The 60,948-nt window shown below is 35.5% G+C and overlaps 1 protein-coding gene across 1 annotated transcript; it reads right to left on the bottom strand.

Moving 5' to 3' along the window:
- Positions 1–8,278: 8,278 nt before the first annotated feature.
- On the bottom strand, positions 8,279–30,534 carry LOC142624647 (O-fucosyltransferase 1). Its single transcript, XM_075798305.1, has 10 exons — positions 30,333–30,534; positions 30,061–30,238; positions 29,872–29,950; positions 29,676–29,752; positions 29,342–29,430; positions 13,009–13,132; positions 12,618–12,901; positions 10,841–10,970; positions 9,909–10,621; positions 8,279–8,595 (listed from the first exon to the last, which is right to left on the bottom strand). Exons 1-9 carry the CDS (start codon positions 30,338–30,340, stop codon positions 10,001–10,003), a joined length of 1,590 nt encoding a protein of 529 aa, XP_075654420.1. The 5' UTR covers positions 30,341–30,534; the 3' UTR covers positions 8,279–8,595; positions 9,909–10,000.
- Positions 30,535–60,948: the final 30,414 nt, after the last annotated feature.

Here is a 60,948-nt window from a genome sequence, read left to right as displayed (position 1 = left end):
ATGCTCCATGGGGAACCTATACAAATTATAATCCCCTTCCACACTAAGTTATCTTCCACCAACCTATTGTTATAATTAGTTCCCTAAAATCCAATTGTATGATTTTATCTTATTAATAAAAGTGTTTTATTTTCAAGACAATATAATATGAACTTTGGATGTTATGTGTTGTAGTCCAGGGGATGCATTATATGTGATTTAGGTGTGGAAAATGGGAATGAGGTTCTCATATAGAAAATCTAAATCACAATTAATTGTAAGCTTATAAATTTTAGTTCATAGTTTGTGATGAGATTAGGTATCTCATCTGATAAGACTATAATATATCGATTATGATGATATATCTTAATTATGGAAGTGAATACTTCTAATTGATATGTTGAAGCATTTGAAATACATCGAACTAGGCTGTGAGATGATTTCAACTATTGTCATTTGAAGAAGAAAAAAATACTCTCCCAACTACTATAAGCATCAACTCCTAACCATGAGAGGATGGTGACCCCAAACAAGGAATTTGGGTTGCTTTGATGTATGCCAGAATGATATCTTAATACGTTGGGTAATTGCATGTAACGTTGTGGGAACTCCATTCCTCAAGATGATATTCATAATCTTGATAAGAGATATGAATCTTTCTCTGAAGATAGATTTAATGGGAACTAGTCGTTTAAAGTATTGGGCCCAACTATTTTAGTAAGTAGATACCAAAGTTTATATTTCATGAAATTAGATTTTATGAATATAAGAATAATCAATAAATTAAATTGAGGACTCATGGACTTGATTTAGTGTCAATAAAGTGATAATAATTTATGACTTTATTTCATTATGGAAGGTTTCATGGAGGAGTTTTTTTTTTTTTTTTTTTCTTGAGAGATAATTAAAATATGTTGCTAACCCCGCAGCTAGAACCCTTTCACCCTTAGACCCTCAAGCATTTTATGCATGAGAAGGTGTCAATTCTGCTACAAGGCTCTTAGAGTTAGGGTTTTATTGTCACATTTTGATTCCCATCTCAAACTATACATGTTAAAGCCCTTATTGGACTAGCTAGCTTTTACTCTTCCTAAGCACATCAAGGGTGACACACATAAAAGAGTGAAAGTTTGAGAAAACCCTAAATCAATGAAGTAGGTTTGGTGAGAGGCTAAATAGCCTGCCGGGGAGGGGGGGGGGAGAAGAAGTTTTCTCTATCTTTCTCTACATCGCACAGTGAGGGTTTGGATACTCAACAATAAGGCCTCACACTCTTAGCCAAGCAAATATTCATTAAGGTGAAGATCAAGGAGGTTTCAAGAGGATCAAGGTGTTGGATTTTTTCAAGAAGTAATTTGAAACCAAAATGTTAGATCTAGGGTATCAAGGTAAGTTTTCTTTTGTACCCTAATTTCGAATTCATAAGAAGCATGTGTTTATACACCATATGGATTATATTTGTACTATTTTTCGTTGTGTATATCATGTATGAAATGCATGTGTTTTCCCAACACTTAAAGTCCAAAAAACTCCAACTACAACAATGACACTCCCTATATTCATTTGGTCCATTCACCCTCGTGAATGCCCAGTCGAAGTGGTCAACCACCTTCTTCACTTTCTCCACTTCCCTTTTGTCCCACACCAGTAAAATATCACCAGAGCACCAACAAACCCTAAATAGAGCCAATCCACATAAAGCCAATGATGGAGGAAAAAATGGTGAAAAGGAAAGATGTTTTAGAAAGCTAAGTTACTTAGAGAGAGAAAAAAAGAATGAACTAGCTCTTCAAGAGACACTCTTGGAATAATACCTCATAAGTAGATTTCTTGGATTCAAATTCAACTAATTACAATGAGGGTAGCCTTGCTTATTTTAGATACATAAGCAAGCTGCTGATTGGCTAGAAAGTTTGTAACAAGAACCTACCATGTGATTGGCCAAAACCTAACAAACATCTCTAACTAACTGCTAAGATATTGCTCTTATCACTAACAATTTATCAACTAACTAATTTTCTATTACAAGTGAAAGGATCTACTTATCATACAACATAAGCACTAGTAAACAACTAGTTTTGAAAGTGAACTGCATTAGGATTGTCCCTCTTTGGAACACACTTATCCTCAAGTGTGGCTAGTTGTAAGATGATTTGGTGCATGACAGGGAAGCATGTGATGCACATTGAAACTGTTGGACATATGAATATGATCTAATAGTTCCTTTGATCTGCACTCTCATTAGTTATTGTATCAAGTTGTTGCATCATGCTAGAGATCGAGGTATGTTGTTGTTTTGTGTCAAGGCTGCAAGTGTAAGTAGCCAAGTAGATGCTCTTGCATCCAACCTTCTTCATTTTGACCATTGGTTTGGGACTAGCTTTCTCATTCTTTGGCTGCAATGTGTAATGATCTCTTTTCTTGTATAAGTTGGATGTGTTTCTCCTTCCACCCGAAATGGTTTAATAGGGACATAATCTTTCACACCCAAGTAAGAGACGGCAAACATCCATGGTTTTCACATCACAAAAAACACAATCCTAAAAGTCATTAATTAAGAACACTAAGCACTTTCTAGAATCTCCAACTTCATTAATTAAGAACACTAAGCAAGATAGCTTTTGTGGTTGGGGCTGGTCTTGATTCTTTGATTTAAGATTGTAAAAAACTTCTTATGACATCGTATCCTCGTAACTACTTCTTCTAAGCCACTCGTCATCCTCCATTTCTTTCTTTGGAACTTGCAAGACATTTGTTACTAATAATAAATCCTCTTCTTCCTCTATAAGAGCATCTACTTCTTCTTCCACATATTGATCATATACCGGTTCTTGAATGCATTCCCTTCCTCTATTGTCTTCAATTATCAATACACTATCACACATTTCTTCTTCTTCTTCATATATTGGAAATTCTTCATCTTCCTAGACTTCACAACCTTCGATTACCAAAGTTTTACCCTTGCCTTGAGCATTAACTCCCTCTTTCTTGCAATTTGTGGTCTTGTGCCCAACTTCTCTACACTTGTAGCACTTAAATGTAAAACTTTGTGCTACTTTAGGGACTGGTTTGGCTGTACCAGAAGTTGAAGGTAGGCCTACACTGTTAATCTTGAAAGGCTAAGCACTGTTAGTAGTTGGCCTTCCTTGAGTACTCACTAGGGTACTTTTGTTGCCACCATAAGTTAGGAACTGCACAAAAGCTTTTCTTGCAAGTTGCCTCTCAAACATCAAGGCTTTATTGTAAGCTTTAGAAACAGACCATAGTTGGTGCAAAGATAAGGCATCTTGAATTAATGGTTTAAGACCACTAAAGAACCTTGCAATCATTTGCTATTCGCTCTTATTCAGGTCTACTTGAGCTACCGGTTGCTAAAGTGCCTCTATATACTCTTCCACACTACCATGCTACTTCAAATTATGTAGTTGTTTGTACAAGGACTGCATATAATTGAAAGGAAAAAATTGGTTTCTCATTTTCTGCTTCATCTTGGACCAATCTTGGAGCTTTCTTTTACCCCTCCTAACTCTTTGAACTTGGAGCTGCTCCCACCAAGCTGAAGCTCTTCCTCTCAGCTTGATAGAGATCAATTTCACCTTCTTGGAATCTAGCACCTCATGCAAATCAAAGATTCTTTCCACTTGGTTCAGCCCATCCATGAATTCTTCATGATTCAAGCTACCATAGAACTCAGGTAACTCAATCTTGAAGTTTGATTCCCATTTTGGTTCTCCCTTTGGAGGACCAGACACTTACCTTGGAACACCTCCTTTAGGCTGACCAATTGGGTTACTAAAGTTGCTATGACTACCAGTTTTAGTATCTTCAGCAGGTTCATCATCATTTCTAGGATGATCACGCTGATTTCTTCTCACTTCCTCAATCAAGGCAGCAAGCTGCCCCCTTAGCAGCTCCACAGTTTGCTCCAATGTCACTTGGGTTCTCCTTCTTGGTGTGGTTGCGACTACTACCCGAGATGAACCTGCACCTCAAGTTCATGTGCCTTGGAACCTTTCTTGTTCCTTCTATTGTAAACTATTGGTGCCATCTTCACAAATTTTTAGGCTTAGTAGAGGATAAGAAAAAATGAAATCAAGATAGGATCTTGATAGGTTCTTGATGACAAAAAATGAAGAAACAAATTGCAAACCAACTTGAATCCTAAGGATCTAGCTCTGATACCAAATTATGATGGAGGAAAAAATTGTGAAATTGAAAGATGTTTTAAAAAGCTAAGTTGCTTAGAGAAAAGAATGAATGAACTAGCTCTTCAAGAGACACACTCTTGGAATAATACCTCATAGATAGATTTCTTGGATTCAAATTCAACTAGTTACAATGAGGGTAGCCTTGCTTTATTATAGATATATCAGCAAGCTGCTGATTGGCTAGAAAGTTAGTAACAAGAACCTATCATGTGATTGGCCAAAGCCTAACAAACATCTCTAACTAATTCTAGGCTATGGTTTTTATCACTAACTAACTTTCTGTTATAAGTGAAATGATCTACTTATCATACAACATAAGCACTAGTAAACAACTAGCTTTGAAAATAAACTACATTAGCCAACCCCACAAACTTGTTACCACCCTTCTAGTAATTAATTCCATCTTTGTATCTTGCAAACAAATAATATTACTCTTCCCAAGTCTTGATCAAATTCCTAATGCGGAGCCTTTTATACCTCTAATTCAACCCCCTCACATTAAGCAATCTTAAGATTCCTTAAGACACTATCAAAGCCCACTCCCTACTAACACTTCTCTATTTAGCTGATCCTGACTCATAATTAATAGAACTAAACAAATTCTTTAACTCCTAGCTACCCTTCACCCACTACCTTCATCAATTTCTTTTGAGCACTACCTTCTGCTACCCATTGTATTCTCTTAGCTTTTATGACCTTGAGTAAGTCCATAACATTCGCTTCGAATCTCGCATAAGAAGTACCTGAATATTTTCAAATCCTGTAAACCTTCTCAAGACCAAGCCGAGCTATAACTATTCTTCCCTGCATTACTTACCAAAAAAATTTCCCTTACTCCCCCTAAAACCCCATATCATCCAAAGGGTTTGAAGTGGCTAAAGAATCCAAAAATATCAGGTCTTTTCTTCTTCCCAGAACAAATCATGTCCACCCCACTCCCTACGAACTCCCCTTCAACCCAAGGTACTCGAACCAAGTCACATTAATCTCCCTCAACCCATTCTTCCATCCTTTGCACAAGCTCTTTACCTTTCATGATCACTATACTCTCAAAACCTTTTATATCAAACTTGCTTGTCACTAATAGGTACTCTAGAGGCCAAGAGTCGAGACACGATAGATTTGTTGATGGCCAAAGCCTCAACTAGTGGCCTAGAGATCTCTATCACAACTACAACTTGCCTACAACCACACAATTTGAGAACCCACTCTCTAGAATTCCACCATGACTTTTACCATATTATTGTTGATATGTTGCAAGGGTGTGTGCCCTATCTTGTTTCTCATATGAGTCGGTGAAAGAGGTATTAAATATTGATATCGAAAAAGGGGGACAGCTGAAAAACACAAAATAAAACTCACACACTAATATAATAAGCTCACCACCAAGGGAAATACACAAGAATACGGGGTTGAACGCACTCACCACTCAATGGACTACCTAAAGAGAGACAGAGTATAACACGAATAATTTCTAAATAATCACTCATAAGCCATTCATTCCAATTACATTAAGATCTATATATAGTGTTCAGATAAACCCTTTGAACATTGGAGAACTAAATAGAATTAAATGACTACAAGATTTCCAAGATAGAAAATAAGAATACAATTAAATAATCTAGTATTTCCCAAAATCAGCATACTTCAAGATTGACTAAATGAATGTCGTAAGACCAGCCTTAATGAGCTTTGACTAGTATAACCATATATGGATAAATTATGGATTTGGGCCTCCAAATCCAAACCGTAGGATTTGTTAGGATTAATGCCCTAAAATCTTATTGTATGCTATGTATGACAATTATGTTATATGTAATAAAGTTGTTTTATTATTATCTAATATAATAGTAACATGAATATTTGGACTTTATCATACAATCTTTGAGATGCATAATGTGTGATTTATGTGATTTAGTCACAAAAGATATAAATCACAAGTTCTTTACAAACTCAAAATCTTAGTTCATAGTCAGTGATGAAATTGGGCATTTCATTTGCGAAGACTATAACATGTGAATTAAGATAATTTGTCTTGATCATGGAAGTAAAGACTCTAGTTAATATGTTAATATGTTTTAAGTGTATAAGACATATTGAATTGGACCGCTGTAAGATTTATTATTCTATTAACGACTGTCAAATAAATAATAAATCTCACAACTTTCATTTACATAAACTCTCAATCCAGAGAGAATAGTGAACCCGATCATGAAATGTATGTTGCTTTAATATATTAGGAGTGAAATCTAAACAAACGGTCAAAACCTCTATATGTCGGGCAATCACACGTAATGTTGAACATATATTCTCAAGATGGAATTCATAGTCTCTTTATAGAGATATAAACTATTCCCTTGAGATAAGTTTAATGGGTTTGGTTATTCAAAATGTTAAGCATAACCATTTAAGTAAAAAGTTACTTAAGTTTATATTTTATGAAATTAGATTTCATAAAATATATATGAATAACTTAAAGGATTAAACTGGGTACTCAAAGATCAAGAGGTAGTAATTTTCAAAATAACAATTACATATTATGGTTTTGTATTATTACGAATATTTTCATGAAAGGGTTAAATGTTTAATAAAGTCTTGAGATATAATTTATTAATAAGACCTAGAGTGCAATAATATTTATATAATGGTATTAAATATAATTAATGGTAATTTTGAACTTGTCAAGAGTTGACAGATAAGTCTAAAACTTATTGGAGCTAGAGCTTTATTTGTCCCTTTTAGTCTCACTCCAAGCCACACACTAAAGCCCAATTGGGCTTGCACAAAAGGCTATCTCAATTAGATATCAATTATTTATTTAATAAGAGTTACTAAATAAAGTAATTATCAAGTGCAAAAAGATATACGTATGATTAAGGAAGAGAAATATTAAGTTTTTTCTTAAGACACTTGGTTATTCTCTTGAACAAAAACGTATAAAACTGATTGAAAGATCACACATCTTGGACATATTGTGGAATTGGAGTGAAGATTGAAAGTCTTCCCAAGTTTAATCTTCATTTGTTTTAAATTTCATTGCATCAAGGTACGCCTTCTTGTTCTTTGTTTCTAAAATTCAGATATTGCATGTTATCTCACATGAATGAAGTAGATCCATTTATTTCCGCTGTGTGTTTTTGTATGAAATACAAAACTGTATTTTCCATGTGTTTTCCCAACAGGATTTTCTTAATTGGGCTTGTAAGACAAGGGTTGTTGGATCTAGTGGCTCTTTATTGGAAACTCCTGTGTCAAATAAATCGAGTTTATGAGACTCAAAATCATTAGTCACGAGTTTACGAGGCTCCAACTATATCGTGTTTCTCAAGGCAGGTGGTGGTCAACTTGCATCTCACTCACTATGTTTGGTAGTTCTGTGTGACTTTTGGTACAACCCCCAAGATTTTAGCCTTTCATTTTGCATCACCATCCTCCACACTCCACCTTGTTCCTACAAGCACCGCCACTTAAGGCTTTCATTCCCCTTTTTCCAACCACACTTTCATATTCTCCCTTTAATTTTGATTGATCCAACCTTGTTTTTGTGGTGACATTTTGCTCAAGCTATAGTACTCTCCACAACTTGAATACAAGTCATGTCAACCACTACTTTGCTGCCCTTCCAGAATGATGATATGATGATGGACCCCTACCGACGGCCTATACGGTTTTCCATCACCAATTGGAATTGCCTTTTGGTGTTAGAACAACATTAGATAAAGAACACAGTATCTCGGTCTCATAAAGTGAGTGTTCAGGGTAGTAGTTTAAGGCCAAATCCTAAATGTTTGACATCATCTCATTAGCACTCCCCTTAATCTCTCAATCTCAAAATGAACGTCTACCCCCCCTTCCTCCACCGAACGCTCAAGGAATTTTGATTAAATAAAAAAGAAATTATATCCACCCATGATGAGAGATGGAACCGAGCTTCACACAATAGACCTCCAGCAGTGAAAGTCCAGCTAGGTGGTTCCCTATGCAAGGAGAGCACTTTGCGTCATCACTCGGGTTACTTCATTACCAACATCACGCATCTAATCATAAGTACCCTTTTTAATAATAATATATATTAAACTAACTAATAAATATTTGACATAATGTAACCTACGAGCACATTATTGATCAAACCAATACTAAACATTGTAGTTACATTATAATCAGTGATATACAATTCTACCCATTTGGGCAGGTCAACCAAATATCATCATTAATTATCAATTAGTATTACATTTTATTATACAAATTGTAGAAATTTTTTGACAAAATCCAGCTAATGTGTGCTCCGGCCAACACACCAGTTATCCGTATGATGTAATACTGTGGTCCAAACCTCAGGAAACATGAACCTCCAAAACTTAACAGATTTGCCAACCACATCTCTCAAGGTGACTGCTAGCAAGAATAACTGAAAAACCAACAACTCAAATGATCAGATCAGATCGAAATAACACCAGCTGAAATTGTAATCATCCATTGCATAGATTTTTGTTACAAAATGCAAAGGATTAAAATAAGACTAGAGAATATGAAGAACAATGAAATACAAAGAAAAGCACGGTAATCTTACATAGATGCAACTTTTTGGGCATTCATCAAATAAAAAAAAGATAAAATTTTTGGTCATTGGAAATTCTCATGGACTACAAACAAAAGAGACACCAACTATCAAGTAGTGGAACTGAAATAATACAACATAGGAAACTTTCTTATCAAAAAAAAAAAAATATATATATATATATATACAACACAGGAAACTTTATAAGAGACCTGAAAGCCAAAGTCTTAGGTTAGGACCAAGTTACATTTGTTAATGTTACATGACTTAAGAACTCTTAATGGATTATTCTTTTGAAACTCCCATCAATAAATTAAATATTCTCTTTGTTCTTAAGATGCATGTCAAATTTTGTGTTAATTGAATGTCATATTTGATCTATAAATTCATATTTTATGTATAATTTCGAAGTTCAAAACTTGCAATTTAACATTTTGCAAGCATGGAAGGTATAAAGAGACAAGATAATCCAACAATGGATTTATAAAATAAGACTTCCAATAAAACATTATTTAATAATAGTATAATATTGATAAAAGTAAACTAGGTATAACTTGAAGCTGACCATATATATATTTGGAGGAAGCAGTAAAAAAATGCCAACATAAAATTTATCATCCATAATATGACTCTCTAGGTGTGTAATTGAAAATAACAATATGCATAATTGAAAATATTCAAACAAAGGATAGACCATATTTATCTAGAGAACTAGGAACTAGTGAAAGGAATGACAATATGACCAGTCATTCTTGGCAATTTTCATTGGACCAAATCTTTTCCTCCAATAGTATCGATATCAAATCAATTTTATTTTCTATTCTCTTCTTTTTTTTCTTTTAACTTTTCTCACCGGTAAGAATACTGATAAACTGTGCTCACTATTGTTTCTTTTCTCTTATTAACTTTGTACTTTGCTTTATAAACCCTTACCATGAAAAATGAAACGACACTGCATAAGTCTTCTTCCCATAAACATAAAACAATCAGTACACCACTATTATGATTAATAAAATTTTCCATATTAACTTTGCAAATCTAAAGCATCTGTTCCCCCCCCCCCCCCCCCAAGTTTATATTTATCACTTCCTTTTTCAGTTTTCTCTATCCCAGAATGATGATCCAGCTCTACACAATAGACATTTCTCGGATATGAAGATTACCTGAAAGGCTGATACTGTCGAAAAAAACCCATTCTTTCCAATTTGATTTATCACTGAGGATGTAGAATAACACCAGCTAGAAGTCAAAATTCTTATCTTTCTGCCTCAGATACTGTCAAGTTTAATGGGGTCAATGGTTTCAAGTCATCGGTTGTTTCACTCTTCAACCGACCACTTAGAATTTGCAGAACATCATCTGGAGGACATTTGTCTGCAGGATTCTGTGGTGAAGTTTGACAGAAACATTCAGGCCAAGAATTTGTATAGATAGACTCTGGTGGGACACGCTTGTGGGGTCCACCAAAGTTTGTTTTGAGCATGACATGCCTAACAGCTTCATCAAAACCTGCTCTCCGCCCATTCTCCCAATCAATGAAGATAGGGGCAAGAGCTTTCCTGTCAGGTCTGATTGTAGTCCGGAAGCCATAGTAGAGGCGGTGTCCGAGGAGGTTGTTTGCAAAGTTGCTTGGACCATCATATGTTGGCATAAAAATGTCAGACAGGAGACAAACCATGTAATCAACAGCAGACCCTAACAGCCCCCTGGTGTTCCCAACAAGCTCATCTGTATGTTCCACAGAGCTATGGTTCTCAAGGTGAGGAAAAAGTGTCCAAAATGGTTTCATGAATCGATCCCCACCAAAAAGTTCCCCTGCTGCCAGGTATATTCGAGTAGAATTGTCAAACCCCATAGCACGTAGAATAAGCCCAACCTGCAGCGAAAAGAGAAATGTCAAATAACATATGGCCAGTCTATGGCCTATTACCCAAAATCATCAGGAAAATACCACAAGACACCACAATGAAGCCAGTCATTTCGTGTGTAACATATTAATCTTCTAAACCTGACAAGCTTTGGTCTGGCAGTGTAAGGAAAAATATATATATTTCCAGCAACAAATTGAATAGAAGTGACAAGCAAAGAAGATCACCTCTTCTGGAGTTAATGGGCATTTTCCAATGGCCCTCCTTTCGCCATAATTGAGTACTTTTGGAGCAAAATTTTCCTTTCGATACTTCTTCAATATCCCTTGCTCTTTAGGGGTAAATATATCCAAGCACCTATTAATCACAATACCCAATGTTTGACGTTAACAGTATTCTCATTCAAAATTTTGTAAATTCAGAATTCATTTACCACTCTATATAAATTTATTGTTTGTTATACATGCAATAAAAAAGGTGCTATTTAAGCTAGAGCTCATTAGCTATAAATTTATTCCAATCCCCAATCATCAATGGTGAAGCACACCAAAGGCAAATCTCTAAGACCAGAGGATGTTATCCAGTACATCTACAAGAGAGTAATCATGAAATTTTGCGTGAATGGGTGGCTCACCAAGAGCTTTCCATAAAACTGTTCCAGAAAAGTCCTGACTGAAACTACCTTTCAAGTTTCAACACTTCTAGAAGACTCATTTATGCAACTTTTTATGTAAGCCCTGCACCCCCCTAACTCCAGCATTTTTGTTTCCTCCACATTGCAATACTTAAAAGGTCCAGAAAGTGCTAAAAGTACAGTCTAAACCTCAAATCGCTCCAGTTACAATCTTTAGCAAACAAGTAACACTAAGCAGGAGCAGCAGTTAGTCTCTTTGGACTCGTGATTGCTAAAAATGAAATTCATCACCCACCCCAATCTTCAATGAAGGAATAAAAAATGAGAAATTGTTTTAGAAAAGATGTCAAAGAAATTAAAGTCCGATGTGCAAACATCTTTTGTTTCTTTTTATAGGCCAATATTCACAAAGGAAATTAATAGATTTGAAACAACCACATGTTCTTTGAGAAATCACTAAATTTAAAGTTGAGGTGTTCCATTGACCCTCATCTCAAACCTTACATCAGGAGAATCCTTGATACATTACCCTCACAGAACTTGGAACAAATGCACATGCACACACAAAATATGTATTCACATATGCATCATACCATCAATAATTAGTACACCTTTATTTCAGCAACAACGGACATCTTATAATTTATAACTGATTTGTTCTTGACAATGCTACCATGTATGATAGTATCAGACTACTTACATAAGACAAGCCCCATCAAAACACTAAGCCTTCCATCCAAGACATAAACAGGATACCCATCTGACATAAGATAGATTTGGGATTCTGCCTATGTGTTCTTGTGGTGGGCCTCAGCCTAGGAAAAGTAACAATATTGAGATTAAAATGATGAGGGTAAGGCTTTAGATTTTGTAGATTGAACTGTGCTGGAAAAAAGAGGCTGGGAATTGACAAACATGCTTGCTAGATAACTGGACAGCAACAAAAATTTTAACACGTGGAGATATTCAACATATCCTTCCTATGTCACCATTGATTAACAGCACCTATTCCAATGGTGGTGTTAAACTGGGGAGAAGGAATATGTATCAAGATATATTTCTTTCTCAAATTCTCATAAATATAGTTAAACCCTACTACAGATAGAAATAGTTGATATAGCCCCATAGATAAATGTGCAACACTAGTGCAACTTTTTAAGGTTGAGAAATATAACTAACATATTAGGTCATTTTACCACTTACAGCTTACCATAAACACCTTTTCCTATAACCAAATAAAATAAGCAAACACAGCCCTTACAGTAAGCAACAACATCAATCAATTAGTAAGTATCCAATCCTCAACCCCCTTTCAAATACACAGGCAAATATAAGTCTAAGCAAACATTATAAATAAATTAAATACATACCCAGCAAATGCCAGCATATCCATCTCAAAACGAAGATGGATAGACATGAAGTGACCTTGTGACCGGAGCTTATCAACTATTGATTGACTTAACTTCATAATATGTGGCTTAAATCTTAGAGCGTGATAGTTAACTCTGCACCTCAATCTTTGGTACTCAGGGTTGTCAATTTCTTCTGCCAAACGGTGAGAAAAGGGGGTAAGATAAATAGCACCATGTTCCTTCATCTTCTCTAGAGCATCTGTAGTATACCAACTGATAGGAGCATCTCTAGGGGGACGAATCTAAGTCAAGTCAAAGGGGAATAAATGTGAAAAAGAAGAATGTTAACATTTCAAGTACACTTTAAATATTTCTGCTCATGGTTGTGAAGAAAACATTAACGTTCAACCTGGAAAGCTTTAATCTTCTTGGTTTTCCCATTTTTGCGAATTTCTGGTATATGTTCAACAATCCGAACATCAAACCTCAATGTACTGATAAAATGTTCAACATCATAGATACCATAGAAACCACTGCATAGAGTGAAAATATATGAGTTATTAAATCAAAAATCAGAACACCAGATTTGATAGGAAAATAAATAACAATATATCATGTATTCTCAGGACAGAAGCTTCTTTCCAATTGATGCTCAGTATCATATCAAATAAAACGCAACAAATTGCCGTAGTTAGACGACAACTTTACCTGACTGCTTCATTCAAATTCCAGGGAAAACCAATAGAAAAATACCTTGCCCTCAACTACAAGCATATCACATAAATTTGAAAAAAAAAATGATATGTAAAAGAAATGTCGAACATTATAAATTTCTCATCTGCTTTTTGCAGATGATACTCTGATCATTTGTAGGGTGGAACCTGAACAATTTTGGGACTTGAAGGCTATATTTGTGCGGTTTCAGTTTATTTCTGGATTGAAGATTAATCTAGGGACATCTGAATTGGTCCCGGTGGGCAATGTACAGTTCTGGCAAGTATTCTGAGATAAGGTTTCCAATTACCCATAACATACCTGGGCCTTCCTTTGGATTCCACCTTCAAAGTAACAAATGTGTGGAATGTTGTGTTGGCTGGTTAGAAGAGGATGTATTTCTTTCTTTTTTGATATGTAATAAGAATTTTTTTTTTGATAAGTAACAAAGAAATTTTATAAAAACACACAGCCTAGTACATAGGAAATGTACAAAAAGGCAAAACATCAAGAAACCATATTACAATGATCTAACAACATAGGAAGGGAAATACATGAAAAAGATGGTAAAACAAGACACCATTCGAGAAGAGTAAAAAAGAAGAAAGACTTAAGCTCAATCATGGACCGTTCACGACCCTTAAAGCTTCTAGAATTCCGTTCCCGCCAAGTACACCACATCAAACAGTGCAGCACAAGCCTCCAAATAACTACATTACGATGACACCTGAATTTGCATGTCCAACAATCCAACAAATCCACTACCCTCTGAGGCATCACCCAACAAACACCAAACAAGCTAAAGATCATACTCCACATCTCAAAGGCTATAGGACAGTGAAGGAGGAGATGATCTACAGACTCACCACACCTTTTGCACATAAAACACCACTCAAGGACAACAAAATGCCTCTTCCGAAGGTTGTCTATAGTTAGAATCTTGTCTAAAGCCGTAGTCCAAGAGAAAAAAGCTACTCACGGAGGAACCTTCGATTGCCACACCATTTTCCAAGGGAAAGAACTGCCAGTAGAAGGGGAAATAGAATGGTAATACCCACTCACCTTAAAACCCCGTCTGCTGGCTGGCATCCAACAAAGAACGTCAGAACCAACACCTCGCACATTTATGGAGTATATCAAAACCATAAACAAATCCAAAGATTGTGACTCTTGTTCATTCACTAACTGACGAAACTGAATGTCCCAAGAAACTCTCCCATTTACAAAGCACATAACCTCAGAGACCGAAGCATCCCTTGTCCTACTAATATTATATAGATCTGGAAACACCTCCTTAAGCGGACGATCCCTACACCACACATCATCCCAAAAATCACACGGGTTCCATCATCCACTTCATACCGAATGAACTTGGAAAAATTCCCCTATCCACTCCGAATGAACTTCCACAAACAAACACCATAAGCCCCAAACACAGATTTTGTGCACCAACCACCCCACTCATTCCCAAACTTCGCCCCAATGACCCTTCTCCAAAGGGCATCATTCTCCAAGCCGTAGCACCACAACCATTTGGCTAATAAGGCAGAATTAAACCTTCTCAAACACCTAATGCCTATTCCTCCATTCTTCACTGGCCTACATTTTTTTTGATAAGTAAGAATGATATATATACGAAGGTTACTCTATGCCTGAAAAACACAGAGCAACCCAGAAATACAAGAAAAAGAAAACAAAGAGAAACAAGAGAGAAAACCAAACAACAGAGAATTACAAAAAGAGAAGGGAACAAAGAAAAGAAGGGAGGGAATCACTAGACGTGAGTCCCCACGCCCGAGACCAATCAAAAAGAGTTCCACAAAAAGAAGCAAGCAACTGATCCCTAGAACTATCCAAATCCTCAAAAGTCCTCCGGTTCCGCTCCTTCCAAATACACCAAAGGATGCACAGCGGGACTAAATTCCAGATCTGAGACGAATGCTTCCCCAGCCAATTCCACCATCCAAAAAGCAAGTCTGGAACCGAATTAGGCATAACCCAAGCCAAGCCAAAAGTTATAAAAACAAAGCTCCATAACCGATAGGCCACCTCACAATGAAGAAGAAGGTGATCTATCGTCTCTCCACCATGACGGCACATAATGCACCAATCCACAAAAACCAATCTCCTCAATCTCAGATTGTCTCCCGTTAGGATCTTATTCCAAGCTACGCACCAAACAAAAAAAGAAACTCGCCTAGGGGCCTTAACTCTCCAAATAGCTTTCCAAGGAAAGATAGTTGAAGGAGAATTTCTTAATTTGTAATAGTACGACCGGATGTCAAAAGCCCCATTACGCTTCAATTTCCATCTCATCCGGTCACCAACATCCATAGGAGGGATTATAGCACCCAACATACGAAGAAACCGCAGCCCTTCATCCATCTCCCAATCATTAAAAAATCTACTAAACCGAACATTCCAAGATCTTCTATCCTCCGCCCCCTGCCTATGCAAAGAAGCTTCAACAGAAGCCTCCTTATCAATGACAATGCCATACAGCCTAGGAAAAGCCAACTGAAAAGGTTGATCCCCATGCCACCCATCCTGCCAAAACCTCACCCTATTCCCCAACCCAACCACAAATTGACAATTTTTACTGAAATCCTCCCAACCCATACGGATGCTTCTCCACAAACCACACCCATGAGCTCCCCTACCCAGCTTTGAGGTCCATCCCCCCCACTCTTCCCCATATTTTGAAGCTACTACCCGCCTCCATAAACGACCCTCTTCCGTACCAAACCGCCACAACCATTTCCCCAAAAGAGCCTTATCTTAGACCAATTTACTAAGTGAATTTTATGCTCATCCCCCATACCAGTCCAAAGGAAGTCCCTTTGTAATTTCTCCATCCTCTTAGCCACCTTGACTGGGATAGGAAAAAGAGAAAGGAAATACGTAGGTAAGTTAGAGAGAGTACTCTTGATAAGGGTAACCTTGCCCCCCTTAGATAAAGACAACCTCTTCCAACGAGCTAGCCTTCGCTCCATTTTCTCCAAAATAGGATTCCAAATCGTCTTATCTTTAAAAGAAGCACCCAATGGGAGACCTAAATATTTCAGCGGAAGAGCCGACTCCCTACAGCCCAAAATCTCCACTAGCTCATGAAGATTAGACACATCCCCAACTGGAACCAATTCAGACTTTCCTAAATTAATTTTTAGGCCAGACATCTCCTCAAATCTATAGAGAATCTCAAATCTATAGACATCCCCAACTGGAACCAATTCAAGAATTTTATTGAATGGAATGAACATCGTGTTCACAATGATGAACACCGTAGACATGAAACAAATACAAAAAGCTCAAGAGCTAAAATTAATAGATTGTAAGAAATCAGAAATGGAAGAGGATGTATCTTTCAAAGGGGGGATGTATAACATTGATGAAGAGCACTTAATCTAGCTTGCCCACCTACTTCTAATCATTGTTTCCTGTCCCTGTGGCTGTGAGTGTTGCTAGGCGTATTGAAAAAAAAAAATTGATAAGTAAAAGTTTATTGATCTCAAAAAAGGTAGAACACCCTAGTACACAGGGAGTGTACAAAGGGTCAAACAATCAAGAACAAAAATTACAAGAATTTAAGAAATCAAGAAAGGATGAAAAAGATTGGTTACGCAAGGCAGCCAACCAATCCATTAAAGTTCTAAAGAAAAATAGCTTCAAGTCTGATATGGACCTCTCCTTATCCTCAAAACACCGACTATTTCTCTCCCTCTAAAGGCACCACAATAGGCAATGGGGAACCATAAGCCATATATACCCATTTCGATGGCGGCCAAAACTGCCTTGCCAACATGCTAGAAGCCCCACTACAGATTGCGGCATAACCCAGCTCACTCCAAACAACCCGAACACCATCGCCCACATATTAATTGCAACCAGACAATGAAGAAAAAGATGATCAACAGATTCACCATTACACTTGCACATATAGCACCGGTCAATATCCAAACCTTCCTTCTTCGTAGATTGTCAATCGTTAAGCATTTCCCTAAAGCAGCAGTCCAAACAAAGAAAGCTACTCGAGAAGGAATCTTCAGCTTCCAAATGTTTTTCCAAGGAAAGCAATAGTCATTAGAGCCCACTAAGAGATTGTAATAATCCTTAACCGTGAAACCCTTCTCTCTATTAGATATCCAGCACATCTTATCCTCACCAAGCCCTCTCATCAACGCACCATATATGGTGTCCATGAAACCGGCTAGTGCCTCTAGTTCCCAAGCATGCACACCCTAAAGAAACTTACATCCCAAAACAGGATTCCATTATCAGACTTCATAACCTCAGCCACACTAACCTCTTGATCTCGGCTAAATCTAAACACATCAGGATAGCTGACTGCAAGAGATGTTTCACCACACCAACAGTCTTGCCAAAATTTCACCCTAGACCCATCCCCAATATCATATAGAATGTGGCGAGAGAAAGAAGGCCATCCCCGACTAATATTTTTCCACAAGCCAACACCATATGGACCATTAGTAGGCCTAGTACACCAACTACCCCATCTACAGCCATATTTCACGGCTATCACTTGCCTCCAAAGGGCAGCCCTCTCCATCCCAAATCTCCATACCCACTTCCCAAGCAGAGCTTCATTAAGTCATACCTTTCTTATCCCCAAACCACCCAAAGCAATGGGAGTGCAAACAGTAACCCATTTAACCAAATGGAATTTTGGTTCATCACCAATGCCACCCCATAAGAAATCCCTCTGAAGTTTCTCAATTCAATTAGCCACAGAAGCAAGAATAGGAAATAAAGATAGAAAATAAGTTGGTAAATTAGATAGAGTGCTTTTAATTAAAGTGACTCTACCTCCCTTGGATAAGTACAAACGTTTTCATCCTGCTAATCTCCGTTCTATCTTCTCCAAAATTGGGTTCCAAATTGTCTTATCCTTGCAATTAGCTCCCAAAGGAAGGTCAAATATTTCATTGGAAGGGTGCCTTGTTTACAACCAAGGACATTCAACAATAGGTCAAGATTATGCACCATACCAACAAGAACCAGCTCTGACTTGCCCAAATTTATCTTTAGACTAGAAACTGACTCAAACCAAATGAGAATCATACGGAGAAACAAAACCTGATCCAAATCAGCATCACAAAAAATTAAAGTGTCGTCCACAAAGAGCAGATGTGACACCTCCAAAAATCTTCTCTCTAAACGACCTACACCAAAGCCTGACATGTGACCATCATGGACAGCCTTATCCAACATTCTCCCAAGGGCTTCCATCACCAAAACAAACAACAAAGGGGACAATGGGTCACCTTGTCTCAACCCCCTAGAGCTCTCAAAAAACCCACAAGGAGTGCCATTTATCAAAATAGAGAAGCGAACTGAAGATATACAAAAGAAAACCCACTGCCTCCGTTTAGTAGAGAATCCACTCCGTTCTAGTAATTGCATAAGAAAACCCCAGTTGACATGATCAAAAACCTTCTCATCATCTAATTTGCAAAGTAACCCTAGCAAACCAGTTTTCACTCTATTGTTGAGGCATTCATTAGCAATAATGCACAGGGTCAAGAATCTACCTGTTCCTCACAAAAGCATTTTGAGAAGAATAAATTATATCTTCCATGACTGTGCGAAGTTTGGTGGCTAAGGAATGAGAGTGATGAATGTTACATTCAAGCTTTTCTCAAACTAACCTTTAGCAAATGGTGAAATACAGCCATAAGATCAATTTTAAGAATACCCCAACATGCTTGGAAGAAGGCCATTGGAAACCCATCTGGTCCAAGCGCTGTCACCATTAAAATTTTGTATGACATCAAAAACTTCTGCCTCCTCAAAGGGTCTATCTAGCCATTCCGTATTATCATCGGATATCCTAGGAAATACCAAGACTTCTGGAAAAGGTCAAACAAATTGGGGGAATCTTTGTGAACCACTCCAAATTGGGGGGTTAAGTATATGTAATTTGATTACTTTTAATTAGGCTTTGTTGGGGAAGTGGTTGTGGCAGTATACTTCGGAGAGAGATGCTTTGTGGAGAATGGTTATTGACACAAAATATGGTAGTATGTGGGGGGGCCAGTGCTCCAATATGGTAAAGGGGCCTTTGGGGTTTGCCCATGGAAGAGCATAAGGATGGGTTGGGATGTTTTTCATCGCTTTGTTAACTTTAAGGTGGGATGGTTATTCTATTATATTTTGGTATGACCCTTTGTGTGGAGGACCTCCTCTAAAGGAGAACGACCTAGAATTGTATAGTATTGCACATAACAAAGATGCTTCAGGCATAGCTTCTAGCTTTCTCAGGGGATATATCAATTTCATCTGATTGGTTCAAGATTGGGAGTTAGAATTGGTTCTCTTTTATGGATTTGCTTTATTCTATAGTGCAGAGGGGGGGACAGAGTGGATAAGGTGTGTTGGAAACCTTCATCCAAATGGGTTTTTTAAGTTCGATCTTATTAGAAAGTTTTATTATCCCTTTCTCATATGTCTATTCATTGGAAGACTGGAATCCAAAGGTGCCTACAAAGGTCAGTTCTTTCCTATGGACAGCAGCGTTAGGTCGGATTTTAGCAAATGATAATTTGTTGAAGCGTCAGATTGTTGTCATTGACTGGTGTTGTATGTGTTGTAAGGCTAGGGAGACTTGCAATCATTTACTTTTACGTTGGCAGAGAGTAGTGAAGCGTAATGCTTACACTCTTTGGGATTTGTTGGATTATGCCCAGTGGGGTCCTTGAGCGTTTATCCAGCTGGCCAAGTAGATTTAGAAGGCATAGAAATGGAGTGATTTGGAATATGATCCCTCATTGTCTAATGTGGAGCATTTGGCAGCAGCGGAATACTCGGATTTTAAGGAACTGACAGATCAACTCATGAGCTGAAGCTATTTTTCTTGCAGAATTTACTTGGGTGGGTAATGCTTCCTGTGCTTTCAATTTCAATTTCATTTCTTTACCTGATAGTTGTACTTTCTCAGCATCTTAGTTTTTTTTTATTTTCTCCTGTGTGCTTTGGCTCTTTGTAGTTGATTTTTTTTTTCAATGAAGTTTTATTATTTATCACAAAAAAAAAATGGCAGCCAGACCATGAAATATAGAGAATCAGAAGCTAATAATTGGAACAATCCCCACTAAGAGGTATAGTTAAATAGTGAATTATATAAAAGCCATAGATACGTAAATTGTACCTTGCACTCTAATAAATAATTTCTCCACATATTAAGCTACTCTTTCCAAAAGCAAGCATTATAGTCCACATGATCTATGGAATCTGAAAACGAAGGCTAATCAAAAGCATCTACTCAAAGCTCTCAAAAGAAAGACTTGAGCTACATCATGGAGAATTCCACACCATGAAAAGTACTATTGTTCCATTCCCTCCAAATAGTCCACATGATGCATACAGAAGTAGCATAAAAAATAAACTTGTTACTATGACACACACACACACACACACACACATTCATAAAAATATATGCATAATGTATGTGCACATACACACATACATATAGACAAATGTGTGTGCAAGTTGTATACATAAAAATTGGGTTAACGCCATATGATCCCACCATAAACAAATGGGTTGTGTAGGATATATTAGTTATTGCATTTTTAACCTAGCAAGACATATCCTTCTCCTTGGTTTCTAAACTAGCAAAATCATGGGTAATAAAAAGCTAGTTTCAAAAAGCCTTTCACAAAGATCAATAAGGCAAGCCCTTTCTGCTGTCATTTCGCACTTAGGCTTACAGCTTGCCGTTGGTAATGATTCTGATATGATGCCACAAATTCGAAAATTGATCCCAAGTAAGAGATAATTTCATAAAATTAACTTGATGAATCTACCAGTATCAGTCCCAATATTGGTGGCCAATACATTATGCATATTTGGAAAGCAAGCCACTGTCTGGTAGGCTAGAGAAGTAGGGCAACCCAATGATTGCTTCGAGCACATTTGTTTTGTTGGAGACCTCAACCCCTAAAGAGGCCCAAAACTCACAATTTCAATTGGTAAAATTGGTCATCGCATCATTCTTTAGTTAAATTCATAATATACAAGTACATTGGTATTTAGATATCCAACCCATTAATAAGCCACCACAATCCACACCTTGGCCACCCATAAACCCTCATAAGTTGGACAGATATAATTAGTACATAAAAGCTGCACCTTAAAGCATTAGGCAGGTTTAAAGCACAATTTCACATCACAAAATAATTCCAAATTTAAGCAATAGGTTTCCTTATATGAGTTTCACTTTTTTTCCTTTTTGGAGACAGCAAGAGTGAAGCATAAGCTTAAAGTTCTGGAATAGATACCATTTAGTTTCTCACATGATAACATCACGGTTTCAAAAACCTTTCAGGTTTTAATTTAAATAAGCATTTTTCTTATCAGATCTTGAAGCGGACAGCAAGGTTTTCTTGTTTCATGAGTTGGGGGGCGGTGGGGAGGTGAAAGAGATAGAATCTATAAAATCTACAATAGAGGTCATCCCACTAAACGTAGAATTTGAGAGCATTCAAACAAGGTGCACACAGATTTTATCTCAATAATGGAGACCTCCACTCCACTCCATTAAAGCCACGATTATTCCTCTCCCTCCAAAATTACTAACAAATTCTAAACAAACAAGCTATCATGAGTAACAAACCAATTCCTCCATCCAAACAACAAACCACCACTCTCTTAGGCACCAAGGTAGATTATCACTCCCAACACCCCTAGGAATTCGAGATTGTATAAAATCAAGAAAACAGAGCATTCTTCAACTCCCAATCATGAAAATCCATATAAAATCTCAAGTTCCAAACTCTATCAGTTCCATCTGTCTGACCCAAAACCTTAGAAATACAAGCTTCCTTATTATCTAAAGACTCATATAATTGAAGGAAAGGTAGTCAAAGGCGTTAGGCAACCTTGAGACACTAAGGCCTTGTATTGCCCAAGGCCAAAAAGGTGCTAGCCCGAGTGAAGCAAGGTGCTAAATATTAAATATAGTTTTTTACACATATAGAGCTTAAATCATATATATTAATGTACTGAATATTATAATCAAGCCTCTCTTACTTTGTTCCTAATGCATAGGAATTAGTCTTTAAATCCAGTTTTTGTGTTGAATCCAATAGAGCCCAAAAAAAAAAAAAAAGAGAAAAAAGAGTAGAGGAATAAAAATAAAAAGAGGAGAGTTGCTATTAGAGAGTAGAGGGGGAAAAAACTGAGAGGGGAGCTACGAGGAAAAAAAAGAACAGAGAGAGCTGCTCTGAGTAAGAAAGGAGTAGAAAAAAAAGAAGAAAGACAAAAACAAAAAAGAAAAGAGAAAAGAGGTCTTGAGAATGAGAAGTAAGAGTAAAAAAGAGAGCTTTTTAAATTAAAAATTACATGTAGGAAATAGGAATAAAATAATGTTATAAAATTTAAAAGTAGAAATAAAACCAGGTGTGGTAGGGTACTGTTGGGCAACTGTTGTAGTGGCTGGACCTGGATGTATATATATATTATTTTATTATTTATTTGTGGTTCTAAAAAGTTGGAAGTCTGGTGTGCTTTTTATTAAACCTTAGTGGTTGCCAACTTAAACCCCACTAATGTTACTAAAAGACAGAATTGTTATTAATAAAAAAAGAAGCCAGTCATCTTGTTTTTAACGAAACCAAGTCCTTTGCACGAGAAAGAAAACAAAAGTGACGGAAAGAAAACAAAAGCAATGGAGGCTCTAGCCTAACGCCTGGAAAAACTGTTCAAAGCGAGCAACTAGTCAATGGAGGCGCTCGCCTCACTAAAGGCACCTCGCCTCAGTGACCTTGAGGCACTTTTACGCCGCCTCGCCTCGCCTTGCCTCACTTGAGCACCTAGGCGCTCGCCTGAAACGCCTTTGACTTCACTGCTTGAGGGTAGAGGATAATAAGTGGATTATCACCAACCCACCTATCATGCCAAAATTGGATACGAGTACCATCACTCAATACTCTTTTTTTGATAAGTAACCATCACTCAATACTCACCCACCACGAAGGCCAACTACCCAGTAAAACTCTCCCACCCTTCGCTAATACTTCACTATAGACCACAACCATGTTCTCTCCTGCATACATTAGAGTACTCCACCCCCGTTTGCCCTCTCCATATTTAGTAGCAATAACCCTCCGCCACAAATGAGTAACTTCATGATCCCCAATCCGCCCAACTCATAAGGTAAGCAAACATTTTCCCAAGCCATCAAAGAGTACTTGAAACACTCCTCTCTGATGAACCCCATAAAAAATTTCTTTGAATCCTTTCTATTCCGGCACCAGCGGCTTTATGAATGGTAAATAACGAAAGATAGTACGTTGGCAGACTTGAAAAGGTACTCTTCAACAAAGTAAGTCCACCACCCTCTGATATATAGAGTCACTTCCAACCTAATAATTTGTTCTCCATCTTTTCTAGGATAAAATTCCGAATAAAGGCTATCTTATATATAGAGTACCCAAAGTCATTCCCAAATATTTCATTGGCAAACTACCCACCCTACAATGAAGGATAGTAGCCAAAGCGTCTAGATTCCTTACCTCCCCAATAGGAACAACCTCACTTTTCCCCACATGAACTTTCAAACCTATACAAGGTTGAAAACAAGATAAAGCCAATCTAATGGACAATTTCTCCCTTGAAGCATCACAAAATAAAAGTGTCTTTAGCAAAGAGAAGATGAGAAATATGAACACTAGCAAAGTTGACTGGTCCTACATGAAAGCCACAAATGAGACCGTTGTCCTCAATTTTCTTCAAAATCTTGCTTAAGGAAGAGAAGAGGGGACAACGGATTACCTTGTCTCAGACCTCTAGAACTTCCAAAGAAACCAGCAGGAGATCCATTAAACAATACTAAGAAACGAACAATAGTAATACATGCCTTAATCCACCCCGTCCATCTCACCCCAAAACCCATCCTACCCAAAAGATAGAACTAGGCACACCCGGTGAAGGACACTTCAATCTACAATCAAGACATTCATTGGCAATAAGCACAAGATCCGAAATTTTTCTGCCACCAGCAAATTTTGAGACTAAAAAATGAGTTTGTCTAACACCATCCTCAATCTAGTAGCCAACACCTTAGACAACAACTTGTACACACTGCCCACATGCCTATATGACTAATAGGCCAAAAATCATTAATATTCAAAGCATTATACTTTTTGGGAAATAAGGGCAGAAAAGAAGCATTCAGAGCGTTCAAACTCCGAATTCCTATGAAGTGCTCAAATAAAGCCATAACTTCCTTCTCCACTACACACCAGCATTTGTGAAAAAAAGCCATAGTAAAGTCATCTAGACCAAGGACTTTATCACCCTCCATCTCCCTCAAAGCCTGGATGACTTCCTCCTTAGAAAACTCCCTCTCAAGGGAAAGCCTCTCCTCCTCCTCCTCATTACAAGCGAAATCCAACCCATCCATGGTGGGGTGCCACGAATCTATCCCTTTGTACAGCTCCTAATAAAATTGAACCACCTTAGAACTTATAGCTGTTTCATCCTCAAACAGAACACCATCCACCTCAATGCCTCTAATAAGTTGTTTACTAATCTATGAAACCAGCCTGTATTGTTATCTCCCTCCTTCACAAAGCATGAGACTTTTGTCTCCAAAAAGTTTCCTCCAAAGAAGCTAAAAGTTCAATGTCACCTTTAATCTGTGTACGACAAATTTGTTCCTTGGACAAGAGACCCAGCAAATCTTCTCTAGCATCCAAATCCAATAATTCAAACAACAAGCTCTTCTTCCTAAAAGCCAAATCCCCAAATTCCTCCTTGTTCCACTTCTTTAGATCATCCTTAAAAGCTTTTAATTTCCGAGCCAGATTAAAACTAGGAGAGCCCATAAAACAGTTCCCATTCCACCACTGTTTAACTCTCAACAAAATAGTTTTTATGTGTGATAAACTTTGATTGACATGGGTGATAAACTTTTTACTAGTAGCCAAGGAAGGCATAATCCGCGTGAGCTCTTTAAAGTGTTTAGTGCCTCACCTCATTGGTGCTCTTTGCCAAATCTTTTTTGAAGCAAATGGAAAGGGAACTTGAAAAGGATGAGGAAGTAAAAGCACTCAAGGAGGTGGGGTAGGGGGGACCAGGTCTCTAGATTTAATCACAATCGCATTTTTCCCAATATTGCTAGAGGGTGATGGAAAATGATACAATGGAATTTTCAAGGAATTCTATGACACAAGTATGAAAAACACTTTTTTTATCATACGTAAAAATATATTTAAGTGCAAAGAGACTATTTTATGTACATGAACATGAGACAAAAAGAAGTCTAAAGAATTACAACTAAACAATACTATGTGCACAAAGAGTAAGTCCAGGTAATCAATTGCAGCATTCTCTAGTGATTTTTTAGCTTTAGTTTTTCTTTTAGCTTTTTAGCTTATTTGCTTATGTTCAACTTTTTAAAGCCTCATTTTTTCCAAGTACAACTATACTTTAACCAACTATCAGCAAAAAGATGCATCCAAACACACACTACATTTGTTTCATACTCTGGTTCAGCTTTTTGCTATATTTCCTATAATATCTCGTAAGTCTCACCGCATATAAATATTTTTGCAATATATTTCACCATTGAGGACTCTCAAAATAACATATCTATGTGACCAATATGGTTGGATCTTTTGTATGATAAGTTGAAGAATTTACTCAAATGCGGTTGTGGTTTATGATGATTTGTGGATTTAGGATTTAGAACATTTAGAAAAAAGTGTTAGAATTCAAGAATAACTATGGTTTCAGTAGGGACAAGAAAAGATTTGATTTAGGGTTACAAAGGAATTGAAAAGATTTTGAAAACGAATATGCCCATAATCTAAACAGTGCGTGTGAACAATATCTGTGAAAAGTACCCCGAACAGTGACCTGGAAAGTGAGAGAATATTAAACAAAAGAGAAAGAGAAAGGTGCTAAGGAGAGAAACAAGGTAGTCAAAGGCGAAAGGCGACCTTAAGGCGCCAAGGCCTTGCATCGCCCAAGGTGTAAGGCGACAAAAAGGCGCTAGCCCGAGTATAGCAAGGCGCCAAATTCTTACTATATTTATTATACATATAGAACATAAATCATATGTACCTAGTGTATTATAATATTATAATGATGTGTTTTTCAATGTGTAGCATGAAGAAATTAGGTCTAACAAATTATTTCAAAAGAGGATTAAAATGGTTTAGGCTCTATTAGTGAGTTCTAACAATACGTTTTACATCAAGCTTCTATATAACAATAAGTCTTACAAAACAAATTTGCAAATTAATTTAACTAACAATAGGTTTTATAACATGCCTTTTGAAATTAATAATCTAAAAATAGATTTCACAAAAAACTTCTATAAAAAATAAAAAAATAAAAAACTTGAGGTTCTCGCCTTAGTGCCTTGTTCATGGCGTAAGGCAGCCGCCTTGCTCCTAGGTTCTAAAGGCGAGCGCCTCACTAAAGGTGCATCACCTTGGAGCCTTTTAAGGTGCCTTAGTGGAGCCTCACCTCACTCGGGCACCTAGGCGAGCGCCTGGCTCACCTTTGACTACACTGGAGAGAGAACAAAAACACCAACATGGCTTAATATGCATTCAATATTTTTATTAACCAACTTTCTCTTATTTTAGTAAAATACTACATATATACTCATAAATCTTAACTTTGCCTAATAGAACTAAAACTCCCACTTTGACTGTTCAACCAAATCCTAATTGAATTGAATGAAAACCTAGACATAAAGACCTATAAACTAAGGTTTACCAATCAATAAAACAAAACTTAAGGCCTACAACTATGACCACAAAGACAATTACAGAATTGCAAAAATACCCTTCACTCCAGAAAAACCAAATAAACATATATGAAATACTAAAAACCTAATGAAATTTAACCACCATGGACAATTATTCCTGGGTTTTGCCTTAATTTTAAGCATCAAAAGAAGAAATTTTTTTCCTTATCACACTATCATTGCATCATCTCTTAAGCCAAAAACCTATTTGACAGATCATGATAAATTTTCAATTTGAGCAGTATCACACGGATATTTGAAATCTGCATGAAGCATCTCAAAATTCAAAGGCAAAACCATACCCCTTCTCTTACATCCTTTGACACCCTAAAAACTCCCCAAGTTCTACCCAATGATTAGCCATCAAATGGATACTAGAGCCAGCCCCAAAGAACCCATTTTAGAAGCAAACAAAATTTTCAAATTTGATCAGTTCCAATTTCTTGCATCCATTGATATTCAAGCTTTTCAAACCATATTCAACATATAAAAAATAATAATAATAAATAAATAAAAGACACTAAAAAAATTGCATTCATCAAATATTGACTATTATTATAAAAACTTCGATGGTGTTGGGAAGAGCTCTCTTGCTGTTTGCTATCCCAAGTTATTTAGAATTTGTTGTAATTAGGAGGCTAGCACTAATGGGGTTCTTCACTAGGATCTACACTTTGTACGAGCCATTCAAGACTAGGAATTGGAATCTTTGATGACCTTTATAGTTATCATTTATGGTATAGTAATTAGGGGGATTGGGGAGGATAAGATTTGCTGGAAACCAGATCAGAAAAAGCGCTTAAAGGTTGGTACTTTTTACCATCTTCTGGGTGCCCCTCCAAGCACCATTAATCAGTCTTTCCCTTGGGAAATCATTTGGAGATCAAAGGCTCCATTGAGAGTAGCATTTTTTGTATGGACTCCTACTTTGGGTAAGATTTTGACAATTGATAACTTACGGTTAAGGAAGATAAGGATTAGGTGTTATATGTGCAGATGTAATGGTGAATCTGTTGATCACCTTTTGCTACATTGCTCTATTGCTTCAAACTTATGGTCCATGATTTTGGGTTTGTTTGGAGTTCGTTAGGTGATGCCCAAATCTGTTGTTGAGTTTTTCGCTCATTGGCAAGGTCGCTTTGGTTGTCACTAGAATAGTCACATTTGGATGATTATCCCCCATTGCTTGATGTGGTGCATTTGGAATGAAAGGAGTAGCAGGAGTTTTGACAACATCAAAAATTCTATGCTTGGTCTCAAGTTTTTTTTTTTTAGAACCTTATTGGATTGGTTGTCAGGCATAAGGAAACTTTCTTTATATTCTATTATTGATTTATTAGATTTATGTAACTTTTGTACCTAATTGTTTACCCCAGTATATTTCCTGTATACTTGGGGCAACTCGTTTTTTCTTGATTTATACAATGTTATTACTTATTTTAAAAAAATTAATTACAAAGAAACTTCACTTACCTTGCAAAAGTATTGCTCCATATTCACATTAAATATCCATTTGTTAAAGTTGATTGCATTATTTGAATGAGATTAAACATAAAATTATAACTAGGTAGATACCAATTCATGAACATAATGAAATTAAATAGATGGCTTAAGATATTAAAACTAGCTCTAATGGTTCTAATACTTCCTTCTTTGCGTTGCAAAAACCACTTAAGATAGCAATTTTGGACAATACCTTTCATAGAGTATTTTCCTTGTAAGGGATGAGTGCTTGTAGTTTTTCATTTCTTATTCTCCTTCATTTGGAAGTCGTTAGGAGGCTTCTTTTGTAATTGTGGATTCCCATAAATTTTTATTCTTGTTAGTAGGCTTTTATTTCTTCTTCTTCTTCTTTCTTGTTAGGTGCTAAAATTCTATATCAAACTAAAGACTTGAATGTAATTGGTCTTAACTTCTCCAGATTTTCAAACAGCAAATGCAAATGGAGTCCTCCATTTGGGGGCCCTCTTAGATTAACCTGCAACTATTGCAGGCTGTTTAGGAGATTTTTCAGGAATCAATTTGTTAATTGGTGTTCATGCATACATGTCCGCAAGCTTACTGTACACTGTTGGCCCACTTCATATTGACATATTCAGATTTCAGAGGGGGGAAAAAACACAATTTTCTGAAGTATTGAATCAAAGAATAGCTGAATAGTACAGCAATGATAAGAAGAAATAAATCAGACCAAACAGATTGCATCAATTTGAAGCAATACTAGATACAACTATTTGAAAATAGATACCTATCATCATGCCAAAAGGAGTTTGAGTCCAACTCAGGTAGCACTAGTGTAGCATTCATGATTCGTGCAGCAAGGACCGCATTACAAATCTAACATCCAAAAGAGTACACATTAATTTACATGATTAAATAAACACCCTCATATAAATGCTAACTTCATTTAGCATACATAAAATGGAATCTTAACATTCTAGCTTGGCAATAAAAATTGAGTAGCCTCATTAATCATCTAAAAAGGCATTTAGTTCACTTATTTTGTTTGACACCAAAAAAAAAAATAGAGCTGGTTCAGACCACCATTATAAGGATCCAACAGCAGGGAAAAGGATACCAACCGCACTACGTTGCTGGTTCAGACCACCATTACAGCGAACACGTAGATAGCCATTACTCTCACTTAGAGCTGGAGGAGCTGCCACAATGTACAAAAATTCAGATTCAAAATCTGAAGCCTTAAAAAGTTTAGCACAAAAAAAAAAAACCCCTTAAAATTGAGGCGGAATATTGTTTGAGAAAATGAAAAGTAAGTACGAGGCCAGTCAGATCGTGGAGCAGAAGATGGCTTCCAACCACCAAAATCAGCGCTTCTCCAAAGCTCTTCTATATTAATCTGATTGAAACAGGAATACAAAAAGAGCAAAATCTTAACAAGTCATAATCAACTATTAGAGTAGGAAGAAAATTTTTTCAAAAAAAAAAAATGAAAAAACCGATCTAAACCTGGGAGCGATAGGCAGCGGATCGAGAATCGGCTTTGGTGGAGGTGGAGGTGGAGGAAAATGAAAGTAGCAAGGAAACGGTGCAGATCAAGAGAACCACCACCGCGATGGATAACCTCCCCATCATGTTCTTCAATCCTCCTCCTTGCTTCGGGTGCTGCAGCCGATGATGCCCTAGCCTGCCAATCATCATTGTGATCATAATTAATCTCACTATTATATTATTGAAGAGATTGATTGTGAGTGTAGTTGTTGTAGCAGTAGTAGTAGTACCTTCTCATTATTGTTGGATTTTGAAATTGAAATTTGTGTTTTTCAAAACCTCCTCTCTTCTTAACTGCTACCGCTTATCAGTGACTGGCAGCGCCCGGAGCAGGAGCGAGAGAGTAGAGCAGACAATTTCAGACAGTAACTTGGGTTGCTTGAGGCTAGGTCTGGGTCGCATATCCGAAAATAAAAAAGCCGCTAGTATTCCATAAATATTATGCGAAAATACATTTTCGTCGCTATATTTTTTGTCAGATTCCCATTTTAGTTTTAAAATTGATTTTGCAACTATCGTAATTCTTACAAAATGAAAATCAATTTTATTTTAGTCTCCGCCGTTAACCCACTAAAGGAAACCTTCTATGTGATAAATAGAGGCACATAGCACTAACATAGCAATTAAAATATTATTAAAAAAATTATTTGACATTTTAAAATACTAAGAAAAAAATAAAATAAAAACAAACAAAAAATTTACTTTTATTTGGTTTTAAACTTTTTTTCAGAAGAATTTTGAATTAGGATTTTTCATCTTTTATGTGGTATAGATCTAGAGAATGAAATTTTTGAAAGTATCCCATCAGCTCCACAAAAACAAATAATTTTTTTTCAAACAAGCTCTCTCTCTCAAACCCGCTAGATGTGTTTCTCTCTCAAACAAGCTCTCTCTTGGTTCAAGCTCTCTCATCTTCTTAGTTCAAGCCACTGCCACCACCACCGCCTTCGCCTCTAATGGCCAAAACCCCAAATCACGAGTTGTACATGGATGACGCCACAGACGTCCGAAAACCTAGACCTTTCATCTTCTCGGCTCAAGCTCCAGATGTCTAGTTCGTTCTCTCTTTAACTCAACATCATCGTCTCTCTCTTTAAACCCATGGCCGATCGGTAGCAATTGGAGAATTTTTTTTATGGGTTTTTATAGTTCGAGCATGGGCAATCGAATTCTATATATCTAATGGAAGTGAGATCATCAATGGGAGATTCACTGAAACGGTACTGCAGACACTCGATTTTGCACCCATGATTTAATCAAGGAGAATGACTTGAATGATCATCCATGTACCCCAAAAATCATGATTGCATTACATGCATCAATTTGTTCTTGCATTACATGCATCAATTTATTCATTACATATCATAAAAATGATCTTGAGGTTCTAATGGTCGTGCCGGTATGTCCGGTTCCTAAATCGAATTATCGAATTGAAAGATATCGCATGCTCAAGTTTGCACGGTCTGCATGCATTGTATGGGGTAAAGCCAATCATGTGTGATTAATTGAAATTAATTTTGATTGGTTAATGATTAAAATTAATTAAATGAATTTATGTGATTGGTGAAATATTTTTCTTAAAGTGAGATTTGTTGCATGGGATTAAAACAAATAAGCTAATAATATTTAAAGACTATAGATAATTAGGCTTTTGGGATAATTTTATTCAAAATAATTATTTTAAAGTCATAATTATGACTTTGGAATGAGGTTTATCATGAAAATAACTCTGAAATTCGTCCAAATACAGTCTTAAGGTTGGAAAACACTTCAAAAACGTGCTAATTAAATAGCAGATTTCAAATTCACGTTCTAAGGCACTTTTGGCATAGTAGAACTCAAAATTCAGACTAGGTTATTTCTGAAAAAGTTGTAGAGAATCGAATTTCCTTCTAGCACTTAAATTTCAGCTTAATCCGAATTTTGAGTAAAGAGATATGATCAAAATACAAAACTGGTTCTAATATGAAAAATCAACTTATTCTTATCCAAATCTCCTTTTTTTTAGGATTTTCCTCCATACGTTTTTTGTTGATTTTTTTTTTCTTTCAGCATTCCAATCTCTATAAATAAGGGATACCTCTCAAAATTTAAGGGATTCTTTTTACGCTTAAGGAGGGACCCTCTTGACACTTTTCACCCTCTAGAGAGAGAAAAACTCTTTTACACACTCAAGAGACACTTTCTCATACTCTCAAATTTCTGACTCCCCTTTTCTAATATTCTCTCTTAAACTAGTGTTTTTAGATTTCAAAGATAATTGCATAAATTTTTTTGAATCCTAAAATATTCTATTGAGAAAAAGAATACGTCCATACAAGAAGTAGTCTTTTCTTTACTTTTTCTTCTTCTTTCTTTTTAGTTTTGTGATGCATAAATGAATATTTGCATTAGTATTGATTTTACAATTCTCATCTCATATGTTGTCAATATATTTTGATTAGAATTTGTTCATGATGTTGTTATTGTTGAGATTTACTTCTTTATTTCAAAAATCTGCTTGTTCTCATATTTTTTCTTTAATAAAAAACTAATCTACATCTTCATTAGATGTAGATCTGAATTTTTCTTTAATAAAAAACTGATCTACATCTTCATTAGATGTAGATTTGAATTTTTCTTTAGTAAAAAACTGATCTATATTTTTGTTAAATGTAGATCTGATTTATTTAACAAAGCAGATTTTGAAATAAAAAAGAGTCATGACTAGTCTTATTTGTTTGATGCATGTTGCATAGGTTGATGTTGTGAATATAATCCTCTTCTAAATTTTTTTTGTTTTATTTCACATAAAAAACAGATCTGATTTTTTTAATCATCTACAAATCTAATTTTTCTCGTTACACAAAAACAGATTTGGCTTTTTCCCAAAAAACTAATTTTTTTTGTTCCCAAAAAACAGATCTGATTTTTTTAACCAAGAGATTTATTTTACTTTGTCCAAAAAATAGATCTAATTTTTCTTTCACCGAAAACTAATTTTTTTACACATATCTGAAACCAAAAATCAATTTTTCATCACAACACATATCTGAATTTTTAACAAAGAAGAGGGCATATTCATAAATAGACTTATGTGATTTTTTTTTTCATATGTGCAACATATCATTTGTGTCATGTATAAAATGGGTATATTGGTCACAAGAGTCTAGAAGACCAGACACTGTCTGGGCGGAATTGGTGCCTAACATCTTCCCATTCCATAACCTAGCCTCTGAATTTAGTGTCTTTGGATAGGTAGACCTAGGCTTTATCTTTATTTTTATTTTGGGTAGACTGTAACTAAAACCCAAAGCCATGTAATTTTCAATTTTTCAAATATGTACTTTTTTATTCAATCAATGAGAATGGAACTATTCAGTCATGTATTTTATATTTATTTTTCTTATTTTTTGTAAAAAAAAAAATAAGTGGCGACTCCACACCACCTACCCAAAAAAAGAGGTGCCCTAAAAAAATCACTCCAAAAAAATCTTTTTTTTTAGAGGCACTTTCGAGGTCTCTCACAGTGGTGACTCCACTGGGGATATTGAGGGCTAAGCTACGTATTAGACTTAAGTGACCAAATGTGTACCCTTATTTTGCATGGTCTTGCATGATATAGTTGTTTGTTAGTTTACTAATGTTTAATGGGATGTTGTATAATGTTTTGGTGTATGATATTTTGTTGTGTGTATTGTTTGTTAAAATCTTTCCCTGACTGTCATAGTGTGTGCCATTCAAACAATATGTATGCACCCTTTTTCAACAACTTGTGACGGTAGTAGCCAGGAATCACCGGTCTTCATTAGATTCGAGTACCCAGAGGCAAACTCACCAACTCATAGCCTAAAGTCACTGGATCATTTCTTGTTGACTGTAAAGGACAAACCATGTCGGTTGGACCAATGCAATGTTCATTACATTACATTATAAGTTGGGAGGTGTAATGTCCTAGCTATGGGCAACAATGAAACAACAAACCCACCCTACAACGTAATGACTTAGAACCTACCCTTAGGTTGGTCCTGGTTAAAATTGCATTGCACTTTGTGTGTGTTTTTTTTGCTTGGTTGTTTGATACAGATGGTGACCTAGCTTTAATTGACCCAAAATAGCTTGTTCTAGAGAGAAAGAAAGAGAAAGAGGGGAGAATTTGGTCAAAATCCGAAGGAAGGTTGCAAAGAGAACTTAAGGCCGACACTCAAGCTAGTAATTTCAGTTCCAAGCCCATCACGGTACAAAAGCCCGTAAGCATAGAGGACATTTTGCTACTGCAACATCACAATCTCATGTTTGACATAATAGTTCCAGTTACAAGCCCATCACGATACAGAAGCTAGTGAGCATAGAGGACACCCCGCCTCTGCAACATCACAATCTCATATCCGACTTACAAGATACTTCAAACCCCAACCAAATCACCTAACATCCATAAACGGGGAGAGACACTTCAAACCCCAATCAAATTACCAAGCACCAACATATGGGGGGAGACACTTCAAACCCCAATCAAGCAACCCAATACCTACAAATGGGGGGAGACACTTCAAACCCCAGTCAAGTAACTCAACATTCACAAATGGGGGGAGATACTTTAAACCCTAGTCAAGTAACCCAACATCCACAAATGGGGGGAGACACTTTAAACCCCAAGATACTGATCCTATTGACCCGACAAAAATTGCCCGCATTACAAGGGGGGAGACACTTCAAACCCCCACATTTGGAGACAAACAACCCAAAGCCAAAGTCCACCGAGATTTCAACCTTTTGGATCAGAAGTTTAAGTCCATCAAGCCCAAGGAAGATTCAACCCTAATGAGTAGCCCAAATCTCCCAGATAGCTAACTCTGCATTACAAGTCAGCTTAGCTAATTAAGCTATACTCTATACCTTGTGCAAGGATAATTCACCAAAACCCAAAGAGATTCCACACTTCCAATTTCTAAAGAAAAGAACTAGGGATTTCAACAAGTTGTCTTTCCAACTATTCTCTCCAATCAACAAGAACATGTCAATGGACTCAATCCCTAAGGAGGTAGTGCCTTATCACATCAGTAGCGGTGCAGTCAAATCATCAACCGGCAATTGTAGGCGTCAAAGAACTTTTTTGGAGCTACACATGATTTTGAGTGAAGCCTTGGAAAAACTACAAGCTAAGGGATTACTAAAGCCATTGGATCCCAAGCCAATACCACATCCCATGCCTAGAAGATACAATCCTAATGCTCATTGTAAATATCATCAAATGAAAGGCCATACAACTGATGGATGTTATAACTTAAGGCATGCCATTCAAGATCTGATTGATCAATAAGTGATCACTCCGCCTTCATCAGCCAGTCATCCTGACTTTGTTTGAATTTTATCTTACAGGTTTTTTAGATTGGCTCTTTGATTTTATTGTTTATTTAGGGTTTGCTTTCTAGTTGGTTATTTGCTCAATAAAGTTCATGTAGTGTTTGATGCATTTGATTCATCATGTTATTCATATGTAAATAAAAAAAAATCAAAAGAAAAAGAAAGAAAGAAAAAAATAGTTTAAAAAAAAAAAAATTGCACTAAGGGCATTGTGCCTTCTTAGTAACATTTTTCTTAAAACCCTTTTTTTATGTTCCTTCAAAGACTTCAAATTTTTTTCAAAAGCCTTCTTTTCAAGAGAATACAAGAAAATTCACTTGGCAAATTTTTTTCCAAATTATGATGATTAATTGCTCTACCAATCAATTTGTTCCAAAGAGGGATTTAACTTTATTCAATCCATGTAAGGACTTTTGCTATATATTCAAAATATGATAAGAAAAGGTCCTAAAAGGAAATCAAAGAAATACATCCTTTCATCCAAATTTTTCAAACCACATATACTCGGTCCCAATCTCTACAGAATTTTTTTTCACATCATTGGAGCATTTATACTTCTATTCCAAGAAAAATTTATTAAAAGAGTTTAAGTCACTGTGCTTACAAGAAAGCATCACTAGGGATAGGAGGCCACCTTTGATAACCTACATTATTCCTTGACAGCTATTACAATAATTATCCATTGCTAGCCAACTTGATCCTTTAAACAGTTAGCTTGTTTTTCAATCAACCCACTAAAAACTTAAACCTTGAGTGAGAAAATTAAGTATGCATGCTTAAAACTTAGGATGAGGAAGTGTTGACCTTATGGATCCAGTTCCACTTGGTAAGGTCCTCAATGAAGACAATATGACAAGTTAAGAAGAGGGAAATTCATCAAGTTCAGAAAAGAGAGTTCATCAAAGTTAGGTAGAAAGGAAATCCATCAAGGAGAGATAAGATTTTAAGAAAGTATCAAACTGTGAGAAAAAAAAAGAAAAAAAGAAAAAAAAGAAGGCCATCATGCTAGAAAATACTTCAACCCAAAAAAAAAAAAAAAGAGAAAGAGAGAAGTGAATGCAAGAATTTTCATCAAGTTGTGAGAGAATACTAATTCATCAAAAGACACAAGAGACATGAGATTCCATGAAAGATCATTCAAGTTGAGAAGAATGAACAAAAATGAAGACTCATCAAAAGCAAAATTCAATCAAATTGAGGAAGATGAGAAAAAGAAAAAATAAGATACATTTCATAAAAAAAAATTGTGTTTAGTCAAGTCAAGAAAAATGAAAGTGTAAGAGGATATCAAGGAGAAATGCAAAATCATCCAAGAAAGATGAAAGTTCGTCAAATTAAAAAAAAAAATGCAGTTGAGTGAGAGCCAATAAAATTCTAAAAAAAAAAATTCAGAAAAAAAAAGAAGAAAAGCTCGCTAAGCTGAAATCCCGAAAGGGTGGTCTAGGCAACAATTAGAGCAAAAAAAAAAAAAAGCTTGCTAGGCTGAAAACTTGAAAGGGCGGTTTAGGTAAAAATTAGAGAAAAAAAAAATTCTTTCACAAAAAAATGAGAGTGAGTGATTTGACCACAAGAAGAGAGAGTTGAAAAAAATCAAGACCAAATGAAAGGAATCAATGAAGACCAATGAGAAGATGATGAACATGACAAGGATTTTAGCACTAGAGTCAATGATGGGAGTTGTGAAAAAATCTTCCAATGCTTGAATTTAGAGTATTGCATACTTGGAGAAACATCATAAGGGTTTTTGAGATATCCTTCCTTTCAATAACTTGAACCCGGCCTACATTACAATCTTTGAATAAAGACATCCTTGAAGTCCTGCTGATTGAAAGCACACATTTAGCTCTAATGATATTTTCTCTTGGATTAAAAAGGAAAACTGCTCAAGATTATCAGGCCCCACTAATTGATATCTTTAAAAGACAAATTTCACAAATTCTTAAGTGATCAAATTTTTTTTTCTAAGCCCCAAACAATCATTTTTTTTGCTCCCAATAGAAAATAACTCTCAAGAGAAAAAATTACCAAATTCTTAGAAATTTTCAAATCTTCAAACTTGGGATTTTCCCCTTTCGTACTTATTCCCAACATGTGTGATCCCCAAGCATTTCATTTATTTGATTGTCTTTGAAGACTTAATCTAAAAATATTTCAAAATGAAGAAGCAAATTTGATTACATGTTTTTAATGATTTCAAATCCTTTCTAGCCAATAAGATCAAGTTAACAATTGAACATTATGATTGGTCAAAAAGTTGTTCAAAGGATCACCTTTTGTTCATTTGAAAAAGATAAAATTTCAAAAAATCTCAATTTAAGTAAATTGCTTTTTTTAGAAACAAGAAGACTCATTTCAAAAATTTAATTTCTCAAAAAAGAAATTTCAAAACTTCATTTTTTCAAAACTTTTTTTTCGAACTACATCTAGACCTTATCCTCTATGAGAGAGTTACATAGGCAACCTTTTCAAAGGCCCGGTCAAAATCACCCAAAAAGAAACTTCATTTCAAAAAAGATTTTTCAAAACTTCATTTTTCAATTTTTTTTTGAACTACGTTTGGACCTGATCCTCTATTAGAGAGGTACGTAGGTAGCATTTTCAAAAGCCAGTCACAATCATCCAAAAAGAAACTTCATTTCAAAACTTCATTTTTCAAAACTTTTTTCAAACTATGAGAGAGGTACGTAGGCAGCCTTTTCAAATGGCCCGGTCACAAACACTCAAAAAACCTATTTTTTTTCAAAGGCTCAAAATCAATACATTTTTATTTATGTGAATTTAGGCTAGGAGCATCTGTTTTGCATTAAGCATGCAAGCATGTCTAAACTAGGGCATTGGCCCAAAATATTTTTAATAACTGATTACTAACAAGCTCATGGAAAGAATTTTTTGTAAGAGGTGGACATGGATCTTTCATCTACTCAACAATCACCATCAATCTTCAGTTTAGATGTGTCAATCGGCACTCCAACTAAACCCATTGGCCCATCCTCCCAACAGTCCTTGTTTTGCCCAGTTTTGTGATTTTGATCTTGTTTTACTCAAAATTTTCTCTATTGAGGTCCTTACACAATAAGATTTTTCAAAATTCACATTGATTGTTGAACTAGGGGCATTCGACCATGCCTCATTAATTTTCAAAAAAAAAAAATCATCATCATCATCTTTTCATAAAAAATCAAGATTTTCAAAATCATGCATCTATTTCTAAACTAGGGGCATTCACTCATTCCTCATCCATTTTGATAAAAAGAAATCATATTTTCCTCAAATATCAAGGTTTTCAAAAATCATGCACCAATTTCCAAACTAGGGGCATTCGGTCATGTTTCATTCATTTTTTTAAAAAAAGATCATCATCATCATCTTTTCAAAAATCAATCAAGATTTCCAAAAAATCATGCATCCATTTCTAAACTAGCGGCATTCGGCCATGCCTCATCCATTTTGAAAAAAAAAAATCATATTTTCCTCAAAAGTCAAGGTTTTCACAATCATGCTTTGATTTATAGTCTAGGGGCATTCAGCTATGCCTCATTCAGGTAAGATCACCCATGTCAAAACCTGTCAAGTAAATTCAAACATTTGCACCACAAAGTTTCATCAGGTAAACTCTAAACTTTTCTGAATCAAGCTCTTACAAGAATAAGTTCATACATACCAAAGTCATCAAATGGAAAGATCAAAGAGTGGTAGTTCATGAGTTATACAAGTTAACTGACTAGAAATCAACTCTTGTTTTTCTTGCAGGAAATTGAAATAGGAAAAATCTCCTGAACTTCAATTTTCAAAGGAAAAATCTCCTGAACAAATCTTCAAAAAGACAAATCTCCTGAATAAATCTTCAAAGGATAGATCTCCTGAATAAATCTCCAAAGGAAAACTTTCCTAAACAAATTTTCAGAGGACAAATCTCCATGAACAAATCTTCAAAGGACAAATCTCCATGAACAATTTTTCAAAGGATAAATCTCCTAAATCTTCATAGGAAAAATTTCCTGAACAAATTTTCAAGGGATAAATCTCCTTCACTTCAATCTTAAATAGACAAATCTCCATGAACACAAAAATCTCCTGTCTCATGGACAAATCTTCAAAGGAAAAATCTCCTAAACAAATCTTCAAAAGGAAAAATCTCCTAAACAAATCTTCAAAGGACAAATCTCCTGAACAAATCTTCAATGGACAAATCTCCATAAACGCATCTTCAAAGGATAGATCTCCTAAATAAATCTGCAAAGGAAAAATCTCCTGAACAAATCTTCAAAGGATAGATCTCTTGAACAAATCTTCAAAAGAAAAATCTCCTGAACAAATCTTCAATGCACAAAAAGGAATCTTTTTATTTTATTTCACACAAAAAATAGATCTGATATTTTTTAGTCAAAAAACCTTGTTTTGCTTAATAAAAACATATCTGATTTTTTTCTTCACCAAAAACTATTTTTTTTACATATACAAAAACATATCTAGTTTCTTTTTAATGAATCAAACCAATTTTTTATCACAACAACAGATCTGAATTTTTAACAAAGAAGAGGATTTATGTGATTTATTTTATTTAAGTGTTTTATGTGTGTAACATATCATTCATATCATGAATAATGCGTACATTGGTCATGAAAGTCTAGAAGACCAGACTTCATCTGGGCGGAATGGGTGCCTAACATCTTCTCATTCCATAATCTAGCCTCCGAATTTGGTGTCTTTGGATAGGTAGATCTAGGCTTTATCTTTGTTTTTATTGTAACTAGGACAAAAAAACCCTGTATTTTTGGTAGTTTGTAACTAGGACCCAAAGCCATATAATAATCAAATTATCAAGTTTGTATTTTTTGTTCAATCAATGAGAATGGAACAATTTAGTTATATAAAGTTGTATTTAATTTTTTTTCTTATTTTTTGTATAAAAAATAAGTGGCAACTCCACACCACTTACCCAAAAAGAGAGGTGTCTTGAAAAAGCACCCAAATCTCTTTTTTGAGAGTGCCGAAATTTCCCCAGTCTCTCACAGAAGGCAAAGGATTAAACAGTCGTTACCGAATCTGAATCCTGATGAGACTAAACAGTCGTTGCTGAATCCGAATCTCAAAGAAGGCATAGGATGCCTAGGACTAAACAATCATTGCCGAATCTAAATCCTTGAAGAATGCATAGGATGCATAAGACTAAATGGTCGTTGCTGAATCTAAATCTCGAAGAAGGCATAAGATGCCTAAGACTAAATGGTCATTCCCGAATCTAAATCCTGATGAGACTAAACTGTCATTGCCGAATCTGAATCTCGAAGAAGGCATAGGATGCCTAGGACTAAACGGTCGTTGCCGAATCTAAATCCTTGAAAAATGCTTAGGATGCATAGGACTAAACGGTCGTTGCCGAATCTGAATCCTGATGAGACTAAACAGTCATTGCCGAATCTGAATCTCAATAAGACTAAATGGTTGTTGTTGAATCTGAATCTCGAAGAAGGCATTCGGAAAGTGTTTGTTGGATAGATCTATTCAAGGTTTCCATTGGGTTGTCGGTCTCTAAATGTGGGGGTTTAAAGTGTCTCCCCCCATTTATGAAAATTTGGTCATTTATTTGGGGTTTGAAGTGTCTTCCTCGGTTTGTGGGTGTTTGGTAGTTCATTTGGGGTTTTAAGTGTCTCCCTCCATTTGTGACTGTTTGGTAATCCTCGAGTTTTGATACTTCATTCCATATGTCATATCCTATGGTAGTGGTAAATGTCATATCCATTAATTCCTCCCATGTCATCATGAAACATTCGAGCAGGTCATAGATCAGGTCAGATGGATCTTCCTTATTTTCTTCTTCGATCATTAAGCAATTAATCCTTGGTCCTTTCCCAAAGTTATGATTGGGCAAGGGATTATTAGTGATGTTAGGCATTGTAGGTGACGCAATCACCTTGTTGTCTATCTATTAGGTCCTGAATTGCATGATGAAGGGAAAAACAACGGTTAGTGTCATGACCAGGGCCTTGGTGGTAAACACATCTTTTATTCACATCAAACTTTGAAGGCAAGAGGTTTGGAATTGGTCTTGGGTCTAAAGGTTTCAATAACCCTTTTGATTTTAGCTTGTCATACACTTGACTTATGGGCATGTACATCTCATGAAATTCTCTCTTATGTCTAGGCCCTTGGGGTACTTGCACATGTGCAATTAATTGGTAATGATCATTTTTATGGATGTTGAAAATTTCTGCAGCCTTAGATCCTACATTCTTTTGAAATCTTGGTGGGTCATCAGTCTTTATGGTTCCATTGTTTATATCATCCTCAATTTGGGTTCCAGCAACAATTAGAGTTTTAAAATTGGGAAAGTATTGTGCAAACAAAGATTTATGGTACACAGGTAATACTTCTTTACAACCGTGGATAATTGTTCTTCCTCACTCAGCCTATTCATCACCTATGCGGCCTTAACTTTTCACTTGGTAATGAAAGTGGAGAAGGACTCCTTTGGCTCTTGCTTGGTAGTCTCAAGATCTCTTCTTGTGATGTCCACTTCCATATTATACTTGTATTGCTTGTGAAACTCTCAGTAGATGTTCTCTCAACTTCTTGCTCTTGCATCATCCATGTTAAGGAACCACCTAAGAGCAGCTTCGGTTAGTGTACTTTGGAACATTTGAGCAAGTATTTCCTTCGTCATGTCTAAGGGCTGTATAGCTCTCATATACATCTTTAGATGGGACTTTGGGCAGCTGGTCCCATCAAACTTGTCCAGGGCTGGTATCTTGAACTTGGGTGGCAACCTTGCATTAGGGAACAGTGAGAGAGAATCATAGTCCATAAGGTCCTCCATTTTTCGGGCTCTTCTAATCATCTCCTTCATTTTATTCATCCTCTCGTTGATCTTCTTCTCACTTTCTACGGTTGGTGGATCATGATCAGTCTTGTCCTCCTCTTGATTACTCTTCAAATTTTGAAATTGTTGCATCATACGGTTCATATCCTCCCTCAGCTAAATCTGACTAGCTACCATAGTGTTGAGTAGCTCTTGGGTGTTTATGGGTTCCTTTGTTTTTGGGTGCTCTCCTTCTTCTGCCATAGTGTGGGGAGCTTTAAACTTCAGGTGGCTTGAACTATCATGGAGGTCGAAGATGGGGTTGTGATGTTGCAGTAGTGAAGTTTCTTCTAGGCTTGATGGCTTCAGTATTGTAATGGGAGTGGCGGGCTTAGAATTGAAGCTACCAACTTGAGTGTCGGGCTTAGATTCTCTTTGTAGCCTTCCTTCACATCTTGACCAAATTCTCTCCTAATGATAGGCTTGGTCGGATTAATCAAAGCTAAGACCCTATCCACATCCATCAATCAATCAAAAGAAACACATACAGCATGCAATGCAATTTTAACCGGGACCGACCTAGAGATAGGTTCTAAGTCATCACTTTGTAGGGTGGGTTTGTTATTTCATTGTTTCCCATAGCTAGGACGTTACACCTTCCAACTTGTAATGTAATGAAAATTGCATTGGTCCGAACGGCATGGTTTGTCCTTTATAGTCAACAGGAAATGATCCAATGACTTTAGGCTATGAGTTGGTGAGTTCACCACTAGGTACCTGAATCTAATGAAGACCGGTGATCCATGGTTACTACTACCACAAAATTGTTGAAAAGGGGTTCATACATTGTTGTTTGGATGGCACACACTATAATAGTTAGGGAACGATTTTAACAAACAATATAAACAACAAATTCCATACACCAAAATATCATACAACATCCCATCAAACATAAACAAACAAACAAACAACTATATCATGCAAGACCATGCAAAACAATGGTCCATATTTGGTCACTTAAGTCTAATACGAAGCTTAGCCCTCGACATCTCCAGCGGAGTCGCCACTGTGAGAGACCTCGCCAAATTGGGTTGCTCTAAAAAAAAAAGAGATTTTTGTGGTGTGCTTTTTTAGGGCACCTCTCTTTTTGAGTAGGTGATGTGGAGTTGCTACTTATTTTTTATACAAAAACAACAAGAAAAAATACAAATACATGACTGGATTGCTTCATTTCATTGATTGAATAAACAAGATACATGTTTAAAAATTTGAACATTACATGGCTTTGGGTCCTAGTTACAATCTACCAAATAATTACGTGGCTTTTTGTCCTAACTACAATCTACCCAAAATAAATAAAGACAAGACTAGATCTACTTGGCCAAAAACCTAAATTCGGAGGCTGGGTTACGGAATGGAAAGGTATTAGGCACCCATTCCGCCCAGACAGAGTCTAGTCTTCTAGACTCTTATGACCAATGTACCATTTTATGCATGTTATGAATGATATGTTGCATAAGTAAAATAAACTAAACCACACAAATTCATTTATGCATGTATCCTCTTTTTTGTTTAAAATTCAGATCTATTTTTTAAGAGATAAAAAAAATGGTTTTAAGTTTTGTAAAAGATCAAATCTATTTTGTGATGATAAAAAAAGGTTCTTTTTAACAGAAAAATCAGATCTGTTTTCCATTTGAAAAAGATTTTTTTATGGAGAGGATCTCATTCATAAAATAATTTTATACTACATGGACCAAACAAAACAAACAACAAACTCAACAATACATGATCGCTTTCATTATTTCAAAGATCTGTGTGCATTAAAAAAATTAGATCTGTATCTAAAGAAGATACAAATCCGTTTTTGTTTTAAGAAAAATTTAGATCTACATCTAAGGAAGATGCATATCTATTTTATTTGAAGAAAAATTTAGATTTACATCTAATGAATATGCAAATCCGTTTTATTTTGAAGACAAATTTAGATGTACATCTAAGGAAGATGTAGATTGGTTTTGTTTTGAAGACAAATTCAGATCTACATCTAAGGAAGATGTAGATCCGTTTTATTTTGAAGAAAAAGAGTTAAGTACATGCAGATCTTTAAAACTAAGAAACAAATTATAGTAACAATAAAAGAATCAAGAGCATATTTTCATAATCTAAATTAACAAGTCAGAATATAAATATTTGAAACAATAAAACATGCATCATCATGATAAGAGAAACATGAAAACAAAAGGGTTAGAAAGCAACCTCTTGCATGAGCACTCTTCTACTTGAAAGGATGTTTTAGGGTTCAAAGAAACTTATTCAGTTATCTTTGAAACCTAAAAACCCTAATTCTTGCAGCAAATCTCAGAGAGGATCAGCAAATATTAGCAATTTGAAAGTCTCAAAACATACGCCTCTCATAGCGTAAAAAAAAAGGTGTTGAATTATAAGACCCAATCTCTATTTATAGACGCCAGAAGACTCTAAAAATAGGCACGGACGATTAGGATGTGAATCCGTACTCATCCTTTTATGAAAAGATCGAAAAGGGTGTGCTTTGTCATCACCCAAAGGCCGTTGGGCCAAAGCCTAAACAGGGGCAATTCGGCCCTTTTAAAGTGCTGAACCGAATTGACTCTTGGACATTGAACGCATTTTCATGTTCAGGTGCCGTTTGGACTCCTCTTCTAGGGTTTTTTGACCAGTCCTTGCACCTGAACGTGTTTTCATCCTCCGTATATGATTTTTATCTCTTTTTTGGATAATTCAGGCATTTTAAGAATAACTATCTTGTAGATAAATATCTTAAAATAAATCTTTATAAAGTTCAGATTATCCACAATTTTATTATTATCCAATCATCCATTTTATTCCTATGCATGCAACCTTATTTTAGTCACTAATTATCAACCAACCCCAAATTATTTAATTAATTTTAATTGTTCAGCCAATCAGAATTAATTTAAATTAATCGTGTGTGGTCAACTCTTCCTAGACACAATGCATATGGACCGTGTAAACTTGATCATGTGACATCTTTCAATCTGATGGTTCGATCTAGAAACCGGACACATCGTTGCAATCGTCAGAATCTCAAGATCATTTTTATGATATGCAATGAATAAACTGATGTATGCAATTCAAAAACAAATTAATTCATGTGATGCAAGAACAATATGTTGCATGTAATGCAAGAATGATTTTTTTGGTACATGGACGGTCACTCCAGTCATCTTCCTTGATTAAATCATGGGTGCAAAATCAAGAGTCTACAGTAGTACACAACTTTCTCATTCTTATCATCGTCTTCTTGTACAAGCATACTCCTGACCGCATCTCCTATGATAGATAACTATAGGAGTAGTGGCTTTCCATGCTTCGGAGGTATCAAGATAGGTGGACAGAAAATATATTTTTTAATGAGCTTAAAAGTTTTCTGACATTCATCATTACATACATGAGATTCTTTTTCCTTAGGAGCTTGAAGATGGGCTCACAAGTGGAAGTGAGTTTGACAATGAATCGGCTAATGTATTATAATCATCCCAAGAACCCTCTTATTCCTTTATCACTCTTGGGTGGAGCCGTGGAGGCATATCCAATATAGTTTTAATCTTTGATGGGTCAACTTCTATCCATCTATCACTTACCAAAAAGCCTAGCAATTCTCCCGTAGTTATCCCAAAGGTACACTTTTGGGGGTTTAACCTCAATCTATACTCCTTGATTCTTTCAAAAAACTTCCTTAAGTTGATAATGTGACCTTCTTTATCCTTGGACTTCACGATCATGTCATCAACATATATCTCAACCTCATTGTGCATTATGTCATGTAACAAAGTTGTGGCCATTCTTTGATAGGTTTCACTCACATTTTTTAGCCCAAATGGCATCACAATGTAGCAATAGACTCCCCATTCTATGGTGAAGGTGGTCTTCATCATATCTTTAGAAGCCATCTTGATTTGGTTATATCCCAAGAAAGCATCCATGGAAGACATCAAGGCACTACCGGTCGTGTTATCCACTAGGATGTCAATGTGAGGGAGAGAGAAATCATCTTTAGGGAAAGCTTTGTTCAAATCTCTACTTTCAATTGCTTTAGAAGCCATTCGGGTCTCATACGTCTCAAATTTTGCTTAACGGGTACCATGTGAGCATGGGTATCAATGTGGTGTTGAGCTATATCGGGATCAATACCAGGCATATCTTCATAGGACCATGCAAAAACTTCTTAAAATTCTTTGATCTTTAGAAGCCATTCAGTTCTCATACGTCTCAAATTTTGCTTAACGGGTACCATGTGAATTGAGCTATCTCGGGATCAATACCAGGCATATCTTCATAGGACCATGCAAAAACTTCTTGAAATTTTGTGAGAAGTTCTTTGAGATCTTTTTTTTTTTCACTTAGAGTTGAGCCAATTTTAATTAAGTGTGAATTCTCATTATTGCCCAAATAAAGAGTTTCAAAAGTTGGTTCCATAGGTTCAATTTTCTTTTCCAATCGTTTAATAATTTCATTTTCAAATTCTTTAGAATAATTTAAGTGCAAGATTTCAATATTATGGGACACATCAAAATAAGCCAAATCAGAATTCATCTTATTGAAAATGTTAAAAAGTACATTGGAGCTTGCATTACAAAATTTCTTTCCCATATTGTTAGAAAACTCAACCCAAGTCCAATTATTGAGGTGACTCATGACGAATTTTGTCCTTCATCTCCTTTAGGGTGCATTGCTTTCCTTCTCGTCCTCTTCTTTAAACAAAGTCTTCAATTCAGTGGACAAGTCCTCATCTTTTAAAGGCCCCCACACATACAGCTTCGGTTATGTCACATAGAAGTTCACCTTCATTGGGGAAATCTCTACCTGTCTTGTCGAAAAACCAGTCGCCATTATCTTCACTCCAATTGCTAATCACTTCATCATCCTCCTTTTCATCTCTTTCTTCATCTTAGACCAAAACAAGCTATTGATCATCGTTGGAAGGAGGGTCCATGTCACGTTCAAGCATGAAGTGGGTTGAAGTAACTCGAGTTGCCCCTACCGTCGAGGCCCATTCTGGCTAGTCATGATCTTCCCATGATCCTGCATTTCCTAATTCAGAGAAATAATTGACGTGGGCCCTCCTAAAGGTCCATGGTTTAGGAGTGCTCCTCAATTGTGGCAAGAATTTAGGTAGAAGAAGGCGGACTTCTCCTTCAGTCATCATTTGATCAATATCTTCTTGAGTCAAGTTTTCAAACATCGTGGCACATGGAAGACTGGGAAGTTTTAATGAATTTGGTTTATACATGTCCCAATTAAAAGGTTCTCTTTATTAGACGTTTTTAGAAAAGTCTTTAAATCCATTTTAATAAAGGCCCAATTACAAAATCACTCCCTTCCCTTCTATGAACTTTGCCCATTGTTTCATTGGGCTTTAGTAAATTTACAATAAAGCTCTCATCTTTCTCTCATGGACTTTCATTAGAATGTACTTAGAGATTTTCAACCTTTTGTCTCAAATATGGGCTTACAATGTATTCATCACTTTTGGGCTCTTCTCCTTTTTTTTATTCCATTATCATCATTTTTTTTTGAAGTAGCCCTCTAGCTAGAATAGATTGTAGCCTTCCCCTCAAAGCCCATGAAATTCTCATCATTTTGGGCCTAGACAGACAACAATGAGTCTTAAGATTAGGGAATTTCATGTTGATTTGTAGGATGTTAGATGCTAAGTCCATAACATACTTGTTACCTTAAACCCAAGGTTCTCTTTTTCAAAAGGCCTTTTGATTTGGGTTTATAATAGCAATTAGGCTATGGTCTTATGAGCTGTTCAAGCTAAAATATACTTTTAGACTTTGGGATAAGTATTTTATATATGAGAACTTTTTTCCTTTCATCCCACAAAAGGGTATGCCATAACTTTTGGATTATCCATCTTTTATTTTTTATTTCTCCTTTAAAATTAGGTGAACACAAGATATATGATTGAAAAACAAGAGATATAAAAGGTACCCTCTTTTTTATAAGATCTAAGATCTCACTAAATGTGGTTAGGCCCTATAAAGCTAAAGGGACAGATCAGTAGGTTACTCACAACTAAGTGGGCCATGATTCCAACCAATGGTCTAAGTGGACCTTTGTGGATTGGTGATAAACCTTTAACGTACTCAAAGCCCATCATAGGTAATAGCACAGATTGTGAGTTAGTGGGATGAATTTTGAAAGACTTTGGCCTGAATAAAGTGTATTCATCTTCCCACTCATCACCAACTAGGGTTGAAGGGACAAGAGAACCAAGTGAAGTGTGTAAATAAATTGTGAGAGACCGGGAAATTAGGTGCTCTCAAAAAAGAGATTTTGGTGCTTTTCCAAGGTACCTCTCTTTTTGGGTAAGTGGTGTGGAGTCGCCACTTATTTTTTATACAAAAAAATAAGAAAAAAATTAAATACAACTTTACATGACTAATCATTCCTTTATCATGGATTGAATAAAAAATAAGAAACTAATAAATTCAGTATTACATAGCTTTGGGTTCTAGTTACAACTACCAAAGACACATGGCTTTTTGTTATAGTTACAATCTACCCAAAATAAAAATAAAAATAAAGTCTAGGTCTACATATCCAAAGACGCTAAATTTGGAGCCTAGGTTACGGAATGGGAAGGTGTTAGACACCCATTCCGACTAGACAAAGTTTGGTCTTCTAAACTCTCATGACCAATGTACTCATTCATGCATGATATGAATGACATGTTGCCTATATGAAACACTTAACTGAACTGAATCACATAAGTCTATTTATGAATGTGTCATCTTCTTTGTTAAAAATTCATATATGTTGTTGTGGATTAAAAAAAATGATTTGATTCATACAAAAAATATCATATCCGTTTGGTATAAGTAAAAAAATTAGTTCTGGTGTAGAAAAATTAGATCTGTTTCATTAAGTAAAACAAGATTTGTTTTTTGTTAACAAAATATCAGATTTGTTTTTTGTTAACAAAATATCAGATTTGTTTTTTTATATGAAATAAAATAAAAAAGATTTCTTTTTTAGAAGAGAACCACACTAATAAAATAAACCTACGTTACTTGCATCAAACAAAACAAACAAAACATCACTATTCATGATCTTCTTTTTAATTTCAAAATCTGCTATGTTAAAAAAAAATCAGATCTACATCTAAAGAATATATAAATCTATTTTGTGTTAAAAAAAAAAATCCAGATTGCATCTAAGGAAGATACAAATCTGTTTTTATTAAAAAAAATTCAGATCTGCATCTAAGGAAAATACAGATCAGTTTTTATTTTGAAAAATTCAGATTTGCATCTAAGGAAGATACAAATCAATTTTGATTTGAAAAAATTCGGATTTGAATCTAAGTACGATATAAATCAATTTTTTATTTGAAAAAAAAAATCTGATTTGTATCTTAGGAAGATACAAATCAGTTTTTGATTTGAAAAAATTCATATTTACATCTAAGGAAGATACAAATCAGTTTTTTATTTGAAAAAAATTCTGATTTGCATCTAAAGAAAATACAAATCAGTTTTTTAATTTGAAAAAAAAAAATCAGATTTGCATCTAAGGAAGATACAAATTAGTTTTTTGGTTTTGAAAAAGATGTGATAATAAGCAGATTTTTTAAACTCAAAAAGATAGATCATGACAACAAAAACATCAAGAACATATTTCAATAAAAAAAAAAAATTGACCATACATGTTACAAGTATTAAAAATTAAAACTAAAAGACTATCTACATCATGCATCATCAAAATGAAAGAAAACAGAGAAAAGGGTAAATAAAAACCACCTCTTGCATGGACACACTCTTCTTATTGAGGGAATATTTTAGGGTTCAAAGAAATTTGTTCAATTATCTTTGAAATCAAAAATACTTTGCTTACAAAAAATAAATTCTTAAAGCTAGAGCCTTTATAACGTCTTTAACGTAAGAGAGAGAATAACAGAAAAGGAGGGGAAATCAGAGAGCGTGAAAAAGTATGTTGAATTTTGAGATCCAGCCTCTATTTATAGAGGCTAGGGTGTTTGAAAATTTAACTAGATGATCAGAATATGAACTGGGATGCATCCTTATCTCTAAAAAATCGAAAATGATGTGTTTTAACCTAATCCAAGTGCCCTTGGGCCAAAGCCCAAGATTGTGCCAATCGGCACTCGGAAAGTGTCGATTGGCAAAAGTGTCAAATGGTGCTTTTGGGTGCCAGTTCCTCGTTTGAGTTTTGGTTCGTTTTGGACTCCTTTTATCAGGTTTTTTGAGTCGGGGCTTATACTTAGATGCATTTTCAATCCATATTCTAAAAATTAAACCCTTTTTTGGATAATTTAGGTCTTTTTAGCAACAATTATCTTATAGATAAATACTCCAAAAAGTCTGGATTATCCATTATTTCGTTGTTATCCAATTATGCCCTCTCTTCCCATGCAAGCAAGCCTATTTTTTACACTAACTAACAACCAATTACAAAATTATTTAATTAATTTTAATTGTTTAGCCAATCAGAATTAATTTAAATTAATCATGCGTGGTTGGTTCTACCTAAACACAATGCATGCTGACAGTGCAAACTTGATCATGCGATATCTTTCGATCCGATGGTCCGATTTGGAAACCGGGCATACCGCTGCGAATGTTAAAATCTCAAGATCATTTTTATGATATGCAATGAACAAATTAATGCATGTAATGCAATCATGAATTTCAGGTACATGAATGGTCATTCTAGTCATCTTCCTTGATTAAATTATGAGTGCGAAATTCAGTGTCGATAGAATGCCCCTCATTGACAGAGCTTGGAAAGCAAATGTCAATGTAAAACAAAGACACTAATTTTAGCAGCCATGATTTAATTGAGGTTGACTTTTTCAAAAATTATCTAGCCCTCGACCCTAAAATCTTGGAACATAGAACTAGTGCCTTGTTTTTTGACAAAAATGAAAATTGTAAATATTTGGCCTACTTAATAGTTGATGAATTTTTAAATGAATCTTGATAATTGAGGTGTTTAAGAGGTTTCTCTATCCCTGTCTGAATATGGAGGGTCGATCAAAGGGGCTTCTCTACCTTGATCTTAAATGTGACGACCAAGGGGCTTTTCTACCTCGATCTTGAAGAAAGGTAACCAAATGGCTTTTCTATCTCAGAACCGGAGTTGTGATGATCAAGGGGATTTTCTACCTCGATCTTGAAGAAAGGTATCCAATGGGCTTTTCTACCTCGAAACCGAAGTTGTGACGACCAATGGGTTTTTCTACCTCGATCTTGAAGAAAGGTAACCGGGGGGTTTTCTACCTCAATCTTGAAGAAAGGTAACCAAGGGGCTTTTCAACCTTGTAACCGGAGTTGTGACGATCAAGAGGTTTTTCTATCTCGATCTTGAATTGTTGGAATGTCAATCAAAGGGCTTTTCTACTTTGATCTGAGCCATTAATATGTTGATCAAAGGGTTTTTTTTACTTTAATTTGGAATTGTTGGAATGTCGATCAAATGGCTCTTCTACATTGATTTTGCTGTTGAAATGTTGATCAAAGGGCTTTTCTACTTTGATCTTGCTGTTGAAATGTAGATCAAAGGGCTTTTTTACTTCGATCTTGCTGTTGAAATGTCGATCAAAGTGCTTTTCTACCTCGATCTTGTTGTTGAAATGTCGATCAAAGGGCTTTTCCACTTCGATTTGGAATTGTTGGAATGTTGATCAAAGGGCTTTTTCACTTCTATCCTACTGTTGAAATGTTGATCAAAGGGCTTTTCTACTTCAATCTTGTTGTTGAAATGTCAATCAAAGGGCTTTTCTACTTCGATCTGGAATTGTTGGAATGCCGATCAAAGGGTTTTTCTAATTCGATCTTGACGTTGAAATGTCAATTAAAGGGCTTTTCCACTTCGATCTTACTATTGAAATGTTGATCATAGGGCTTTTCTACTTTGATCTTGCTATTGAAATGTCGATCAAAGGGCTTTTCTACTTCGATCTGGAATTGTTGGAATGTCGATCAAATGGCTTTTCTGCTTCGATCTTGTTGTTGAAATGTTGATCAAAGGGTTTTTCTACTTCGATCTTACTGTTGAAATGTCAATCAAATGGCTTTTCTTCTTCGATCTTGAACTATTGCCTACAAAAAGTCAAAATTTGGGATTAGACTTTAAATGATGAGTGCTTTGTTATCCCACTGTTTTTGAGATGTGTGATTTTCTTCTTAATTTGAATTTTCTATTTTTTACCAAGAAACTTTGATTGATGTTTATAGTTCTTTGAAAAAGATTTTGTTGGGAAATTTAGACCCTAGTTGATAGAATTAACAAGTTTTAAACCCAAATTGTTAATTAGGTTTATTATGAATAAAACTTGTTAAAATAAACAAACATCAATATCACATCAATATCATGCACAACAGAATTGTAAATAAGACAAGATATGATGACCCAAGAATACCAATGAAACAAACTAGTTTTACAATAAAAAACCTTGGGGGAAACTTTTCCGAAAAGCAATCCACTATAATAAAGAGAAGTTTTAGATTTAGCACAAAACCTTTGCCCTTAGACTTTATGATCTCCGTAACTAAACTTACAGCAGAAACCTTCTACCGCTTCAGAATCTCTGAACTTTTAAATATATGAACGCCACCCTTTCTATACGAATCTCAGTACGTGACTAACCAATAATGCACGGATCCCAGTACGTGACTAACTCTAGCAACTTGAAGAAGATGTTGTTGGCTGCAAAGTTCTTCACTTCATCAACAATGAAGATCAAGAAGTACTTGGTTACAAAACCCTAAGGCGCAAAGACGCAGTAACTTCTTACAGAGATAATAAAGCATTCAGTCACTTTTTCATATGTTCTTTATCTGCATACCCACTGTGAGGGCCTTTAAAATAAGCTTTATATATGTCTAAAGTTGTGAGAAAAAAAACCCTACACAAATATTTCAACATGGGCCGAAACTAAAAACTGAAAATTCTAATTTCATAGATCTTGACAGATTCAGCTTCTGTCAAGCTTCTATTGAGATTTCTTCATTAAGTCTTGATAGATATTGTTTCTGTTAAGCTTCCGTCGAGATTTTATGAATAACACTTCTTCACTTGTTTTTTAGTCAGACTTGCATTGCTTCAATACTCAACTTTAAAACTTGTTTCTTGAAGTACTAAACCCATACTAGATTTACTCAATTACAAGTAAAGTGGGTTTTGTCAAAGGATTAGCCAATTACATAAATGTCCTAACAATCTCCCCTTTTGGCAATTCGTGACAAAACCACAATAAAACAAATAATCATGAGAGAAGTCTTAAACCACTCAACTCATAACCATTTGTTGAAATACAACAAAAAAATAACCGTAACATAAACTCTTGAAAAACTTTGCAAGTAGAGAGTTCAGGGCATGGAAGACTTTTACAACCTGTCTTTCTGAAACACTTAAACAAAACTCATCAATGCATAATATGTGAAACATAAATAAAGATTGCTTACATAAAGAAACATGTGTATAAAGATAGAAAGGAAACAACACATGAAGTGATAGGTGAAGAAGACATATATCATCACACACACACACACACACACACACATATATATATATATCAAATATAAGCACAATATATGTAAAAATGGTCACAAGATCGGTATACAAGAAGCTATAAGAAGCTCCTAAAATAACAACAAGGTAAACACTCCTCCTAACAAGATGAAACAAAACTCCCCCTTATAAAGGCATGTATTTCTTCCCCTAACATAGGGTTGTCCACGGGTCTGTCTGGGTCGAGTTTATGCCCAACCCACAACCGACCTGATCAGATCGGGTGGACAGAATCTTAACCCCCCGCCAACCGAGAGGATGATCGGATCGGGTGGGTTGAAACTTCAACAAGATCCGGGCAGGTCGGTCGGGGTCGAAAATCTAGAAAACGGTGAGAATCCGGCGAGAATTCGGCATAAAAACAGAGAAAAATGACCAAAATCCTTGATGTCACACCAAGTCTGGCCTAATCTAGGCCATTTTCGGCAAGATCTGGGCTAGATCCGGCGAAATCTCGCCGAGATCTTGACGAAAATGGTATAGAACTCGCTGAATCTACCAAATATTGCCAAAAATTTTGCCGTTGATCGGATTTTGGAGGAAGGAAAACCGACACCCGACTCGAAAAGCTCAGGTTTTGAAGGAATAAACCCGTTACCTACCGCCAGTGAAGTCGGTTTAGTCGGCGGTGGGTCGGGTTCGGTTGGAAGAGGCGAGTGGGTCGGGTTGACCAGGTCTTTAGGCAGCCCTACCCTAACATGTAGAATCTTTAAAAAGAAATCACATTTTCTCCCCCATTTTGTTATGATTGACAAAGGGTATAAGAGGCTATAAAGCTTCACCCGTGAAATATAAAGATGATCAAAGGGGCAAAAGGAAACAATATAAATGCATGAATGCAATAAAACAATATGCTATGGATGACAAGATAATAGAAAGATGCAAAATATGTGAAAAACAATGCATGGAAGAGGGTCTCGACAGATCTAGAAGCTGTTGAGCTGTTATCGAGAGAAAATCCAGAATTCTCGATGGATCAAGGATCTGCCGAGAATCTATCGGGCAGACAGAGAGCTCAAAAAATTTCTTCGATGGATCGAGAAGCTGTCTAGGATCTGTCGAGATCACGAGAAGAAGGCTCGATAGAAAGGATGTCTGTCGAGGATGTGTCGAGGAGTTGTCAAGCTTGAAGAAAAGAGGTTTTCAAAGGAAAAAAAAAAACACATAAAGATAAATGCAACAAGCAAACAACTTAACCAAAGATCCAATCAACAAGTTAAGCTCTCAAAACATCTCTCAACAAAAATGCAAAGCATTCATAGATTTAAAAACACACACACACACACACACACACACACAACAAGTCTGATAGGCCAAAAACGTATTGACCCCTTGTGATGGATTAATTGATTAATTAGCCAAGTTTAATTAGTTAATGAAATTAACATGCAATACGCGTGCTAGCACAAACAAATCATCAAATAACTAAATATAGCGAAAATTGAATTTGACACGGGTGATTTGTTTACGAAAGGAAAAAGCCACCGAGGCAAAACCCCACAGGGTGTATTTAAGGTCACCACTTCCGAAAATTCACTATTATCAAAACAAGCGGTTACAAGTAAAGGAATCCCAGTACCTTATACCAACCTACAGTTGAACCCTTACCCTAATACACAATTGGACTTGTCAGCAGTGACAATCTCTCATTTTCAATGCACAGCTCCCAGTACATGACTAACTGAATCCTAATACGCAGCTTACTCCTTTGCACAAATTTCAGTACGTGACTAACTCCACAGAACCCTTTGATTGTTGTAGTTGATTTACAGTAACTTCAAATAGAAACACTAATAAGATCTTCAATATTGGTGCAAGAGACTTTGCTTAGTTATAGAACCCAAAGGCGTACAAGAAACGCAACAAGAACTCTTTCTTCTATAAGAGGAGACTAGGGTTTAAAAAGAAAACATTATGAAGCTTTTTAGGGTTAGGTTTTTCTTTTTCCACCTCCTTAAAAAAGGAGTTTAATGGGCTCTCCTATTCCAAATAGGTTTACACAAACTTTAAGCTTTCCTAGTCCAATAAGGATTATACAAACCCATAAACAGATAACCTTTTAGAAAGAAAAAAAAAACGTTGCTGGCTATAGTCTGAATTTCGTAAGCTCGATAGATCGAGACATGTGTCGAGCTTTAATGAGTCTCGATAGATCGAGCTTCTGTCAAGGAGGTATCAAGACTTGTAGATTGCACTTTTCTTGAGCAGCTTTTAAATAATCTTCATGTCTTCAATTTAACCACTTGTAATGATTATCTTGAACCTACTTAGATTTACCTAAATACAAGTAAAGTGCGTTTTGTCAAAGGCTATGTCAATTACATAAAAATATGTCCTTAACAATCTCCCCATTTGGAAATCCGTGATAGAATCACAAGATTACATTAAATGTCCTAGAATACATTCTACTCAAGATTACAAAACAAATAAGCCTAGTCTAAAAGATCTATACCTTGGAAGTTGCTGCAAGAAGAAGGTTTGGAATCTTGACTTACCATTAACTTATCTTTCTTGAAAGGTACTAAACAAAACACATCAAGGTACCATGTGGAAAATAATGACAAGTTAAATAAATAAGAAACATATGTATAAAGAGATAAAAGAAACACATGTGAGATAAAAAATGAAACACATACATCATCATCAAATATAGAAACAACAAATGATGTATGTAAATGGTTATAAAACCAAAAGATACACAACACAAAAAATATATCAATATCAATGTGTATCTAACTAACTCTCCCCCGAAGTTAGTTACATCAAAAACTTTCTTCCCTTTAACATGAAGTTCTCCCCCTACGTCTATTATCCCCTTGAGAAATGACATTCAATTCTCAAATTTCTCCCCCTTTTTGACACGATTGTCAAACGGCACAAAAACCCAAAAGATATGACTGAAGATAGATAGAAAACTGATATAGAGGGAACAAGGAGAATAAGGAACCATAGACTTACAAGAAAAGGAAAAACAAGATGTTATGGACACAAAGGAAAGAAAAATACAAAATAAAGAAAAAATGAAATGCATGCAAGGGTATCTCGATGGATCGAGAAGTTATCAAGAAGAAGCCAACTTCGATGGATCAAGAAGCTATCAAGCATCTATCGAGTAGACAGAAACTTTCTCGATGGATCGAGAAACTGTCGAGAAACTATTGAGATTACGATAAAAAGAAACTGAAGAGCTCGATAGATAGCCAAGCTGTCGAGAGGTGTCGAGGAGCTGTTAAAATTACTTAAAAACAGTTTTCCAAAGGAGAAAAATACACAGACATGAATGTAATCAAATATGCAACTCAACCAAGGATCCAACTAACATTTTAAGCTCTCAAAAATATCTCTCAATCAAGAAAATGTCATGCATTTAGATCCAAAACACACACACACACTAAACAAGTCTAACCAATTTTATATTTTAAAAACAAGTTAAGACAGTTTAGTGAGTATATATTAACACAAGTAAACCTTGTGATGACCAAATTACATTGTATCTGCACATGTATCAAAAGTAGCAAAGAAAATTGTGTGTTGTGTGTAAAAAACATCGCAAGATTGCATAAGTGTCTCTATATTATGACGATTTGAGATATGAGTAAATCAATTTAACTCACACACGATTATAACTGCTTGATGGGAACTATCACCTTCGAGATACATCCTATAACTCCCACGTCTCCTAGAATACACGCTTTCAATCATGTTTTAAAGCATTTTGTTTCTTTTGCTTTAATTTTTCTTTGCATATTTTTCTTTTACTAAGCAAATCGTGCATAGACATATAAGAGAGAAAAGAAATACCCAATTATGATCAATTTTTTGACATTGCACTTTTGCTATACCGAAGCATATAGATATCATTTCATGATTGACGGGCAACAGTGGTGAGATGATTATTTATACCTTTCACTTATGATTTTTTAGTCATTCTCGTAAAAAAGAGTGGTACGAGTGTTAAGTACAAGAGATAACTTAATCTTACTCATCACAAACACGAGACACAAAGCTCACTTGCTTAGTTGTGCATAGAGATGCTCATCAAAGTTACAAGATATACAAAGTTTAGAAAACTTTGTTTCACTGGCCATTCAAAGTACACAAGTACCAATGTACACAAAACATACACTGTTTTTGTATTTTTCTGATTTTTTTTTTAATTTTGAAAACAAAACAAAGTAAAAACTAAACAACCAAACAAAAATAGACAAACAACAAGAAAGCATGAGAGAAAGATGTATATGCATAAAAACATGATGCCAAAAGCAAATAAGAAATCAAGCAAAGAAAGTCATACTTTAGATAGAAAGAATTAAAGTAGAGGACAACAAAAAAAGACACTTAAGTTTTAGGCTCCTTTATCACACACTCAACACGAGTCTTTGGCCGTGAAGATGAAAAAGCATGTGTCCTAGTATGACTACCAAAAGACAAAGGAATTAGAATTCTCCTGAAATTGAGTCAAAAAGTTCAAACTTTTAATAACTCACCAAGAATAGGTACAGAGCCTTTAGACAAAGGATGAGACCTATTTGACACTCGCTTATGAGAAAACAACTTGGAACAATTAGGACGAGTGTAACTAAAAATACCACAATGATGACAAACATGAGCAGTTTTAGAGCTATTTAGCTGCCTAGAAGGAGGTCTTACCTTAAAGGTTGACAGAGACCTCAACTTAGGACAATTTGGCCTAATATGACTAACAATATGACAATGATGACAAGTGAGAACAAATTTAAAATTTTTATTCAACCCAGGAGGAGTTTTAGACATAGGTTTAAAACTTCAACTTTAACATCAGAATTTTTACCTTTGTCTATCCTAGCAATATGAGCCTTCAACTCTTCATTTGACGCTAGTTAATTTTTCAACTTTAGTTTTAAATTCAACTAGTTGCTCCTGCGAACTCTTAATTTTGTCCACCTGAGATGAAATTTGATTTTTAAAATTCTCATTCAAATTATTGGCTTCATCCAATTTTGCAATCAAATCATCTTTTTCAAGTTTGACCTTTTCAAATTTTAGCTTTTTATTTTGTAGAACATTTAAGAGATTTCATACAAAAATCATAAAGCTTGCAATAGGCATTTTGAATATTATCATCATCATTCAACACAAGATCATGCAAATAAAAAAAATCAATAGTTTCCATGACAATAAGGGTCAATGGATTACACAGCAAAGATTAAACTCTAATCAGAGTGTGCCCGCTCTTATACCACTTGATAGGCCAAAAACGTATTGACCTCTTATGATGGATTAATTGATTAATTAGCCAAGTTTAATTGATTAATTAAATTAACATGCAATACACGTGGTAACAAAAACAAATCACCAAACACCTAAATGCAGCGGAAATTAAATTTGACACTGGTGATTTATTTACGAATGGGGAAAACCACCGAAGCAAAACCCCACAAAGTGAATTTAAGGTTACCACTCTTGAGAATGTACTATTATCAAAATAAGCGGTTACAAGTAAAGGAATCTCAGTACCTTATACCAACCTATAGTTGAACCCTAATCCCAATACACAATTGGACTTATTTTGTAGTGACAATCTCTTATTTTCAATGCACGGCTCCCAGTACGTGACTAACCAATTGATGTGCGGATCCCAGTACGTGGCTTACTTCTTTGCACGAATTTCAATACGTGACTAACTCCACAATAACCCTTTGATTGTTGTAGTTGATTTATAGCAACTTCACATAGAAACACCACTACAATCTTTAATGTTAGTGCAAGAGACTTTGCTTGGTTACAGAATCCAAAGGCGCACAAGAAACGCAGTAAGAGGCTAGGGTTTCAAAAAGAAAATCTTATGAAACTTTCTAAGGTTAGGTTTTTCTTTTTCCACCTTCTTTAAATAGGAGCTTAATGGGCTCCACTATTCCAAATAGGTTTACACAAATCTTTAATTTTCCTAGTCCAATAAGGATTATACAAACACATAAATAGATAGTCTTTTTAAAAAAAAAAATGTTGCTGACTATAGTCTGAATCTTGTAAGCTCAATAGATCAAGACATGTGTCGAGCTTTAATGAGTCTCGACAGATCAAGCTTCTGTCAAGGAGGTATCGAGACCTGCAGATTGCACATTTCTTGAGCAGTTCTTGAGTAATCTTCATGTCTTCAATTTAACCACTTGTAATAATCATCTTGAATCTACTTAGATTTACCTAAATACAAGTGCGTTTTGTCAAAAGATATGCCAATTACATAAAAATATGTCCCTAACAAAGTCTAACTAATTTTATATTTCAAGACCAATTTACGACAATTTAGTGAGCATATATTAATACATGTATCCCCTGTGATGGCCAAATCACATTGTACCTGCATATGTATCAAGATTAGTAAAGAGTATGCGTGATGTGTGTGAAAATACATTCACACACAACCATAACCACTTGATAGGGACTATCACCTTTGAGGTACATCTTATAACTCTCATATCTCCTAGAAACATGCTTGCAACCATATTTAAAAGTATTTTGATTTTTATTGCTTTTACTTTTCTTTGCATATTTTTTTTAACATATTATGCATGGGCATATATAGAGAGAGAAGAAATACCCAATTATTTAAGCCAAAACATTACAATTTTGCTATGCTAGAACACACAGATGTTATACATGATTGGCGAGTTTTAGTGGTGAGATGGTTATTTATGTCTTTCTCTTAGGATTTTTTAGTTATTCCCGTAAAATATAGTGATATGAGTGTTAAGTATAAAAGATTACTTAATCATATTCATCACAAACACGAGTCACAAAACTCACTTGTTTAGTTGTGCATTAAAGTGCTCATCTAAGTTACAAGAGATACAAAGTTTAGAAATTTTGTTTCAATGGCCATCCAAGGTACATAAGTACCAATATACACAAATACACACTGTTTTTGTATTTTTTCATATTTTTCCTTTTTTATTTTTTTTATTTTGAGAAAGAAAAAAAGCTAAACAACCAAACAAAAATAGATAAACAACAGGAAAACATAAAGATAGATGCAGATGCATGAAAGCATGATTCCTAAAATAGATAAGAAATCAAGCAAGAAAGTCCTACTTTATGTAGAAAGAAATCAAGCAGAG

This window comes from Castanea sativa, chromosome 2 (genome assembly GCF_040712315.1).
Source record: "Castanea sativa cultivar Marrone di Chiusa Pesio chromosome 2, ASM4071231v1".
In the NCBI taxonomy this organism is placed as follows: domain Eukaryota; kingdom Viridiplantae; phylum Streptophyta; class Magnoliopsida; order Fagales; family Fagaceae; genus Castanea; species Castanea sativa.
Note: the sequence above shows the minus strand (reverse complement) of the source record. Positions and strands in the feature narration are given on the sequence as shown.

Excerpts from the sequence above, each read along its gene's own strand:
- LOC142624647 (XM_075798305.1), bottom strand. Across the intron at positions 29,951-30,060 it reads CCGCTGCCTATCGCTCCCAG|ATTAATATAGAAGAGCTTTG; the intron begins GTTTAGATCGGT and ends TGTTTCAATCAG. Across the intron at positions 29,753-29,871 it reads TCCACGATCTGACTGGCCTC|CTCCTCCAGCTCTAAGTGAG; the intron begins GTACTTACTTTT and ends ACATTGTGGCAG.